The 68,689-nt window shown below is 33.4% G+C and overlaps 10 protein-coding genes across 12 annotated transcripts; 5 read left to right on the forward strand and 5 right to left on the reverse strand.

Moving 5' to 3' along the window:
• Positions 1–3,637: 3,637 nt before the first annotated feature.
• Positions 3,638–10,676, reverse strand: Dd (CTD nuclear envelope phosphatase 1-like protein dullard). Its single transcript, XM_080158551.1, has 6 exons — positions 10,547–10,676; positions 9,658–9,804; positions 8,554–8,811; positions 7,850–8,078; positions 7,006–7,147; positions 3,638–6,034 (listed from the first exon to the last, which is right to left on the reverse strand). Exons 2-6 carry the CDS (start codon positions 9,754–9,756, stop codon positions 6,019–6,021), a joined length of 744 nt encoding a protein of 247 aa, XP_080014677.1. The 5' UTR covers positions 9,757–9,804; positions 10,547–10,676; the 3' UTR covers positions 3,638–6,018.
• Positions 10,677–12,095: 1,419 nt separating this feature from the next.
• On the reverse strand, positions 12,096–15,989 carry LOC145317458 (40S small subunit processome assembly factor 1-like). Its single transcript, XM_080158552.1, has 5 exons — positions 15,861–15,989; positions 14,705–14,826; positions 13,755–13,892; positions 13,166–13,300; positions 12,096–12,407 (listed from the first exon to the last, which is right to left on the reverse strand). The coding sequence occupies exons 1-5, from the start codon at positions 15,898–15,900 to the stop codon at positions 12,159–12,161; spliced, it is 684 nt and encodes a 227-aa protein (XP_080014678.1). The 5' UTR covers positions 15,901–15,989; the 3' UTR covers positions 12,096–12,158.
• Positions 15,956–17,982, reverse strand: Fib (rRNA 2'-O-methyltransferase fibrillarin). The gene is made up of 4 exons (XM_080158549.1): positions 17,419–17,982; positions 16,849–17,050; positions 16,407–16,499; positions 15,956–16,132 (listed from the first exon to the last, which is right to left on the reverse strand). The coding sequence occupies exons 1-4, from the start codon at positions 17,976–17,978 to the stop codon at positions 16,055–16,057; spliced, it is 933 nt and encodes a 310-aa protein (XP_080014675.1). The 5' UTR covers positions 17,979–17,982; the 3' UTR covers positions 15,956–16,054.
• A 10-nt stretch (positions 17,983–17,992) lies between these two features.
• RpS16 (ribosomal protein S16) lies at positions 17,993–20,161 on the reverse strand. Its single transcript, XM_080158553.1, has 5 exons — positions 20,030–20,161; positions 19,541–19,660; positions 19,154–19,204; positions 18,518–18,624; positions 17,993–18,179 (listed from the first exon to the last, which is right to left on the reverse strand). Exons 1-5 carry the CDS (start codon positions 20,132–20,134, stop codon positions 18,116–18,118), a joined length of 447 nt encoding a protein of 148 aa, XP_080014679.1. The 5' UTR covers positions 20,135–20,161; the 3' UTR covers positions 17,993–18,115.
• LOC145317454 (uncharacterized) lies at positions 20,134–24,207 on the reverse strand. Its single transcript, XM_080158547.1, has 6 exons — positions 23,625–24,207; positions 21,737–22,477; positions 21,275–21,466; positions 20,786–20,879; positions 20,526–20,664; positions 20,134–20,276 (listed from the first exon to the last, which is right to left on the reverse strand). The coding sequence occupies exons 1-6, from the start codon at positions 23,745–23,747 to the stop codon at positions 20,273–20,275; spliced, it is 1,293 nt and encodes a 430-aa protein (XP_080014673.1). The 5' UTR covers positions 23,748–24,207; the 3' UTR covers positions 20,134–20,272.
• Positions 24,208–24,660: 453 nt separating this feature from the next.
• Positions 24,661–33,489, forward strand: LOC145317450 (uncharacterized). 3 transcript variants are annotated; one of them, XR_013879001.1, is made up of 8 exons: positions 24,661–24,969; positions 26,443–26,542; positions 26,943–27,083; positions 27,690–28,006; positions 28,328–28,649; positions 28,729–29,813; positions 32,482–32,826; positions 32,994–33,489. XR_013879001.1 is itself a non-coding variant. In XM_080158545.1 (7 exons), the coding sequence occupies exons 1-7, from the start codon at positions 24,908–24,910 to the stop codon at positions 32,756–32,758; spliced, it is 2,304 nt and encodes a 767-aa protein (XP_080014671.1). In that variant the 5' UTR covers positions 24,661–24,907; the 3' UTR covers positions 32,759–33,489. The 3 variants fall into 3 exon arrangements, 1 of the variants encoding a protein (XP_080014671.1); XR_013879002.1 differs by having other exon boundaries at positions 33,056–33,489; XM_080158545.1 differs by having other exon boundaries at positions 32,482–33,489.
• Positions 33,429–35,406, forward strand: hoip (NHP2-like protein 1 hoip). Its single transcript, XM_080158554.1, has 4 exons — positions 33,429–33,564; positions 33,785–33,869; positions 34,580–34,839; positions 35,227–35,406. Exons 2-4 carry the CDS (start codon positions 33,825–33,827, stop codon positions 35,303–35,305), a joined length of 384 nt encoding a protein of 127 aa, XP_080014680.1. The 5' UTR covers positions 33,429–33,564; positions 33,785–33,824; the 3' UTR covers positions 35,306–35,406.
• Positions 35,407–35,408: 2 nt separating this feature from the next.
• On the forward strand, positions 35,409–49,388 carry LOC145317451 (kelch-like protein 1). Its single transcript, XM_080158546.1, has 7 exons — positions 35,409–35,615; positions 36,608–36,703; positions 42,894–43,101; positions 44,960–45,168; positions 45,430–46,489; positions 46,733–46,820; positions 47,152–49,388. The coding sequence occupies exons 1-7, from the start codon at positions 35,520–35,522 to the stop codon at positions 47,303–47,305; spliced, it is 1,911 nt and encodes a 636-aa protein (XP_080014672.1). The 5' UTR covers positions 35,409–35,519; the 3' UTR covers positions 47,306–49,388.
• Positions 49,351–50,549, forward strand: LOC145317461 (huntingtin-interacting protein K). The gene is made up of 3 exons (XM_080158555.1): positions 49,351–49,495; positions 49,715–49,846; positions 50,156–50,549. Exons 1-3 carry the CDS (start codon positions 49,388–49,390, stop codon positions 50,285–50,287), a joined length of 372 nt encoding a protein of 123 aa, XP_080014681.1. The 5' UTR covers positions 49,351–49,387; the 3' UTR covers positions 50,288–50,549.
• A 258-nt stretch (positions 50,550–50,807) lies between these two features.
• O-fut1 (O-fucosyltransferase 1) lies at positions 50,808–56,654 on the forward strand. The gene is made up of 7 exons (XM_080158548.1): positions 50,808–51,009; positions 52,432–52,495; positions 52,764–52,872; positions 53,359–53,713; positions 54,596–54,700; positions 55,688–56,103; positions 56,371–56,654. Exons 1-6 carry the CDS (start codon positions 50,850–50,852, stop codon positions 56,074–56,076), a joined length of 1,182 nt encoding a protein of 393 aa, XP_080014674.1. The 5' UTR covers positions 50,808–50,849; the 3' UTR covers positions 56,077–56,103; positions 56,371–56,654.
• Positions 56,655–68,689: the final 12,035 nt, after the last annotated feature.

The following is a 68,689-nucleotide window of genomic DNA, read 5'->3' on the forward strand; positions in this document are numbered from 1 at the left end:
AAAAAAAGTTGGGGGGGGGGGGGGGTCCCACCATCACGCCTAGAACTATGTAATGTAATGAACTATTGTAAACTTCCATGAAAATTGTGTAGCGATCTGTCCAGCCGGTTACGAGATTATTTGGGACATACAAACATGCACACAACATACTACTTTATAAAAAAGGACTAGCGACTGCGCACCAAGCATTTAGAGGGCCCTGTTATCAAAGAGGTACAGAAAAATAGCCTATAAACATTCCAAGGATTAAATCAACAATTAATATAGCCTATAACCAAACAGTGACCTATGTGAAGCTTCCCTTTAAAGGAACACTTAATCAATTTTAGTAGTTTTTGAAATCTTGAGTTTCAGACAAAAAACCTTACTACTTTATATAAAAAGATAAGTCACACTGTTAAACAGCTTGCTTTCACAAACTAACACTTATTGTGTGTAAAATTGTCGATGGTTGTTTTCCCCCAGACACTAATTTTAAAACTACTACAAGTCATGCTTAACAACCAAACTATTGGAAAGGCAGTGTGTAAATGCCATTTCCCCAAGTGTGTGTGTGTGTGTGTGTCTTAATAAAAATTGTGTGTAATATAAATGTAAAAACAAGGATGACAACATCCATAAAAGCGAAGCTCTAAAACGAAGGACGTACATTAACACTTGTAGAGTATCAAAAATGACTAATAAGAATATAAATATATGATATTCTAAACAAAATTGTAAGTAAATTCGTTGAAAAACTGCTTAAATACAGGATAATGATTAAGGACATACTTACATTTTTGTCCTTGATTAATATTATAGAAATGATTCGCTTATAACATTGTATTTTGTTGTCCTAGAAATCAGTATGCAAAAAATTAGATCTATCGGATAATCATATATCATAAAAAATTGTTGTTAAAAATCGACATGTTTAAAATGAATGTACGGACATTCTGATAATGATTACAGAGTTGCTACGCTTTCTAAATTGTACTCAACTACTACAGGAATCACCATGCGAAGTTTGAAATCGATAGGACAAAACTTCGCCTTTGAAAGCATCAGAAAGTAAGACGTATGAATATACGAAGGATTAGAATCGGTTCTCAGCCATACTGAAAAACCATGTGTAGCATCGTATACAGAAAATTATCCACGAAAAATGACCATACTATTTTTAACTGCTATGTAAGTCGACCCTCTACTTACAATTTTAGTTTTGAAAATATGAAAAAAATTGGGGTGGGAAATTTTTTCAAGTTGCTATTCTCTAAGGGGTTGGTATACATATATACCCTTCAACAAAATAGTTTAAGACCTAAAAGAACCATGTAAGTCCAGCAGTAAGCGACATCTTAAGCTACAGACAGACTTACATCCTGTTTCTTATAAATATGGATTTTAAAAAGCAATTAAAATTATTGATTATTTCCCCTTCTCGAGTCATATTGATTAAACAAGATAATTTTTAGAAGAAAAAAAAACTTGGTTGGTTATTAAATTATGAACTCTCAAGTAAGTTTATCGTTAATTTTAAAGGCGAGCCTTTCCTATAATTAGGTTAGGACCGTCCGTCCGTAACAATTACCTCTTTCCATTAATTTAGACATGTTAGAATTGTCCTATCGATTTCAAACTTTGCATGGTGATTATTGTAACAGTTGGGTGTGATTTAGAAGGCGTAGCTTTTATGGGTCATCCTTGTTATTAGTAGCGAAGCTACTCTATAATTCACAATGTCCGTCCGTCTGTCCGTAATTGATAATTGGGGGAAACGTGATTTCCTCGGCTCCTATAAAAGGTAGAAGGCTGAAACATTTTGACATTATTTCCATCATTAAGGAGCACAATTAACTATAAAACATCAATAGTGGTCAGACTGCTTCTTAGCAGGTTTTAGGCTATTTTTATAATTTTCCAAATTTTCACCATATCTTTGGTGTTTATGGTCCGATTTGCGAAATTTTTTTTTAGTTAAAGATATCAAAATTAAATTTCCTGTCGTTTGCAGGTTTTTGGCTATTTTTATATGTTTGACATATTTTCCAAAACTTTGGTATTTTTGGTCCAATTTTTAAACTTTTTTGCATTAACAGTTTAAAAATATTTTTTCTCATTATTATGTGCATCTAGTATGTAATTACTTCAACCGTCTTTATCATACAAAATAAAACAGGGTTTCGTGTTTATTTTCTCCTATAAATCTATTCTTGATTTTAATGATTACACTTTAAATCTACTTGTACGTATTCCCACTCAATTTTTTGTGCTTCGCTACTCATGGATGTTGCCATCCTTGTTATATAAATAATTCCATTTTGAAAATTGTTACACGCCCATAGTTTTGCGTTATTGATTACTATGATTTATTATGCCTGTAATTTACGATTAATTTTCACGGAACATACTTAAAATCTCTTCTTCGACTGACTACCTAGATTTAAAACCTGACCAAATCCAAAACAAAGCTTCCCTGCGAAATAATTTTAAGCAATATAGTTTACACATATCAGCTTATACAACGAAATTAATTCGGGAAAAATTCACGAACCCTATATTTCAGCTGTCGTTGGGGGCAAACACATAGTAAAATTGATGAAATTTGCCCATTATTTATTTCGCTTGTTGGTTATACTTTATTCCTGTACAGACACACATCAAACTCCTTTCTAGGGTCAGACAAATAAATTCAAATATTAACTTTGCGACCAGGGATAAGGGATGGGAAACGTAGGAAAATATTATTTCAGGCCTATTTCTAGCCTAATAAACCAGTTTTGGGATGGCGCAGTGCTTCGTATAAAACGCTAATAAAAAAGCTGTGTGTGTAGATAAAGTATAGAATCAAATTCAGGTAGCTAGTTTAAAGTAAAAAACATAACTTTTTATAAACCTATATATTAATGGCTTTTGTTAAAATGAAGTTTTTTCTCTCCCAAAATTTTTTTATCTTTTACTTTGGTAATTTGAACTGTCAGAAAGCTATCGTTGGGTTTCCCTCAGACAGATTTTAATTTGTATTATTTGCATTTTTATTAATGAGTAAAAATTTTATTTGAAAATTTCATTGCTAATTAAAATTCAAAATAAATAAATTAATATGCACTTGGGTAACATTCTATCAAGTATTCTTTGGATACTATATGTAGTGATATATTTGTACTGTGTTGTATTGTGTATTGTACATATATTAGGGTTAAAGTGTTGTATCAATTCCGTATTAAATTTTTAAAATTCAAAATACAACATCTAATTTATAAACTACCAAATGAAAATTCGTAGCTACCTCCTTTCCAAAAAAATCCCGTTATTTTTGTTTTTTCTATATGGCCCTTTTTTAATGTTTAACTCTAAGCAGATTTAATAATTAAGCTAATGTGATCTAACACCATTTATATTTATTTTTTAGTAGCAGACGAAATCATTATTTTTTCTAGAATTGTCTGCTTCTAAAATTTTCGCCAATTGGTGATTGGTTGTTAAAAACAGGCCGATTCTTATTGGTTTAGAGCTATAGCTACTTGGGAGCGTCCGCCAGTTTGATAGTAATTTGTAATAGTTGCAATATCCCTTTAGAATCTAGGCCGGGACCTAATTAATGGCCAGGTTTCCTATCCCTTATCCCTGTTTGCGACATAAAAAAAGATCCTCTGTGTTAACAGAAAATATTTATTCCAGAACTCAAATACAGATTTACACAAGTAAAAATAATCATTTTAACTTACAACTTTAAATTATTGTATTATGTATATTTATTGACACTTTAAATCAGAAAATCTATATCTATTGCTAATTTTTAACTAGTGATAAAAATTAATTCGGAAAAAATTATATTAGGACTCTGTAGGTAGATATAAATCCACCAACTTCTCCTAAATTTACAGCATGACTTAACAATATGTAGAAATAAAGTTTGTCTGAATAATGATAAATGATCATTGTAATTTAATTAATAATTTTGACTGTCCATAGTTGAAGCTCTGAATATTTATTAACTTTTTGGCAATTTTAAATAAAAATGTGATGACATTGTAGCAAATAAAAATATAGAAAACTATTTTTTTATTTACTATTGCTTCATTAGAAAGCCATATTACAATAACTTATAATAAAGAAATTCTGATAAAAGTGAAATTATGATATTACGAATTAGGTACTAATAGCACAAAATAATAATGCACAAGATATATTTTTAAATAAAAAAATATTTAAAAACAAATTCTGTCTGAATTGAGAACTGGAACTAGAACTAAATTATTGAGAGCATATTTTTTCCACGCTTTTCTATAATGAAGTCAAGGCATTTTGACATCACAGTAATAAAAGACCAACTTGGCCTCCAAGGGATTTTAATTAATTAAAAGAATTTTACAGAGATTTTCTTTTAATAAATTAACTAAGTTACCTAACATAAACAATAAAAAAAAAATAAATATTGCCAAAATATTTCTTTTAATAATACTTTAAAGTCTAGTAAAATGACATGTTTGGCCTTTTTTGGTGTCATGACAAATCGCCTTGAATTCATTGAAGGAGAGCATGCATCAAATATTATTTGATAGCGACATTAAAATGAAACAAAAACAAATAATATACTTTATAGTCACCGAAATCACTTTGAACTTTAAAATAAGAGTTTAATGATTTTTTTTTATAAAAAAAAATTTATGATCACACAGTTTCTTTCTATAAATTATATTTCTTAAATACAACAACATAATTTTATTAATTTTAGTGTTTTTGATATATTTTTTAAAAATAAAACTAAAAACAACAAAACTTTAAATAAAATAATTACACAAATTTAATTTACAAAAGGTTTTTTCACAATGTTGGTATTCCGTATATTTTCATTGTTTAAGAATGAATTCTGTCTGTAAGGGGGGAGGGGATGAGCCTGTATGTAAGGGGGGAGGGGATGAGCCTGTATGTAATTGTACACAACCCCGTGCGCATTTTATGTGGCTTTAAAAACACTAAGCTAGACTAATTTTAGTGTTTAACCACAAAGCCGCGATAAAAATTGACAACGAGAAATCATACAAAACATACCCCATCCCCTAAATATGTATTATGCATGTTATTTTTATTATTATTCGCCTATTAGAACTTTTATAATGCCTATCAAAGATATTTATCAGCTAATAAAAAGTATTTTTAGCCTGACACTTTTAAAAGATTACCTTAAGTTAGGAAAAAGGTCCAAAATGACTGACTTTCCGCTACCAATGATCTTCAGTTTAAAGAGCTTTCTAAAAACCAAAATTTGCAATTATACTTTAAAAACAAAACTAAATGAAATAACTCCATGCCATTTATCTGTATGCGAAAACCAAATCTATTTCTCTCTTATAATAAAAGATCAGTGATTTTGCAAAGTTTTAAATTTGAACCGACCTAATAATTTTTACTTGATACCTAATTATATGAGTTGAATGTTAAAATTGTAATTTCTAATGACAATATGCCATCTATTACTTTGGAGAATAAAAAAAAGAATAACAATATCAAAGTAATAGAATCTATGTCAAAATTTTTTCATTTCTAATTTCTTCAGATGTAATTTGCTAAGGAAAGGCGTAGGATACAATATCATTTGATGGTCTCATAAATTATTTGGTAACTAAAACATGAAAATTAATTTGAATAAATAACAAAACGATGGCATCAAAACAAAACATAACACAGGGAGAAAATATAAATCAGTGTTGATAAAAATATTTATCCTAACACAATTTTTTTTTACTGAATTAATCACAAGTATGAAGAAAGGCCTGTTAGGTATAACAGTTCCTTGGGTACGTGCTCCAACCTCCAGAAATTAACAGGATCATTTTGGCAGAGCAGATTTGAAATTCAATTTTCACTTTAGATTTTGTTCATAATCCATAATAAGCAAAGATATTTTCACTGGACGAATTCGGAACCTTTATCTTTTTTTATGTTTTTAGGAGGAGGTACCATTTTATACACGTATTAATGAGATATTATATTGTTAAATAATATAATTTTCAATTTATTCTGTAGGAATTAGTTTCAGCGCTGAGCAAACCTAAAATAATAAACACATTCAAGCAATTTCTATATTGACTAAAACTATAAAAAAATCTAATTTTATCAATAAAACAGATTAACATTTAGTTATACTAGCAGCACCGCCTCTAGAGGCCTCTATGTGCACGTAAAATTTTAAGATCAGATGTTTACCAAAAATATCATAACTTTCTCTAGGCGGCGCTAGTTTTATTTTTTTGGGGAGATTTCTCTTGGAAGGATGGTGGTAACGTCCTTTAAAATAGCTATAAACCTTTCAAGGAATTATGAGAAAATACATTGGTTCAGCAGTTAGCGAGATCCTTCGGTACAGACAGACAGAGATACTGTTACTTTATTATAAGAGGATTTCTTAAAATTTTCTTTGTCATAGAATAAATATATAGGTATAATAGTACAGAAAGTGAAACCTTAGAACTTCAGTATTATTTAATAATATTATTTAAATGTATCATAATCCTATAAACACACAGGAAATTTTTTATAAAACTTGTAAAAAGTTTGTAAGAGTTTTTAGTATTGGCAAAAGTTTAAGAAAAAAAAGGCGAATTTAACCTTTTATAGTGTATTGTATATTATAAGGGCGCCTTCAAAATAAGCGCCCAGGTAAGAACTGATGAATAAGAAATTCGGAGAGAAATAGTTTATCATTTGTTTACTATTTTAGGTCAGTTTAGGTTAGATTACATTGGGTACTGGGTAGCCCCACAGGGGTAAGGCATATTAAAAAATTATCCACCCACCCCTTATATGTAATTTACTTTTAAAATTGTTAAAGGAGAGGGGGGAGGGGTTCTCTCTGCTAAAAAGTTAGAAAGGCCTATTTACAGTTAGGTACGATTTAGAAATATACATTATTATTCTGCTTATTCATTTCTGACATTTTACAAGTGTTAATGATCGTCTATTCTACAGTTTCAGATCTTAGCTTTTATGGATGTTGTCATCCTTGTTTTTATAGATAATTACCCAGGTCTGAGAGTCTCCCTGTTCCTGGAGAGAACACTACGCACGTCGGAGACAAACCTCAGGGCGTCCAACACAGGCAGAAGGTTCAACAATGCCGTATCACTTGGGTCATTAAACCAGGATTTTATTGGAATAGCATTATCTAAAAATAAATAAAAAATACTGTGTTTTTATCTTAATATAAAAATAAAATAAACTAACAAAGAAATGAACTTCAAATAAGCATTATAATTTAGCTTTTTTATGAAACGTAGATAACTAGGCCCAAACAAAAATATGTTTTTTTACAGAGTGTAAAAATTAAATGTTCGCTATGACAGGAGTTATGTAATAGAGAAAAGAAGGAAAACGTTAAGAGTAAAAAATTATAGAATACATTAAACTCAGTGGCGTGTGTTAGGCACAAACACTCGCCCTAAATTTGAAATCTAGAAGTCTTGCCTTTCCCCTTTTCATCCTCTATTAGATTTACACCCCCCTGGTAAAATGATGTGCACGCCACTGCTTTAACTCTAATATTAAGTCAGTAAAAAGCAAGGTAGCTTCAAAGGTTTTCAGATTTATACTGGTTTATCAAAAAAATAATTCTTTTGATGCTATCTAAAATTCTGAAGAGAATAAGTTTCCGGAATAATAAAAGTTGAAGATACAACCCGCACCTGTTTATTTTCATTCTTAATTGAAGTAATAACTTTTATTAATTGTCTTAGTTTTTTCGTTAGTTAGTATGTAAAACATACTTACAGATACTTAGTGCACTTTCAATTAAAAGCTTAACTTTTAGATATAAAGTGTTTGTGTAATTATGACGCAATGAAATACGACACAAGATAATTATTTTTACCTGGATAACCTCTGTAGGCACCAGGTGAGTTATCTAGAATAAATATCGAGGAGAGGTCTGGATTTATGGCGGACAGATCCTTGGTGTAGGAACCATAGTCGAGGGTACAGTGCTGGCGGTAGTACCGCCTTCGCAGCATCCCGCGGTTGCCGTCTAGCTTGTCAGCAACCGCAGTACCGTAAATTTCCATGCTTGCAGTGAAAACAACTAGTTCAAACCACTGAGATACCTGAAATAAATAACTTGTTTACTTTTGCACAAAAAAGGAAAAAATGTTAGTTGAAAACAATAAAATTTAAAATCCTTTAAGATCGCTTAAACACATAAAAATAATGTTGTGGACATATGTTAAACAAGTTTTTTTCGTGCTTTACATAAAATTAAAAGCAAATTGTTTTATCCAGCGTTGTGGAGCCGGGGCCGTTATTTTCTGTAAAAACGGCTACGGCTCCGGGTTAGCTAAAATAAGAGATTTTTATTAATTATAATTTTGTAACTCTGTTGCGTCGTGTGCAAATGCCCCTTTTAAGTTTATCGAGTCCATTTTTATCAAAAATTGAGCTTTTAAAACCTTCAAAAGTAAAAAATAGACTTGGCATAAAAAAATATGATGAGTTTTTCTTGATTTTAGGTCGGAGCCGGAGCCGCACCAAATCAGACGGCTCCGCAACGCTGGTTTTATCGATAAAACTTAGAATACTAACCACGGAAAGGAAGAAGTCAACATGAGGGCGCTTGTGAACAAAGAATCTGACAGGATGACGGTCAATTGTAACTTTCAGCACAAAATCTGGTGGAAGACCGGTCTTTATGGTGGGTCTGAGCACACCGTCATGGTTCGAGTGGATTAGGGTCTCGTCCAGGTCAAGGACGAGCACCTTCTTTGGTACCATGGTGAGCCTGTGCCTCGAGATCTGTGATAACGGACACACGTCATATTTGATTGCTCTGTGTTGCTGGACCTGAACAAAATATTTGTCAACATAATATAACGATAAACTATTTAAACGATTCTAAATTTTTAGAAATATAAACAGAAAAATTATTTAAAAAATGAAAATGATATTTCGGTACACCGACAAACCTCCTACTGCGACAAACGTCCTAACGCGACAAACCTTCTAAAGGGACAAACGTCCTAATGCGACATCTCTTTAGTAAACGTCCTAAATGTTTTCAAAACTTATAAAATAAAAAAGATCTTCCATTCTTAAGGACAGAATCCACTAATTGTAAAAATATTTAACAATAAAAAAATTCAAAATGGCGATAAAACACAGGGAAATATTTTTGAACTAAAATTTATTTTTTGAATAACTTTAACCATAGGCTAAATTTAAAAAATCTGTCCGACAGTTTTCCCACAGTCTGTGTTGGCTATCAAACGAAATGGTTTCGAACCCGATACAGCTGTTCATTACAAAAATAGACCTTACCTACATTTTTTTAGATTAAAAAAATTATATATTTCCTCTTATTTTAGAACATTTTTAAATCAAATTTGGAAGATTTAATTTTAGAAAAAAAATGAGTACGTTTTACTTAAGAGATGTCGCATTAGGACGTTTGTCGTTTAGGAGGTTTGTCGCATTAGGACGTTTGTCGCAGTAGGACGTTTGTCGGTGTACCAATATTTCTACGTCTTTTTGTTGGTTTAAATATCATAACGAGAAGTTATGATTTGTAAGTAAACTGTTTAATCTATCACCAAATAAAAAAAAATTATTTTTGTACTTTTACCTTTTCTGTTTCATGACAAACCAAAAATTTAAAAATGGCCAAATAATTATGTTGCTTATGCTTCTTACCTTTCTATAATTCTGTTTGAAGAGATAAACAATGATTTTCCAGACATGGGCCGCAAATACAAGACAGGCTTTAATACTCATTTGCACAGACTTCAACATTTGTTCAGGATTTTTAGTTTCAAAAGATGTCTGCTGGATAGCTTAAAACCTGTTTCAATAATGAATTTGATTACTTTTTAAAAAGATTGAAAAAAGTTTGTTATTATATCACTTTTTGTATAAAATACAAGCATGAAAAATCTAGAAAATTAAGAAATTTACACTAATTCTATGTAAATCTATCACAAAATCACAATAAAAATTAATGTACAAAAAAAGTATCTAATTTATTGTATAGAACTCTATTAAAACGTGCAAAATTGTATCTAATTTTCACGGCTTTATGGGTGGGGACAAATGGACCTATCCAAAATCTTAAAATTCAACAACTGTAGGTAATGGGTAACATTGGACCTTACGAGTACATCGTTATTAACAAATATTAGATATAAAACCCAAATTCATTATAATTCCCTAAAATAAACGTACTCTAATACCTAGCCAACTTAGAAAAAAAATAGCAGAATTCGAATCTTAAATAGAATTACTTCGGGAAATTTTTTTAGTTAATTTCATCTGTTTGTTTATTTAGGGTGTGGGAGGGGACATGTAAGGATAAATTGTCTATTTAGCATTGAGAACTTTATTTTCTAAAACCATTATTTTATTTTCGACTTACTTTTCTTGCTGGATGTATTTCTTCTATTAAAAATTAGTCGGGGTATATCTTGCAAGCATTCTAAAGCAATAAAAATATTATTTAGCTGTAAATAATATAACCTAATACTTGGTCTTTATAGTTAGAGCTTTAAATTCATGTAGTGAAAATATTAAGTTATCATTCATTATTCCTGAGTTTAAAATCAACAGCTTTCAGATCACACAAATCTCATTTCACCATACATTTTAAATTTTCATATTTTGGCCACTTTTCATAGGTATAATAGAATAACAATTTAGAATTTTAATGCTAAAATTTTATCCTTGTTTAAAAAATTCTTTACAAAGGCTGTCACTGAATAAATCTAAATTTTTTGCACAAGAAATTAAACAGCGGAATATTTTGTTTGTTGACAAAATATTTGAGCTAGTAGCAAGGGAAAGTGAGAGCAGCCATGATTGTTTCTGTGTGTGTGTGTGTGCGTGTGTGTCTCCAAAAACTTGCACCAATTCAACACGGTTGACAAATTACAATAGTTCAACAATTTCAAAAATCAATATCTGAAAAAAGTACAATTTATGATGTATAATCCATAATATAAAGTACCTATGTTTTATTGGTCTGAAGCCTAAGATTTCCAGAACTACTAATTGGATTTGTCTTTTATAGTGAAGCTTCTATAGGTCAACATAAAACCATCCCGGGATGGTTTCATGTTATTTTAGGTTCAATCCTTGTGATAGTTTTATGCTATTTTTATGTCCACTATCTACCCCTTTAAATATAGAGCCTTTAGATGCTAGGGGCGTAGCCGCTAGTTTAACAAAAGCTGATGGGAATTTTTAGTCAAATATGACCAAATGTCTTTAACCCTGCGGGACTAACTTCTCATATTATTTTTGTAAGTTGGCAACTTGATCTAAAATCTTGAGTGTACACAAGGATATTTCATAGATAAATTAACACTTAGTATATAAATAATATAAAAAAATAATTAACTGTTTCGTCGTATGGAAAAATTTATTGCTTTTTATAGAATAAAATTAATGTGATAAAAATAAAATTTTTTGTCTATGGCAAGCAAAGACGACATACGCACGGTATTCTAATTGTACTTTGGTATAAGGATTTAAAAGCTCGAAAATAGAGCTCCAATTGGTTGCGCAACCATATAATGGCTATGATATATTGGTCTGAGACATATACGCTTGCAGTAGCTGCACTTAAAATGAATAATTATACGGTGATTCGGTTAATAAAATTTTTAAATCGCAGATCTTAAAGTATTTTTTAAAGGGGGGAATTAGATAGACCAAGTGGACTTTTCGTATATACATTCAATTACTTCGGGAAATATATTTGCTAGTGGCTACACCCCCCACAACTTGAGGCTAGAAAATTACATATAACCATCCAGACTAAAATTTAAAATTAATTTAGCCTTTTACCATCACAGGACCTATGCTTGGCCTTAACTATTGTAGTCAGTTGTTATCAGACAAAAAAAAAAACCATAATATAAATATTTGGATACGGCAAAGCTACTCAAATGTGGAAACAGACCTTAAGTGAAAGAAGAAACATTTTTGACATCGAAATAAAATCTTAAGTGGACCGACGCCCTTATCTTTTAATTGCTCCTAGATACTTCAGACCCCATTAAAGAACCTCAAATCAGAGATAGGCAATGTAGCGATTCAATTGTCACACTCTAGCATCAAATCTAAAATCAACTCAATTAGAAAAAAATATATATTTTAAGAACAAATTTTATTTCATCAAATCAACAGGTACACAAATTTCACTTCTTTTTCCCTTTCGACCCTTTCAACTTCTTTAACTCATGTTTGGAAATTTTGAGAATTCCTCCATCAAATTTACCAATCTTAGTTCCAATATCCACAAGTTTAGGTCCATCCCCTCCTCGATTACCCTTATTTGGGTTGGCAAGACTTTTTAAATTCTTATTAATTTTTGGTTTTCTAATCCATTTATTTCTGTCTTCCTCCATTTTAAGGCGTTTCTCCTCCTTTTCCTTTTTTCTTTTTTCCTAAAAATATAAGAAATAGTAAATACTTATTTTTTTTTCTTTGTTTCTTTTCAGGGAAACTTCACTTGGTTAAGTTATAATCTATTTTTGGAGATAACAATTCAATATCATTTGATATGTAGCTTCCTGGAAAGAGGTATAACGATAAATTTCTTTAATTCTTTTCCGCCACGACGACATAAAGCATTGAAGTTATTACATGGAATATTAACAATCAATTTATGATGTGAAAGCCCGAAGAAAAAGGAAAATTAGGAATTCAAGAAACAATTTGGAGAAGAGAACTCCTACATGAACAGAGAAAATCTCATCTATCAGCGATGCCTCATAATCAGCGGAGCCGGAGCCAGAGCCGGGAGCCGCCATATTTTGCTGGAGCCGGAGCCGTAATTTTCGTTAAAAACGGCTCCGGACTAGATAAACAAAGACATGTTTTATAAATTATAATTTGGTAACTCTGTTTTGTCATGTGCAAATGCCACTTGTAAGTTTTTCAAGTCCATTTTATCAAAAATTGAACTTTTAAAACCTTCAAAAGTCAAAAATAGACGTGGGGGGAAAAAAATAGTCGAGCTTTTCTTGATTTTAGGACGGAGCCGGAGCCGCACCAAAATCAAACGGCTCCGCAACGCTGCGAGTCATAATGCGCCGCTTTAAAAGGCCATTGGAAAATAATTGTGTGTCGCCTAAGCTCTACTTATGAGATTAATGGCAATGATGTTGAAATAAAAAGATAATAAGCAGTAAAAATATCTTACATGTAATTCTTGAAGGGGTATACACTTGTTCTTTGGAGGCTGAGCACCCAGCTTAATTGCAAGGGCAACGTTAGCTGCTTCACGTTCAGCTGCTGACAGTCCACTCAACCCAAATTTGAACACTTGGTGCCGAATCTAAACATTAATGAAAATTAAAGCAAGATGCCAACACTTATCAAAGTATGGGGATTTTCCCTAAGCTTAAGTTCATATTTATAGATGACTAATTCAATTCGGGAAAAAAATTACGAAACCTTTACTTGATTTTTAAAAAATAAAATGTTGGCTGCAACGCTGAGAGGTATTGACGACCTTATTATATGCCCCCCAAATATTACTTTAGATTAATTTCGCCTGTTGGCTATACCTTATTTCTTATATATTTTTCAATCTAAATGTATGTGTCAATTTTTTGTCTTTACAAAGCATTTTATGTTAAAAATGGATAAAAATGATAAATAATATATTGAGATATTTTAATTCAGCTATAATTTTGCTTGTTATACCTTATTCCTGATTTAAAAAAAAAATAAGATTGTAATATATATTTTTACAAGATAAGAGGGTTTATAAGATATATACAACATACCTCATCAATCTCTAATTTTTCTGTATCCAAACTCAAAAATATTTGTTCAGATTTATCATCTTCCTCTTTCTCAGTTTCTACTGGTTGTTTCTTCTTGGACTTGTGAGAACTAAATTTTACCACTTCCGCCTGTAGTTCCTTAATTAGAAATGAATATTAAAAAATCATAGTTAGCCAGGAATCTAAATAGGACAATGGCCGATAAATTAATGTACTATCCTAAATGATAATACACAAAGTTAATACTTCTTGAGATTAGTGGTTGAAACGTTTGTACAATCAAATAAAGCCCCCAACGTTTTTGATCTAGCAAATAAGAAAACGGTATTAAAAAACTTTTGGGATTAAAATAGACAAACATTCCATGGACTTATGTCAATCTTTTCGAAAATGGAGAACTTAATCGGTTCAACAGTTAGAGAAATCTTAACGAAGCAACAAGTAAAAAACCTTAATAGGAAAAATTATTCGATTTTGAAAACTTTTAGGAAAATAAAACATCTTAATTCCAAACTTTTAGCTTTAGCCCTCGAACCGATAAGTGTACCACATAGCCCCCCTACATCTAAACCCTTCGGATAACTTTGACCCTCCAAACCTATACTTAACCTAACCTATATTAAGTAAATATTTGTAAAAATATTTTGGTTGAAACAAAAATTCATAAAGGAATATTGATTTGCCCCAGTTTTAGTTGATTTAAATGAAGTTTTTCGAACAAAATTAAATTACACCTTACAAAAAAGTGGATACAAACACAAATTATTGACAAAACTTTTATTAATATTATGATTTTTATTTGAAAATTCGTGGAAAAGTGTAAGTAATACGGTGCGTTACATGATTTTTCAGTATGGCTGAGAACTGGTTCTAATCCAGCGGATACCAATCTGTTTGGAGGCCATAAAGGAAATATTGTACTGGCTTAACATAATAATTATCATGCTAACCTGGTTCTGCTTGTGTTTGCTTGCTAAAGTTGTAACTAATTGAGCGGCGGCTTTTTTCTTCTCCTTTTTGTTGTTTCGCCTTCGGGCCTTGGCTGCTTTTTTCCTTTCAAACTCATTCAAGCCTAACAAAAGGTATTTGTTTTCAACATAAAATAAATTAAAATCATACGCGAAAAACAGCCTAAACACATGAAATTATTTTAGTCCTTTAATATTTACTTTTATTTCCTTGGATTCCTATTTATTTAGGAGTATTCTAATGGATTTGTCTTTAGGGGTTTCGCCACGAGAATGGATACGGGTAAATCCCCACACTAGAATGCATACTTGCAATGCCAAAATTGGAGAAAGAAATATCAGCATTGAAATAAAAGTTTCGCGAGGCAGGCAGCAATGGACTATTGGGCACTCAATTTGATTTTGACAAGACATATTTAAGAAATCATTTTTTACTTTAAAAACCGCTTTTAGGTCAGTTTATTAATGAATAACTATTTCTACCGTTATATGTATGAATCATTGTACCTGCAAAGGAAAGGAATGAAAGTAACATGAATTTTTTTTTGGAAAATCCCCACCCCCCCCCCCTTGCTCTAAAATCAATTCAAAATGAAAATTCCCAAAAAGGGTTCGATAAAAAGCGGCCGAAAACTAGTATTGGGCCGAACCATCCCTAGAGGCAAGGTTGTCTCCTGAACCTTCGTATGACCATTAGGGGTCTTAACTAACAAGCAACGCTTTATCAAAAACGACATCTTATTCTTACTCGAAACGGACAGACATCGTTTGAATATGTAAAATTAAGTATAAAAACTCGGTACTAGACCAATGCTATATACTCCAAACCATATCAAATCTTAAAGAAAAAAAGGTTAAAATTACATCCCCAAGGAGCTCAATCTTGTTCATGGTAAGAAAAACTGATGTTCTTATTTTTGAGTTTTAGCAATATTGCTTTTATACAGATATTTTTTTGTAAAACCACCCTATGATTTATTTAATGCTTAATATGCTCATTTATAAACAATCGTAATTAACTCCCTAAAATATAAATAATTTATGGCAGGAAAGAGAAGTTTGTTATAATAATTTGTTAAATTGTTTTTTTTTATATCCCTCCCCTTCTGAATAAATATAAAATTTTCTTGTTTTGTACCTAAGCAGTTTTTGAATTCTTCAACATGATCAATCTTCATTTTTAATGTATCAAAACATTTCTCTGAAAAAAAATAACAATAACTGCATTAAAGATTCTTTTTATGCAACTTTATTTCAAAAAAAAAATACAAAATGCTTTAAATACAGTATGATGTGGTATAATGAAGTTTTTGAGGACTTGGTAGGACAAGCTTACTCCTTCTTCTTGGGGGGAGGTCTGTAGATTCCAACGACAACAGCGTGGTCACGCTCGTATGGTTCCAGCGTTACCTAAAAAGATTTAGGATTTAGGGAGAGATGTAGTAATACAAATATTCAGATAGTTTCTGGGGTGTATATTTTGCAAATTTTAATTAAACCTCATATCATCTGTCACAGAAGTTCTTCCTTAATATTAAAACAATCTTTGTAAAATAAAAATGAATAGGCAGTTAACTATTTCATAGCATAAATATGAAAAATCGGTTACAAGGATAATATTTACACAAACTAATTTTGAGGCATTTCTTGAACCACTCAACTAAACGGCTTTTAAAATCCATACCTGCTCTTGTGGTTTCATCTTTTCTTGCTGCATTTTTTTCACTTCACCAGCAAATACAGCCTCGGGCTCAGCTGTAGAGTCGATACAGTTAGCCTAGAAAAATTAAATATAATTAGAAAATTTTAATTATAGTGGAAGAGTTGTCGAAGTTCAATCGTATTTGGCTTTCCCTCTCCAAAGGAAAAATATAGATCTGAAAGATTTTTCCTGCTATGTCGCTAAAGAGATTAATATGTGGAAGATGAATGCATACAAGCGGCACTCTTTGTATATTCCTCAAAAAAAAAAGCTTGGGCGTATTTTAGTGCATAAAAATTTTTAAAAGCTTAAATTGGGTTATATTAATCATAATGCAATATATGCTCAAGACCGACAAATGAATGAGGAGCGATGGACTAGCGTTATAGTTATTAATCGCATTAAAGTTTAAAAGTAGAATTACCTTAATAGAGATCACAAAATGGCCACCATTCTTGAGGAAGTATTGCGCGTTGAGAGCGACAATTCTGGCCTGATCAGGCTGGGCCACGTCGGCAAATATAGTGTCAACCATTGGCACCAGCATACGGTACTTGTGGGGATGACGGGCGTCTTCAATAATGGGGACAACATTTGTTCTCTTCTTTGCAACGTTCAATAAGTCTCTAAAATAGTAGAACATTTTTAAAATGATTTTTACCACTGCTGCAATTTTTTCCCCTCCTAGTTTTTTTTCCAGCAAGAAAGAGAAAAAAATAAAAATATTTTCAGAAGTCTTTTATTTTATTTGTATACCCACATAATCTTGTAGTTTCTTTTCACCAAGGGGGGAAACATAAACCTTGAAATCAAATCAAATTATTTTCTTTTGGTATATAACAAAACTCGTCTTTATAAATGTGCAACTCTAACATACCATGCCTAAAGTTTAATACTTAACTTGAATTTAATAACGAAATCTTGTATGTTCCAATAATGTTAATCTTAAAGAATAAGATTACATATAGAAATGATGTATAACAAATTTGCTTACCTTCCGGATCTGTGTGAGAACTCAACTGCATAAACCATACCCTCTGATCCAACAATATCAGCAACGTGTGAAACTGTTGTGCCGCTTGCAGCTCCAAGGTACAAAACCTTCGATCCAGGAGCAATGTGAATCTTGTCGACACCACCAAGGATGGCTGCGGCCAACTTGCTGCGGAAAGGATTCCAGACTCTGTATTCCAACTTTCCTGTCTCGTTCTCAGTAGCTATGCGCTTTTCTCCGTAGACGGCCTCCCCAAGCACCATGTTCTTGGTACATAATGCATCCTCCTTACCCTTTGAAATAAAAACACCTTCGTGACGATGTGGCTCAATGATTACCTTCTTACCTCCCCCCATGCCACCTCCTCTTCCGCCACGCCCACCACGGCCTCCTCCTCCACCGCGACCTCCACGGCCGCCTCCGAATCCACGGCCACCACCACGACCTCCACCGCCTCTAACTCCGCCTCCACGTGGAGAGAATCCTCCGCGTCCTCCGCCGCCGCCACGACCTCCACGTCCACCACGGTCACCGCGTGGCGAAAATCCTGGTCGACCCATTTTTTATTGTGTGATCTGAAATTGAATTCAAGTTAATGTCGGCAGAGACGTGATCTTAATAGTGTCCCATAAAGTAGGATACATGTAAATATAAATACAAATATATCCCAAAATAGATAGAAAGGAGGGGATGTAATTTAACGGTAGGATTTCTGGTATCTGGCTCTGGCACCGGGACCACCAAACTTCTTGGGCTCTTTCCTAAAATTTAAAAAATGATCAATAAATGAAAATAACACAGAATTCTTAAAACCGAACCGACTAATCAGAAAAAAAATCTAGTTTTTACTTAGATATCTGTTAACATTAACTTAACAGCGGACTTAAGAAAAGACAAAATAATATTTTAATGAGGCCTCGTCTGTATACTAAAAATATAATCTTAATTGAATTAATAACTCAACATTTAAAGTTAGCAAGGTTTCGAAAAAATCAATATCACGGCAATTAAGCATTTGATTCGCTATCGGCGGCCGAATAAGACTTCCTGATACTGAAAGAGAAGCGTCGCTCTTAATAATAAACTTGTATATTATTACCTACGGGGATCAGCGACCAACAAGGACCTGTCGAACTGGATCAGGGTATCCTTGATCTCCTGCTTGCTCTGTTCATCAACATATTTCTGGTAGAAAGCTACGAGGGCCTAAAAATAAACTTTCATTAAGTCGAAGAAATCAGTGTAAGCCACTTGAAAGGCCATAAAAACTTAAAACAGAAGATATTTACTCAGTTTTAAGGACCCACAGAAAAGTTTCTTATATTATTTTTTGGCGGCGCCGCTAGTATAAAATATAAAAATGACCAAGTCAGCATTGAAAACGTAATATGAATTTGTGGAAGTGAAAACTAAATGCCTTTTTATAAAAGAATGCAAAACCAAATTTAATACGTTCAAAAACTAAATACAACTTGCGTAAGAGATAAGACTAGCACAAAAGAATTCCCTGGAGGGGTTATTAAAACTCAGTTAAATTAAAAATTGTAAGTTATATCTTCCCCTTATATCTAAGTAGATTCGACCCCTCCGCCTCTATTAAAACCCTGTGCACGCCATTAATTTGACATGACAATAAGAAAACACTGTATACATTTGAGATTAAATAATTTCGGGAACATTTTATCCTTACAATGGCAACATAGAGTAGCTGAGCTGTAAAAATGGCAATAAATACCTTAGAAATAGCCTGTCTGATGGCATAAACCTGGCTGATACTTCCACCTCCCTAGACAAAAAGTAATTTAATTTCTATAAAATACTTCATTTATAATAAAATAAATCCTGAAATTAATAAAACTATGAATCGATGTAATCATGACTATTCCTTATGACTATAAAATTCAAATTAAAGTAATTTTATCTCGATAAAAATCTTATTTTTTTTAAAAGATATATTAAAATTAACCCCCCCCCCCGCTAAAAAAATGAGATATTGAAATTCGTATTTCGATGCGATCATGACTATTCAATTAAATTCAAAATTAAGTTTTTAACCGTATGTTATTCAAAATTTCTTATCTAGTCCATCAAAACAGAAGTCTTAAAATCTAAAATAAATTACCTTAACGCGGACTCTGAAATCCAGACCGGCGAATCTCTCCTTGCCGAGGAGAAGGATGGGCTCCTGGAGCTTGAACTGGAGAGGACGGGGCTCTATGTACTCGAGGGGACGGCCGTTAACCTAAATAAAACTATATATTAATAAAATCTTGAATTTATATTTGTTCCATTAAGCCCAGCTGTAACCATCAACTGAATAAGTTATTAATCGTAGCTTATTATAGATAGCTTTCCGTAGAAAGTATAGTGAAAACTTCAAAATTGAAACTGGTATCAATTCATGATTTTGCTTTATTATGCGTGGAAAATTGTCTTATCCGAAAATAGTTTCTAAACCAGCGGATGATAATCGGTTTAGAAGCAATACTGAATTTTTTTAAAATTCGGCTTATTTTGGTGAATTAAGAAATATTTATAAACTCTTGTTTACACCTTTACCTAAAATCGACCAACCGACATGTATAACTTTAATGAAAAGAGAAAATCTTACCCTAATCTGTCCATTTCCCTTCTTGACATAGGCCACCGCCATGGCCTCCTTCTTTCTGCCGAACACCTGAACGGACTGAAGCTCTTTCTTCTTGGTTTCAGTCATTTTCTTCTGAAACTTTTACAATTAATAACAACATGCACAATTTATATTATCAAATCACAGATAATTTAATTCAGCCACAAACATAATAAAATATTGAACATTTAATTTTCATCAATCTGAAGTTACTCAATTTACAAATTATCTGACAAGTTTTTGAGAAGACTTAGTTACATATCACAAACAGAAAGCTTTTTACTTACGGACCCTGAAATAGACCTAATCTTTGAGAACGATTACATTAACTGCTTTTGCTCCAACAACACTTTTCCTAAATTGCAGAACTTGAAACACAGCTCTTTTTCCTTCCCCTACACTATCCCTTCCCTCCTTGATATCTTTGCTGTGAAGAAATATTTTCCCAGAAATTTTATCACACTTAAGAAATCCAAACTTGTTATGCCAGCTTTGTATCACACCAATTAAAGGTTTATCAAGTAAATTTGGTTCATTGTCATCTTCAAAATACGGAGCTTCAATTTTAGCCTTAGGTTTATATCTCTTTGATGTTGATTTACTTCCTGAAATCGCATCTAATTAGGACTCGGGTCTTTGATAAGGATAGAAATGTTTGGATTGTAAAAATGTGAAGAAATAAAAATATTATTCAAAGGCATTTAAAGAAATCACAGCTTATCCATCAAAAGACCTTCCCTTCGAGACTTTCATCGCCAGACCTTTTAGGACTAGAGGTCATGCATGGGACCAGATGACGTTCTATAGTCTTCTTGCAAGACAATTCCTTCGACCTTCAAGATACATTACATACTTGTCAAATGAAGGTTATATGATTTCTCTTAGAAACAAAAGTAATGAAATGTACAAAACATTGACCCAAATAAACCCTGCAAAATACTTCATATTTTTTGTTTCTTAACAGTCATGAAATGTAATGTCTGTGGCGGAGGATCTCGCTATACGCTCAACATAAATGGGTCTCCTGTAGTATAGTAAAGCTACGTGTTGGTCCAGGGAAGGGTTTTAACTATTTTGATAGGGTACCTCCAAATAACAAATAAATATCACCCTCAGAAAAAAATGACCCATCCCCCCTTTAAAATTCCTTTTAAATTGAAAAATATGGGCGGGTGTCCACTAGACTCATCTAGGGGCGTAGCCGCTTGTTGGTTTATAAATAATGTTCCTATTATTAAAATTATTCTGAGTCCACGCACTAGAAGAACTAACAGCTGGAGGGGGAACAGACACGTCATGGTTTCTGAAGTTAGTAAACGCTGGATTCACGTAACTGAACGTTGGTTGCGCAGGTGGTAATGAAAGGCCGGGCATGATGTTAGTACCACCAGTGGTTGATGGAGCGCAAACCAACTGTACCTAAACAAAGCGTATTTTAATGTCAATATAAAAGATAATAGTTAGTCAGACTGTAATTTGTGTATAATCCTCTGAGGAATTACTTTTAATTTTGAAACAAATTCCCCCCTCTTACACTGAAAATAAATATTATACTAAAAAGTAATGATGTTCAATTTCAATTTGTAAAGAATTATTTTTTATTATCCCACCCCTATTTTTACTTTGCTTGTGGTAAAAAGGACGACATGATAAATAGATAGAAATAGAATGAAAACCAATTCTAAATACCTGAAAAGTTTCTCCATTAGCACCAGCGATTGGTATAGTAAATGGTTGACCAGGAACAACTTGTTGAGAATTAGAATTCGCGTTAATTTGACATGATGTCGATGGAATCTCTGAGCTAGTTTTCCTTGGCTTGTGACTAGTTTTCATTTTCTTGGTGGGATCATTTACAAGACAAGATCTGGGTAATGGAGAGGATTCACGTTTTTTAGAACGCCTGTAGCCACCAGAAGATGCTGAGGGAACACTCAGTTTATTGAAGGTAAACTTGTTGGACTTGTCTTTCTTGGCGTCTGGCAAGTTATGGACAGTGTGTGCCCACTCTTGCCAGTTCTTGTAATGGCCAATCAAATCTTTCAACTCCAGATCCCATTTTTCAACTCCACAAGTTTTGAAATGCTTCCAAAGGAGCCCCACAGACCAAAATATACTGGCATCAAATCCGTCCACCTCAGTGCTTGTGCTACTTGACCGAAACTGACAAAACTCCTTATCCTTGGGACCGTCGTTATATGTGGAATACTTTTGAATATCTTCAAACTCGAACAGCTTGATGTCCTGATCAATGGTGATATCACCAAACGGATTGGTCCAGATAACCACAAAATAGTCTAAGACTCCAGGAATATCTATAGGAGGGTTGCTGTAGCCTTCTCCTGGTGGCCGTTCTTTATCATATATCTTCAATACTTCCTCGCTTTTGCCATCTTTATCGGTATACTGTACAGGACCCAACAGTTTATTCTAAAATTAATTAACATAATTTCCAAGAGTACATTTGACAAGAAACCAGGGATGTAGGACACTGCGGCCCTGCAGCGTAGTGTATTGTATCTTTTGTAAACAACTTTAGTCAAATGCCCAAATCCCGACAAAATTTATCCTCTTAGTAGGTGTTAAAAACATCATATCTTTGGTCTTATTTAAGATAAATTAATAATTTTTTTTGCATAAATAATTTAATTATGGCCTTATTTATTGTTTTTTATAAAAAAAAATAATATTTAATTTTTTTTAGGGCTATTGGAAGTCCTTAAATATAAGGTATTTTTGAGCGGTTACTATTAGCCCAAAAATAGTGCTACCATTATACGCAGCAAAACGCGGCAACAAGACATGCTTAATAATGAGTGTGCAAAATCTCATTAGATTTTATCCGTGGGAAGTTCACCCCATCTCACCCCGTATGAGGCATACTTTTTCTTACCGTTTCGGTTTTTCCCCCCCTGGCGGCTTGGGGGTGGGCAATATTTTTAAAATTTAAACCAAATTTTTTAGACATTTTTGAGACCTTTCCAAAACATATTTTAGATTTCTTGTAACTCAAGTATTACTTGCACTTCAAATTTTCAAATTTTTGAGCAATGTGTCTGAATTTCCCCCTCCCTGCGTTGAGTAAAACAATACGATTTTTTCATCAAAAATTTGCATATCTTGGTTAACAACAGTAGAATTGATGAAATAAATTATATTTTTAAATTTTCCTATTAAAATACATGCAATCCTATTTCGAAAAAGGAAAAAAAGTCATAACTCCTAAAAATAAAAAAGTTATGACAGTTTCAACTGTTCAGGTCAAGATTTTTAAGCCAAAGATACGCTAGGGCCACTGTGAGGAATATCTATGATATAGAAGAAATGTATGTTCTTATTAAACAGCACAATAATTCAGCCAAATTAATGTAGTTAATAAAAAATTGTGCACTAAGGGTTCCTAAGACAATAATTTTTTTTAGACATTTAGCAAATAAAAATTCAAAGCAAGTTTATAAACTTAAATTTAACAACATTAATCAGTCACACGGACATTTGTTTAAATATGTCTTATAATTTAATTATAATTATCATTCTAATAACAATTAATATATGTCGAGAAAGTATTATAATTTACCTGAACAACAGCCAGATTAAACTTGTCCAAAGTCTCCAGCTCTTCTGCGTCAGATTGGTACAGAAACTTGAATTTTCCTAACACCAGGGCACGTTTCCTATCGTCCATGACATCCCGAACCATTTTGACAGTAACCGACCAAAAAACAAAATTTTCCGTAATTTTATTTTATCCCACTAGAGACTTTTAAAATTAAGGGTTCAACAGCGAACCAATGTGTGTATAAATCGTATCGAACGAAAATCACATACGCAGAAAGAATTAAACAAATACGTAGGTGAGCATTTCATAGTATTGAAGTAGATAAAGCTATATTCCATAATTTTATCACCTCTTTATGAACGGAGAAAGTAGAAATTACAATTCTTAGTTACATACGTTGTATATTAAACCAAAATATATGATTAACAGTATAATAAACTTATACTGTATTTGTTATATTATCATGAAAAATTAATAATAATTATAAAATATAACAAAAAATACATAATCCAATAAAATAAAACCTAAACCAATCTTAATTTTAATCAGAACACAACGCCGCATGAAAAATATGCTAAAATACAACAGGCAGACAGCACGTGTGGTTAGCCATCTAGTAACATGATAATACGCGGCATTCGGCATCACCACGAAAGCAAAGTTACCAAATTTTAAAATGTAATATGATTGAAAATCACACACCATGAAAACTTAACTTACTGACATATAAACAAAATGATAAACAAAAATCATTTTAAAAATCATAAGTAGAAATAATTAATTTTATAAATATATTCTTTTATTTATAATTTGGCAACTTTGTTTTATTTACACGCGGCATAAACATGCGCACAGATGTGCCATAACTTTTTAAAAATATTATTTTTAAATTAGGATATTTGTAAAAATGATAGAAATATATAACAAAAATAAGAAATTATTTTGAAAACTGTTACTTTTACAAACAGAAAAAATAAAAGACCTTGGATTTATAGAAACTAAAAATAGATAAATTAATAAATTTTAAAAATGTGGCACACCTGGCTTTCAGATTGTTTTCCGCCGCATGCCCGCCTCGTAGAGGTTGCTGCTTGCAAGCTCTGAGTTTCGTAACGTGGGGTAAACGATTGTATCTTAAAATTTTTAAGCTTAAAACAGATCATTTAAATAGTTGTGTTGATTTATTAAATTTTTATGTTTCTTGTATATTTTTTGATTTATGTAATCTTAAAAAAATTGTTTTGAATAACAATTTTTATTAATCTTATTTTTGTTCAGAGGATTAAGCTAGTTTAGCAAAGATGTACAATGGCATTGGTCTGACGACTGCCAGAGGATCAGGGACAAATGGCTATGTTCAAAGGTAAGGAAAAGTCATTAATTTAATTTCTGTCCTAAGGATTTATTATACTTATACCAAAGTTATTAGGTAAAAAGCTTAAGTAAAATAACCATAATTTATATGAAAATAACAAATTTGGATGAAAACATTTGAACATAAAATTAGTAACCATATCTGTTTTTACTGTTCAACGGTAGTAACTGCTAATGTTCTTACATATAAATACTATTTTTTTGTGATGCCCAAATGTGTCTTACATATTAAAATGATAATTTTAAACGCCTGTTCACAGTGGCCCTAGCGTATCTTTGGCTTAAAAATCTTTACCTTAACAGTTGAAACTGTCATATCTTTTTTATTTTTAGGAGTTATGACTCAATTTTTTCCTTTTTCAAAATGGGATTGCATGCATTTTAGTAGGAAAATTTAAAAATATAATTTATTTCATTAATTCTACTGTTGTTTTACCAAGATATGCAAATTTTTGATGAAAAAATCGTATTGTTTTACTCAACGCAGGGAGGGAGAAATTCAGACACATTGCTCAAAAATTTGAAAATTTGAAGTGCAAGTAATACTTGAGTTACAAGAAATCTAAAATATGTTTTGGAAAGGTCTTAAAAATGTCTAAAACATTTGGTTTAAATTTTAAAAATATTGCCCACCCCCAAGCCGCCAGGGGGGAAAAACCGAAACGGTAAGAAAAAGTATGCCTCATACGGGGTGAGATGGGGTGAACTTCCCACGGATAAAATCTAATGAAATTTTGCACACTCATTATTAAACATGTCTTGCTGCCGCGTTTTTCTGCGTATAATGGTAGCACTATTTTTGGGCTAATAGTAACCGCTCAAAAATACCTTATATTTAAGGACTCACAATTGCCCTAATAAAATTAAATATTAATTTTTTTATTATTAAAAACAATAAATGGGGCCATAATTAAATTATTTGTGCAACAAAAATTATTAATTTATCTTAAATAAGACCAAAGATATGATGTTTTTAACACCTACTAAAAGGATTAATTTTGTCGGGATTTGGGCAAAATATCGCATTGACTAAAGTTGTTTACAAAAGATACACTACACTACGCTGCAGGGCCGCAGTGTGTTAAAAGTTTCTCAATTCCCTTCATGGCTAACCTATTTTATTATATTATGCTAAAGCATTTCAAGGTTCACTAATCCAAGTACCCAAACTTATTACATGCACTTCGTGCAACTATACCCTTAGTTCTATTTGTAATGTTTTAAAAAATTTATGTACGAAGGCATTTATCCTATTTTATGCTGCCATGTGCTTGTAGTATGCCTACGTCCTACATGAGTTAAAATTACAATATTGCTGTTAGCTTAAAACATTTTTACTAATCTCTTTGTCTTCCTGTTGCTTAAAGCTTTTATATTTAACATGAATTCCCCCATGTAAGTTTACTAATGCAAAATTAAGGACCTAGCTTGTATAAGTTTTACTAACCAATTTTTTATTCAGGAATTGGGCATTTGTGCGCGAGGGTAAGAATGATATCAAATATAAAACAGAAGAAGATATTCAACGCCTTGAACGCTCAACAAACAGAGAACCAAATCAGGTGAACTTTAACATAAACTTACAAATAATACTTTCTATTTTAATATTTTATGAATCTGATGCAAGAAGATCATTTATGTGATTTAGTTTCAGATTTTTCAAAATTGGACCCCCCCCCCCCCCCTACCATTGTTTTTCCCCAATTAGCGGAAAAAATAAGACTTATAGTTATCAGTAGATACTCTTTATTTTCTTCAGTTTTTCCCTTTCCCATATATTTTTCTTGTTTTCCCCCCTTTTCACATTACATTTCATACCCCCCCCCCTTTAGCAGGGGATCCTATGCTGAATTTACACACCTGAATTTTCTCTAAACTAAGTTATTGAAGTACCGTTTTTTCATAGCCTGTCAATTCTAAATTCCACATGATAAATAAATAGTGTATTATTGTATCCTTCAGGGCATCCTTGATCACGAAAGAAAGCGCAAGCTTGAGGTGAAATGTATGGAATTATATGACCAACTCGAGGAGCAAGGTTATGATGAAGCAGTTATCACAGAAAAAGTTGCGGCTTATAGAAGTCAACTCTTATCTAAAGAGGTAAGGAACTACGCTAGGTACACTTTACAATCGGTGTAATTTGGAAGAAATATCGTAAACATCTGTTCAGGGGTGTATAGTATATTCTGCAAATTTGACCCTGCAACAAAAAATTTGGTTGGGGAGAAAAAATGTAAAAATTCATAGAACTCGAAACTTTATTTCCTTTTATCCCCTCCTTGGTGAAAAAAATAAATAAATATGTATAATGTGGGAGGGGGGATAATATGAAAAATAAAAGAGTCCTGAAAATATTTTTCCACCTTTTCCCCTTCCTTGCTGGAAAAAATCTAGGTGGGGGAAAAAAAAAATTTGCAGTAGGGGAAAACATTGAATCTTGTGCAGAAGTTACACCCCTGAATCTTTCTAAAGTAAAACTCTGATATCTAGCTCTCCGTGAATTTATAATTGTACTTATTTTTTTCAAAAGACCTAAGGCAAACTTTACTAATTTTTAACTAGTGACACAGGAGAAATTTGTTTGCTTCATTTTTTTTTGACAAAAAACATTAGAAAAAATACGTTAAGCTTAACTTGTCTATTTATCACTAATCCTTGTTTCTTAACTTTGTTCTTTTTAGTCTTTTATATATTTTTTTGCTCTAGGTTTCAAAAAAAGCTTTCACTGAGGTTGATGAATTTGGCCGTCCAGTTTTAAAAGAAACTCACCAAATTGCCGAAGCACAGCAAAAGAAAAACAAAATGTTAAAAGAGGCGTTTGGTATTTCAGAAACTTTTGTTGAGGGAAGCAGTTTCTATAAAGAGGCTGAAGACCCAAAAAAGTTTGCCTTGATACCAGACTCAGATGAAGACGGTGGGAAGAGAAAGAAGAAGAAAAAGAGGGCCAAATCATCGTCTTCCAGTTCTAGTAGCAGTAGTGAGGAGGAGGAGGATCAGCAGAATAAACAGTCCAAAAGATCTAGGTAACGTTTAATTATATAACTCTGAACAATATCTATATAATAATATTGGTAGTACGTATAGTCTATAACTAAGAGGTTTTGTATGACATTTCATTTCTCATTTAAACATATATACTTAGTTTATCATACAAGAAATCGTCATAGATTAAATGTCTAAGAACTAAGCAACCCCCTCATGGGCTCTCACACACATACTTTCGTTTATGCACCACCATTCAATAAAACAAAACAAGCTTGTAGCATGTATGCTGTGTATATATCATATAGTGTTATTTTAAACCTGAAAAATCCTGGACTTATTGAATATCATGTTTAATTTAGGTCTCGTTCACAAGAAATTATCAAACAAAAATCCAGAGAAAGATCAACAAGTTCCCGAAATAATATAAGGGGAACAGAAAGAAAAAATAAAAGATCATCATCCAGAGAAGATAGACAACATGACGGTAGAAGGGATGACAGAACGTCAATGAAAGATTCACATGAAAGAAGACGACAGGACAGTTCAAGAAGACGTGATCATTCAGAGGAATTATCAAGGCGGCGAGAACATAAGAAACCACCAGACAGGTCGCCGTCTATATCAAGAGAGAAGGATCGGAAAGAGGCAGAAAGGATGAGCACAGGATTTCCTAAAATGAAGGTATTGTTTTAGATTTTTAAAAACAAACATACTTTATTAATTTATATAATTCTTATAATCAATCATTCTAATTATATAGGATGAGCGCGACGATCCTCCAGGTTCCATAAGATGGCGGATGAATCCAGATTCTGGCGATACCAGGGAGAGAGTTACAAGATGCGTGTATGACCGTCCGGCTGAGGAGCGATCTCAAATTATTCGCGCTGAATATGACCGCGACGTTGCAAACGGTCACAGGTCTCCTTCTAAAGAGAAAAGAAATGGAGGACGTAACAGACAATCTAGTGAATCACCGTCACCAGTGAAAAGAAATAGACATCGCAGCAGAGAAAATGAGCGGCACATGGAAGAAGACACACAAAGACGGGCACGTAGACACGACAGCTCCGATGAAGATCGTGATAGACACACTAGACATCATTCAGAACAGATTAAACAAGAATATCCAGACGGTGAAAGAAGAAGTGAGCGTCATAACGATGAAGGTACTAAAGAAACACGCCGCAGGCGCCATGATAGTTCAAATTCAGAAGGTGAACCTGTCCCTAAACGCAAGCGACATGAAAATGGAGAAAGTTCACGAGGAAAAGAAAAAAACGACTCTGTTCAGGTCAAACGTGAACAAGATTCTGAAGACGAGAGACAAACACACAGGAGGACCAAAGAAAAGCGGCGGAAACAGACAACTGAATCCTCATCTTCAGACAGCTCAGATCAAGAACAACAGGTAGAGGTTAAAAAAGAAAAGGACTCGCCGCAGAAATCTCGTAAAGGTCACAGCCGTCGCAAGTCAGACTCCGAAGACGGGATGCAGGAGAAAATAGATGCTCTTAAAAAGGTAGAAAAGATGTTGCAGCTAGAACTTGAATCCAGACGGAAACGCAAACAAAAACAAGATTCTAGTTCAGACTCGAGTGAGGACGAGGAAAATGAGAAAGAAGCAACTACCAAGAAATCAAAGAAACAGCTTGAAGCAGAGAAAGAAATTAAGAAAGAAAAAGAGTCTTCTGATAGCAGTTCTGAAGATTCATCAGATGAAAGTGATTCATCTTCATCTGAGGATGAGGGTGGACAAAGTAAATCTATTAAGGAGGAAAAAGATAGTAAGGAAACTGAGTCGGTACAATCAAGAAGAAGAGCTTCTCCACCAGCGGCATTTAGGTAGGATTTAAAACTATTACAAGCACAACATTTGAAGTTGGAAATGGATAGTTCTCTTTAGAGTAGTTTTGTTACCTAAATAATTTCATATTCATTTCTTTCATTTAAAATATTACTAAACTATATAAGACTTTTGTATGAAAAGCTGTACTGAAGCACGTAATTAAAATAAAATTTTATAAATCTGTTAAAGGGGGGGGGGGGTAAAATGTGGTGACTCGTGCCACGAAATACCAGCAATTTTATTTTGGGTGCTACTCCCTTAGTTTTAGAGATAATTGGATGAAATCTTTTGGGATGGGTCACTAATTACCCCAACTATTGGTATCTTTTAAAAAAACGGCGGCGGGACCGCCGCTCCTGCCGCCCGCCGCCGTTTTCCACCGCCACCAAAAAAAAATTTTTTATTGCATTACTCGCCGAATTAGGCAATTTGGAATCATTTGAGACCATGTTATTTTTTTTCAAAAAATTTTCCCCTTACAAGCACCCCTGCGGGGGGACTTAGTCATTTTTTTCAAATTCTCGCTTATCAAGGCATATCTTAAATTCAGTGCTACTCCTGTGCTTTTAAAGATCAGTAAAAAAATATTTGAAAATATTTGAATAAAAAATGGCGGCGGGACCGCCGCTCCCGCCTTCCGCCGCCGTTTTCCGCCGCCACCAAAAAAAAAAATTTATTGCATTTCTCGCCGAATTAGGCCATTTGGAATCATTTGAGACCATGTTATTTTTTTCAAAAATGTTTCCCCCTACAAGCAACCCTTTTTTCAAATTCTCGTTTATGAAGGTATAACTTAAATACAGTATGCTACTCCCTTAGTTTTAGAGATAATTGGATGAAATCTTTTTGATTGTGTCACTAAGGGGGGGGGGGGGGAAGTTTGTACAGTTATAGGAAATGAAAATTCGGTACCAAATTTTGCCCTGGCCGTTTGGGCTTGTTTTTATAGTTATCAACCTAATTCTTTTTGTAAGCTCTCTTATATGATTGGATCTACCTGTAAAATTTTGTAAATTGAATTTTGGGACTTTCCCTCTAGGGGCTAGTGGGGCAAAAGACCCCCCGAAACACTAAAATTTTAAGTTATGAGCTTATTTTTAAAGATATCGAGCTGATTTTTAAAATGGAACCTTTTATTACATAGATGAGTTGATTAGCCACCCCATATTTCATTTTTGCACTTTACTTCTAGGGGTTTTTGGAGTAAAACAACCCCCCCAAATACAAAATTTATAAGTTTTGAGCTTACATGCCCCTAGAGGTAAGGTGCAAAAATAAAATATGGGATGGCTAATCAACTCATTTATGCAATAAAAGCTTCCATTTAAAAAATCAGCTCGATATCTTTAAAAATAAGCTCATAACTTAAAATTTTAGTGTTTGGGGGGGTCTTTTGCACCACTAGCCCCTAGAAGGAAAGTCCCAAAATTCAATTTTCAAAGTTTTACAGGTAGATCCAATCATATAAGAGAGTTTACAAAAAGAATTAGGTTGATAACTATAAAAACAAGCCCAAACGGCCAGGCCAAAATTTGATACTAAATTTTCATTTCCTATAACTGTACAAACTTCCCCCCCCCCTTACCCCAAGTTTTGGTATCTTTAAAAAAAAACCGGCAGCAGCACCGCCGTCCGCCGCCGTTTTCCGCCGCCACCTAAAAATTTTTTTTATTGCATTTCTCGCTGAATTAGGCAATTTTGAATCATATGAGACCATGTTATTTTTTCAAATTTTTTGGGGGGCGGTGGCGGAAAACGGCGGCGGCGGATGGCGGAAGCAAGGTTGCTTGTAAGGGGAAATTTTTGAAAAAATTAACTTCGTCTCATATTATTCCGAATTGCCTAATTCGGCGAGAAATGAAAAAAAAAAATTTTTGTGGCGGCAGAAAACAGCGGCGGACGGCGGAAGCGGCGGCACCGCCGCCGTTTTCTTAATTCAAATATTTTTTACTTACCAACCTAAAGAGATTTTGTTTGAATATCTTTAAAAGCACAGGAGTAGCTCAGAATATACATTGATAAACGAGAATTTGAAAAAAATTTCATCCCCCCGCAGGGGTGCTTGTAAGGGGAAAATTTTTGAAAAAAAATAACATGGTCTCAAATGATTCCAAATTGCCTAATTCGGCGAGAAATGCAATAAAATTTTTTTTTGTGGCAGTCCTGCCGCCTTTTTTTATTCAAATATTTTTTTGCTGACCTACCTAAAAAGATTTTGTTTCAATATCTTTAAAAGCACAGGAGTAGCACTGAATTTAAGATATGCCTTGATAAACGAGAATTTGAAAGAAATGACTAAGTCCCCCCGCAGGGGTGCTTATAAAGGGAAAAATTGTTGAAAAAAATAACATGGTCTCAAATGATTCCAAATTGCCTAATTCGGCGAGAAATGCAATAAAAAAAAATTTTTGGTGTCGGCGGAAAACGGCGGCGGGAGCGGCGGTCCCGCCGCCTTTTTTTAAAAAGATACTAATATTTGGGGTAATTAGTGACCCAGCCCAAAAGATTTCATCCAATTATCTCTAAAACTAAGGGAGTAGCACCCAAAATAAAATTGCTGGTATGTCGTGGCACGAGTCACCACATTTTACCCCCCCCCCCCCGCCCTTTTTAATTGCTTGACGCATTGATTTGAATGATATAACATATATTTAATTATTGTAGACAACGGGAAGATAGTGACGATGACAGACGTGATCGGCGACGACGCAGGTCAACTTCTTCCTCTCCAAGTCCTGCCAGAAAACAGGTTGACAGGTCTTCCAGGGACAGGTCAGACAGACATCACCGAGACAGAGATGAGAGACATTCAGCCAGACATTCCCACACCCGCAGGTCAAAATCAAGAGAAATTTCAAGACGATCAAGGTCAAGAGACCATAGAAGGACAAGTGATCATGGGAGGAGGAGAAGATCAGTTGATATTGACTCGGTTGATTAATTTTCATTGTTTTTATTGTACTTATGATATTTATCCTCATTCAATGAATTATTTTAACATAATACAATGTAACAGGAATTTTTAAAAATAGGTTTTTTTTCGCAATTTATATTATTTACACTAAAGCAAGGGGTAAAATCAATGCAAATTTATTTTTATATTAAAGACTAAAAAGTTTCCTTATTATGAATGCTTTGATCATGGTAAATGATTCTGTTTTTATTGTATATACTAGTGGTATAGGCTTTTAGAAAGTCCAGTTTTAAAAAAATTTATGAATAACATTTGTATTATCAGTTACCTAGTATTTTTATTTTGTCCTTGTCCAAATAATGAAATTGAAGAACTTCTTTTCACTGCTATTTAAATATTACATGAAATGGATATCTGCAGAATATTTCTGCTTTTTAAAATTTTCTCCATTATATTATAAAAGAATAGTTATGATTTTAATTACCTGAATTGAGACTTTAAAATTGAATTGTTATTATGATTACTCTAGTTTGTATGCACAATGGTTTATTGATTCTATTTAACCTGCGGATCACACAACCCTTTGCCTTTAATTTTAATACTTTAAATCGCGCCTGAGGGGTTACTTTTAAAAAAAATATTAAAGCAAGGATTGAGGGATTATTTGTGATCCCACTGGTTAAATTCGAAAGAAATTGCCAAAAGTTAATATATATAACCTAAACAGTCCTTCTAAACTATGTTGTGGTTTTTCAGAAGCTATTCCTCCGTGAGGCAGTGAAGCATTTGCAGAGCTGAGAGGCCAATACTCCTGCTAACAAAACTATAAATCAAGGAAAACTTTGGTCCATAATTTCATATATTCGGATTTTTTTGAGTCTTTGATTGTTTATTACTAGATATAATACTTGTTTATCTTCGCTAAAAATGAGACTAAACCAAAAATTACCCTTCATTATATAAACACCAATTGTATCTATCCTACTAGAAATTGCCAAAAATATTTCAGTTACCAATTTCTGATATTAAATTGTATTGACCAAAGTTTGTAATAGATCTATCTTACCAACAGCTTGAAACTAATCTGATCGAAATGGCTGAAGAAATTAACCCTAAGGCTTACCCCCTTGCTGAACAGGTAGCATTTTTTGTGCAATATTAGTTTATACATTTTTAAATAATTCCGGCTTTAGTGCTCTTGCGTTAACACAAGTATCACTAGAACTTCCTAAACATTGCTGTTTAAAATATTTTTATGTACGTACATCTTAATTTCTGAAATTTTGTGTCCGCTAAGTAAGGTAATACTCTGATTATTTTTGGCTAAGCGTATATTAGTTTGATGTTTATGTGTGTAAGTTGTAGTGTGTGCCCCGCCCCTAGAGACCACTGTATGACATTTCAACATTAATCTTTTTTTGTAAAACAGTTTTTATTAAAGGACGTGGATATTTTTGTATCTGCACTGTTGAAAGCAAGTATTTATTTCGTGTCAAAACTTTTATTTAGTGAATTTCCCCAATTTGATTGAAGGCCAGATAAGTCTATATTTAAAATTAAAGGTTTGTTGTCTACAACCTTGTTATGATATTTTTGTCTAGTAGTTAACAGACTTTCATCATAATACGTCAAACCTTTGTATAAATATTTTGTTTTAAATTAGCTTGAATGAAAATGTTTTAGTGTCTTTTTATTATGAAAAAAAAGTATTCTTAATACAACAATAGATGGAAGTTTTTTTTGGCCCTAAGATCGCACAAGTTGTTTAAGAAATTCCACTATAATGTAATAGAACACTTTTCTTCGTTGTCTTTGTTATTAGTAAAGTGAACATAAACATTTTTTTAGGCTTTGACCACCAAGATTCTGAACCTGGTTCAGCAGGCCTGCAACTACAAGCAGATCAGAAAGGGGGCCAACGAGGCCACCAAGACCCTGAACCGTGGACAGGCCGAGTTCATTGTGTTGGCCGCCGACAGCGAGCCCCTGGAGATTCTGTTGCACATCCCACTGCTGTGCGAGGACAAGAATGTTCCCTACGTGTTTGTCCGCTCCAAGCAGGCTCTGGGCCGTGCCTGTGGCGTCTCCAGGCCAGTCATTTGTGCCAGGTACTAAACTGTTATGTTGTAAACGTTGAAATTAATATCGGGGCCCGTTGTTGAGAAGCAAAGACTGAATGTTGAATACAAATACAGGGTAGCTGCGCTTGAAAAATGGTGGGTTTCGAATTTTGATGCAAGATCGCGTTATTTGTCAGACTTTGGCACTTAGCAGCTTAGCTGTGGTATCTAGCAGCTATTAAAAAAAACTCATTTTTAGCCTTCAGAGTAAATAGAATCACTACTGTAACCACATAGTACGCTTTAGTCAAAGATGTTAAAAGTGGTTTAAACTTCTACAATGTCATGTGCGCGTTATAAATAGTTAAAGTGCCTGGCGCAACAGGCCCAGTGAGGAATGTTTATTCAATTTATTAATAATTCCCTTTTTTTCAGCGTTACCCAGAACGAGGGATCTCAGATCAAGCCCCAGATCAACACCATCCAGCAGGAGATTGAGAAGCTGCTTCTGTAGACAGTGGATACTAACAATAGTACCTGTATAATATGTTACATGTAACCATCTAAAATGTAACCGCATTTTTTTTAAATACATTTTTTTCTAAATTCAATAAATGATTTTTTTCAATTTTTTCAGATAAAATGTAGTTTTAATTGTTATTGCTAATGGAAAATATTAGCGTATAAAACATAGCTTGTTCTTAATTAAATTATCAAGCGAACCAAAAATGGACGAATTAACAAGATCTTTTTCATCCGCCAGTAGTATCAGCAATCCATTGAACAGAAGTATTTCCAGCCCTAGACTTTTTACTAACGAACAGGTTAGTTCTGGAATCAATGCTACTCTGTAATTCGTAATGTTCGTCTTATCAGCCTCGTTCAGGGAGAAACCTTCGCTTTTCTACTTCTTTAAGATAAACTGCCGACAATTTAGTTTCCCCCTTAAAAATGTGTAAAATATTAATATGTCTATCAAAATAGGTAAAAGTTTACAAAAATAAATCATAAATACTGTCAGGGGTGTATATTCTACATTAATTAAGAAAACTGAAAACATTTTTTCCATTCCCCCCCCCCCCCCCCCCTCTCCTTGGTGAAAAAAAACTAAAAAAATGTGTTAGGAGGGATAATAAATAAGAAATAGAGTTCTTTAAATATTTTTCCATTTTCCCCCCTACTTGGTGAGAAAAAACTAGGGGGGGGGGGGGGGTAAAAAAAAAATTTGTAGCCGGGGAAAAAAATAAATCTTGTGCAGAATATATGTACACCCCTGAATACTGCTAAAAAGCTGGTTATGCTTAATAATTTCAAAAATATTTTGCATTCGGAATAATTCAATCTTGAGCAGAATATATTGGAAAATTTCGTATTTATCTGCTGTTATCAAATACAGACTGCACAAAATAGAAAAAAAATGTGCAATTCGTATGACCACTGCAATGAGCTTCTATTCTCTACAACTTATTGTATGACCACATCTGTTAAGATCAGTTGTTTCTTCTATTTTAATTTCGTTTTTTGACAATTAAGATGTGTAATTACTTAACATTGTTTTATCCCTTAAGTCTTCATACCACTTTTTTCCCGTTAAATCTTTTTCTTCGTCCTTGTTTCATAGCATGTAAACTCATGTAGATGTGTACAAAATTGTCGGGAATAAGGTATAGCCTACAAGCGAAATAAATCTTAAATAATATTTGGAGGGGCAGATAAAAAGGTCGTCAATTTTACTAAGGGTTGCCCTCCATCGACGCTGAAAATTACGTAAATGTTTCGTGATATTTTGTTGTTGGTATAAGCTGCCAATTTGTAGGGTGTGTGCAGTGGGTCCAGCGCATCTCCAAGTAGCGGTCAGGATGAAACATTTACAGACACCAAACATCCAAACACTGTGCTTCATAAAGTTCAGGTGGGTTCTTTATTTTCAGGAATAAGGTATAGCCAACAAGCGAGATAAATCTAAAATATTTGGGGGGCAATTTGACTGTTTTCAGCCCAACGGCAGCTGAAAATCACATAAGATATGTTCAGGGGTGTATATTCTGCACAAGATTTATTTTTTTTCCCCTGCTACAAATTTTTTTATTTTTCTTCCCCCCCTAGTTTTTTCTCACCAAGTAGGGGGAAAATGGAAAAATATTTAAAGAACTCTATATTTTCTTTATTTTATCCCTCCTACCACACATTTTTTAAAGTTTTTTCACCAAGGAGGGGGGGGAAATGGAAAAAACGTTTTCAGTTTTCTTAATTTTTACATTTTTTTTCCCTCCAACCACTTATTTTTTATTTTTTTCCCCCCTCCTGAGCAGGGGATCCCATGTAGAATATACACCCCTGGATATGTTTCGTTATTGATATAAGCTGGTTTATTTCTCATTTTATGTGCTAGTTTTTATGAAGCAATAATATATTTACAATATTCATCTTGTGTTAAACTTATAAAACAAAAAGATAAAAGCCGCTTAAAAGCAGTCTAAGAGTGGCTAGGAAGCTTTGATATATACAATAAAAAATAAAGGGTACCATGCACAAATTAGATGCATTGATTTTAAGCATTTTTAGGTTTATAAACTAAATTTCTAATCAGTGTTGCGGAACCGGGATCCGTAGAGCCGCTATATTTTGCCGAAGCTGGAGCCGCAATTTTCGTTAAAAAACGGCTCCGGCTCCGGACTAGATAAACAAAGAGATTTTTATAAATTATAATTTGATAACTCTGTTTTGTCATGCGCAAAAGTCAAAAATAGACGTGGGGGAAAAAATATGTCGAGTTTTTCTTAATTTTAGGTCGGAGCCGGAGCCGCCATCATCACAGACGGCTCAGCGGAGCCGCACCAAAATCAAACGGCTTCGCAACGCCGTATTCTAATAAACAGTTTAGTTAGATTAACAAAAAAATTAAGATCGACCACTTTTTTTGGAAATTTTTATGCTTAAAATGTTATGGATTTTTGTTGAAATAGTATGAAATATTTGGTTGGGTTTCATGTGTACGTATGAAAATAAATTACGGCAACAAAATAAGGGGGGGGGGGGAAGTTTGTACAGTTATAGGAAATGAAATTCAGTACCAAAGGGATAGTTCTATGAAGTGTATTTAAAGAGTTAAGGTACTTAGAGTAGTGAACTTTTATATGTCTTAGTAGAATAAATTAGGCATTGGATAGATATGATTATATGTTAAAGAATTTTTAACATTGACCAGACCTAACTTTTTTTATTTGACATTATCGAAAAAAGTTAAAGAGATTTGCCACATAAATTACATGAGAATGGTCTATTTTTTCCAAATATGTATAGCCAAAACACCAATTTTAGATAATCTTTTTCCACATATTTCACAAGAGTTATAAAAAATTGAGCAGGGGTTCCCCTTGGGACAAGTTACTTAAAAAACATAAAAAATAACGTCCGGTTCACTATAGGACAGGTTTTCTATAGATTCTTTTTAAAAAAATAAAGAAAACCGTCCGGTTTACTTACAATATACACATTATCTCACGCGGAAATACCAACTAACCATACAACATATATATATATATATATAAAGACCATTCTCATGTAATTTATGTTGCAAATCACTAACTCTTTTAGATATTATCAAATAAAAAAGTTTGGTCAGGTCAATGTTAAAATTCTTTATCACAATCATATCTATCAAATGCCTAATATATTCTACTAAGACATAAAAAAAAGAGCACTACTCTAAGTACCATACTGAATATTTTATTGGTCATTCTTTGTTGTTATGTGTATTTTGTTGTATAAAAAGTTTAAAGTTCTATTAACTAGTAAATGCTATCTAAAGTTGTATTTATGACAAAAAAGTTTTTGCCATATATAACACGCAACGAAGTTGAAAATAAAAATGAAAACTCATTTTTTAAGGAAAATCCCTGGTAAAATCTCTTAATTTTAATCAATAACTTTATATTATACACTACTACGTTATTTAAAATAGAAAAAACTTACAGTTCACTATTTTTTTTTAAATGCACTTCGTGAAACTATCCCTTTTGCCCTGGCCGTTTGGGCTTGTTTTTATAGTTATCAACCTAATTCTTTTTGTAAGCGCTCTTATATGATTGGATCTACCTGTAAAACTTTAAAAATTGAATTTTGGGACTTTCCCTTAAAGGGGCTAGTAGAGCAAAAGACCCCCAAACACTAAAATTTTAAGTTCTGAGTCTATTTTCTGAGATATTGAGACGATTTTTTTAATGAAAACACTTTTTAACAAAACCGAACTAAATAGCCAATACAAATTTCATTTTGGGACTTTCCTTCTAGGGGCTAGTGGAGCAAAAGGCCCCCCAAACACTAAAATTTTAAGTTCTGAGCCTATTTTCAGAGATATTGAGACGATTTTTTTAATGCAAACTTTTTTCACAAAAGCGAACTAAGTAGCCATTACAAATTTCATTTTGGGACTTTCCCTTAAAGAGGCTAGTGGAGCAAAAGACCCCCCAAACACTAAAATTTCAAGTTCTGAGCCTATTTTCAGAGATATTTAGATGATTTTTTTTTAACTTTTTTCACAAAACCGAACTAAGTAGCCATTACAAATTTCATTTTGGGACTTTCCCTTAAAGGGGCTAGTGGCGCAAAAGACCCCCGACACTAAAATTTTAAGTTCTGAGCCTATTTTCAGAGATATTGAGACGATTTTTTTAATGAAAACACTTTTTAACAAAACCGAACTAAGTAGCCAATACAAATTTCATTTTGGGACTTTCCTTCTAGGGGCTAGTGGAGCAAAAGGCCCCCCAAACACTAAAATTTTAAGTTCTGAGCCTATTTTTTAGAGATATTGAGATGATTTTTTAAAATGAAAATATTTTTAACAAAACCGAACTAAGTAGCCATTACAAATTTCATTTTGGGACTTTCCTTCTAGGGGCTAGTTGAGCAAAAGACCCCCAAACACTGTAATTTTAAGTTCTGAGCCTATTTTCAGAGATATTGAGATGATATTTTAATATGAAAATATTTTTAACCAAACCGAAATAAGTAGCCATTACAAATTTCATTTTGGGACTTTCCTTCTAGGGGCTAGTTGAGCAAAAGACCCCCAAACACTAAAATTTTAAGTTCTGAGCCTATTTTCAGAGATATTGAGACGATTTTTTTAATGCAAACTTTTTTCACAAAAGCGAACTAAGTAGCCATTACAAATTTCATTTGGGACTTTCCCTTAAAGAGGCTAGTGGAGCAAAAGACCCCCCAAACACTAAAATTTTAAGTTTTGAGCCTATTTTCAGAGATATTGAGATGATTTTTTTTTAAACTTTTTTCACAAAACCGAACTAAGTAGCCATTACAAATTTCATTTTGGGACTTTCCCTTAAAGGGGCTAGTGGCGCAAAAGACCCCCTGACACTAAAATTTTAAGTTCTGAGCCTATTTTCAGAGATATTGAGACGATTTTTTAATGAAAACACTTTTTAACAAAACCGAACTAAGTAGCCAATACAAATTTCATTTTGGGACTTTCCTTCTAGGGGCTAGTGGAGCAAAAGGCCCCCCAAACACTAAAATTTTAAGTTCTGAGCCTATTTTTAGAGATATTGAGATGATTTTTTAAAATGAAAATATTTTTAACAAAACCGAACTAAGTAGCCATTACAAATTTCATTTTGGGACTTTCCTTCTAGGGGCTAGTTGAGCAAAAGACCCCCAAACACTAAAATTATAAGTTCTGAGCCTATTTTCAGAGATATTGAGATGATATTTTGATATGAAAATATTTTTAACCAAACCGAAATAAGTAGCCATTACAAATTTCATTTTGGGACTTTCCTTCTAGGGGCTAGTTGAGCAAAAGACCCCCAAACACTAAAATTTTAAGTTCTGAGCCTATTTTCAGAGATATTGAGACGATTTTTTTAATGAAAACATTTTTAACAAAACCGAACTAAGTAGCCAATACAAATTTCATTTTGGGACTTTCCTTCTATGGGCTAGTGGAGCAAAAGGCCCCCCAAACACTGAAATTTTAAGTTCTGAGCCTATTTTTAAAGATATTGAGACGATTTTTTTTAATAAAAGCATTTTTAACAAAACCGAACTAAGTCGCCATTACAAATTTCATTTTGGGACTTTCCTTCTAGGGAATAGTGGAGCAAAAGACCCCAAAACACTAAAATTTTAAGTTCTGAGCCTACTTTCAGAGATATTGAGATGATTTTTTTTAATGAAAACATTTTTAACAAAACCGAACTAAGTAGCCAATACAAATTTCATTTTGGAACTTTCCTTCCAGGGGCTAGTGGAGCAAAAGACCCCCAAACACTAAAATTTTATCTTCTGATTATTTATTTCAGTTATTTGAAAAAAATTTTCATTAAAAAAATCAGCCATAATATCTTTAAAAATAAGCTTAGAACTTAAAATTTTAGTGTTTGGGGGTCTTTTGCTCCACTAGTCCCTAGAAGGAAAGTCCCAAAATAAAATTTGCAATGGCTACTTAGTTCGGTTTTGTTAAAAATATTTTCATTTAAAAAAATCATCTCAATATCTCTAAATATAGGCTCAGAACTTAAAATTTTAGTGTTTGGGGGCCTTTTGCTCTACTAGTCCCTAGAAGGAAAGTCCTAAAATGAAATTTGTAATGGCTACTTAGTTTGGTTTCTTTAAAAATATTTTTATTTAAAAAATCGTCTCAATATCTCTAAAAATAGGCTCAGAACTTAAAATTTCAGTGTTTGGGGGGCCTTTTGCTCCACTAGTCCCTAGAAGGAAAGTCCCAAAATAAAATCTGTAATGGTTCCTTAATTCGGTTTTGTTAAAAATGTTTTCATTAAAAAAATCATCTCATATCTCTAAAAATAGGCTCAGAACTTAAAATTTCAGTGTTTGGGGGGCCTTTTGCTCCACTAGTCCCTAGAAGGAAAGTCCCAAAATAAAATCTGTAATGGTTCCTTAATTCGGTTTTGTTAGAAATGTTTTCATTAAAAAAATCATCTCATATCTCTAAAAATTGGCTCAGAACTTTAAATTTCAGTGTTTGGGGGGCCTTTTGCTCCACTAGTCCCTAGAAGGAAAGTCCCAAAATAAAATCTGTAATGGTTCCTTAATTCGGTTTTGTTAAAAATGTTTTCATTAAAAAAATCATCTCATATCTCAAAAAATAGGCTCAGAACTTAAAATTTTAGTGTTTGGGGGTCTTTTGCTCCACTAGCCCCTAGAAGGAAACTCCCAAAATGAAATTTGAAATGGCTACTTAGTTCGGTTTTGTTAAAAATATTTTCATTTTAAAAAATCATTTCAATATCTCTAAAAATAGGCTCAGAACTTAAAATTTTAGTGTTTGGGGGGCCTTTTGCTCCACTAGCCCCTAGAAGGAAAGTCCCAAAATGAAATTTGTATTGGCTACTTAATTCGGTTTTGTTAAAAAGTGTTTTCATTAAAAAAATCGTCTCAATATCTCTGAAAATAGGCTCAGAATTTAAAATTTTAGTGTTTGGGGGGTCTTTTGCTCCACTAGCCCCTTTAAGGGAAAGTCCCAAAATGAAATTTGTAATGGCTACTTAGTTTGGTTTTGTGAAAAAAGTTTTCATAAAAAAATCATCTCAATATCTCTGAAAATAGGCTCAGAACTTAAAATTTTAGTGTTTGGGGGGCCTTTTGCTCCACTAGCCCTTAGAAGGAAAGTCCCAAAATGAAATTTGTATTGGCTACTTAGTTCGGTTTTGTTAAAAAGTGTTTTCATTAAAAAAATCGTCACAATATCTCTGAAAATAGGCTCAGAACTTAAAATTTTAGTGTTAGGGGGTCTTTTGCTCCACTAGCCCCTTTAAGGGTAAGTCCCAAAATTCAAGTTTTAAAGTTTTACAGGTAGATCCAATCATATAAGAGCGCTTACAAAAAGAATTAGGTTGATAACTATAAAAACAAGCCCAAACGGCCAGGGCAAAATTTGGTACTGAATTTCATTTCCTATAACTGTACAAACTTCCCCCCCCCCCCCCCCTTGATAGCCATTGAAGTCACTAGTTTATTTATCACAATGTTCAAATAACTACGAATTTCCAGTCCTCTAACTAAATATTTGACGTAAATTATGATATGTATGATTTTATGTTTTTTATTATATTTAGAAACACGCCAAGAATGGCCTGCTGACAGACGTGACCCTAGTGTGCGGGCTGGTCCAGATAGAGGCGCACAAGATCATCCTTGTCTCCGCCTCCGACTATTTCTCCGCCATGTTCACTGGAGGCATGGTGGAGGCGGCTAATTCTAGGGTGGAAATTCATGGTATTGATCCCATGGCTCTCCCGCCTCTGGTGGATTTTTGTTATACAGGTTTTTATTATTTTTGATTTGCTCAACTTTATCGCTATCTGTATCTTGTGTGAACTAAGAATTTACTACACTTTTATAAGCTTTTGGATACTGATACTAGAAAGACTAATAGAAATTCCTATGTTATTGATTTTGGCCGCTAAAATACCCTTATTTGTCGGAACTTTTATTATACAAGATCCAGTAATAAAATATAGCCAACAAGCGAAATAAATCTAAGATATTGGGGGGGGGGGGGGGGCACAGTGAGCCCAGTAATCCAACTTTGTGGAAAAAATTATTTATGCCCAAAATCGAACTTTAGAAAATCAATTATTTTAAAAGTCCATGTTAAAATTCATCATATTAGAGGAGGTTTGCCATTTTAAATTAATGAAAAAATTTAAAAAATTAAAGTTTTTATGGCCTTCTGAAGTTGTTACCCTGGAATTCACGAAATTTAGATACAAAAATCTCCCAAAAAAATATTTTTAAATTTTTTTTTGTTTTACTTGCCATTTAATCAAATATTAACTTAGGACGTAATGTAATAACATTTTAGAAAGGTTGTGCAATTATCTAACACTGGATAACAAGAAACTAAATAGTTTTGTATAAAAAAACCTCTAGAATCCATATTAAAAAAAGTTGATGAAAATGCAAAAAAAAGCACGTTGAATATTTTTTTAAGCTCTGATTCAAATACCTTGATCTTTTGAGCAACGAGGTGAAAATTTTTAGGATGAAGTTCTAGCATTAATTAGGCAATATATAAGAGGATCCCATTGGTCTTATCAACTTTCACTTAGTTGCTTAACCTCTATAGATATTTTTGTAAAGGTCGTTTTAAGCTATTTTTAGTGTATAATCCTTATATAATTTGTTGCCGGATTTCATTATAGAGAACAATCCTTTTACAGGGTAAAAATCTGGCAAAATGCCTTTCCGAAAAATCATGGCATAAAATTTTCCCACCAGTGGTGGAAAAGTTAGAGCACCTCAAAATAAAATTTTACTATGCCCTTGTGTATTGGACCCTGAGGGCCTCCTGGAGGGGCTACCAGAAATCTGAAGGTATCTTTAGAACCACAATAGCCGGCTCTAACTGCACTCAGAAGAAGTCAGAGATAATTGCCGGCCGCCTTCCGTCCTTTAATTGGCGGCAAAGTTAGCACACCAAAAAAATGACATTTTTTTTTGTGTTTTTTGCACACAGGGCGGCGTGTGTTTGTGGCGCAGCCACGTGTATTACCACTTTTTTGTAGATCATTCCAAGCCGGATTGGCGGGTGTGCGGCCAGAGGTGGTCTGACCGGCCGTTTGGCCGACAGCCACAGTTAAAGGTCACAAAAATTGTCAAAAATTGAAGTTTTTGAGGATTTTTGGCATGCCAGACTGCTTGGCTGACAGGCCTAGGACACATGTCACCTGACACACTGGGCCATTGCCCATCTTTGCTATTTTGCACAATTTTTTTCCCATCACTTCCCTGGCCGTGATGGCCATTCAAAGTGGCGTGGGTCAAAATCGACCAAAAACCAATTTTTGGGGGTGATATTTTGACCCCCCAATCATCTAGAGAGGGAGGAAGGGATAATCTTGTTAATTCTGTAAAAGGTACTATAAAAACCTTTTAATTAAAAAAAAATTGTTTGATTTGGTTGAAAAATAAGGAAGTTATTAATTTTTTCCACAAAATTGGATTCCTGGGCTCACTGTGGGGGGGCAGATTAAAAGGTCGTCAATTTTACTATGGGATGCCCTCATAACGACAGCTAGGTGATTTTTTTCCAAATTAATTTCATTGTTGGCAGATGCTGTAAAAGATCGATCTTTTCTGAGAAAGAAAGTTAAAATTAGTTTTAAAAATATTTATTTAGGTAAGATTGATTTACACGAGGACAATGTAGAAGGCATAATGACTGCTGCTTGTCTTCTCCAGCTGCCAACAGTCAGAGATGCGTGCTCTGCATTCTTTAGAAAGCTGCTGCATCCCTCCAACTGCGTGGGGATCCGGCTGTTTGCTGACGCACAGTGCTGCCTTGGCCTCAGAGATGCTGCCAAAGTTTATATGGAGGATAATTTCCAGGTATAATTTCTGCTCAATCCTTAGAGGTAATAGGATGTCTGTAGCGTAGGACTGATGTGGCTCTACTTTACAGTGAAGCTTCGTGTAGGCCCAGGGACGGTTTAGAACTATTTTTGGATAGGGTGCCTCCAAAATCTCAAAAGAAATCGCTAATGAAAAAAAATCTTACCATTTTTTACCTCATCTTTTTCAAAACCAAAATTGAAAAGTATTCTATAGATTTGTTTAAATTATATTTTCTTGACAAAACCATTTTCTTAGGATGTGATAAAAAACCAAGAATTTCTGTTGCTTCCAGTCTCCGAGGTTGTGAATATTCTCTCTTCTGATGATCTGAATGTGCCAAGCGAGGAGATCATCTTCCAAGCATTCATGGATTGGATCAACTTTGATTTTACCAACCGCAAGGGTGACGCGGCCCGTCTACTGGCATGCGTCCGTCTGCCTTTGTTGTCGCCGCAGTTTATCGCGGATAACATTGAGAATCAGCCGGTGCTGAAGTTTGATTCAGCGTGCCATCATCTTATTCTTGAGGCCATGAAATATCATTTGCTGCCAGAACGACGGTCTCAGCTCCAGTCCAGCAGGACGTGTCCCAGGAAAGCGACGGTGGGATACTTGTACGCGGTCGGTGGAATGGATACGAACAAGGGCGCCACCAGTATTGAACGATATGATATGAGAACAAATTCTTGGAGTCAATTTGCTTCCATGAGTGGCAGGCGGCTGCAATTTGGGGTTGCTGTGCTTAACGGAAAACTATTTGTTGTCGGCGGACGCGATGGGTTGAAAACTTTAAACACTGTGGAATGTTATGATCCAGTCACTAGAATGTGGATATCTCTGCCATCGATGATAACCCATCGTCATGGATTGGGCGTGTCCGTATTGGGCGGTCCACTTTATGCCGTTGGTGGACACGATGGGTGGAGCTTCCTTAACACTGTAGAGCGGTTTGATCCTGCGACCAAGCAATGGAGCCATGTTGCCCCCATGTGCACGCAACGTAGCACGGCGGGAGTGGTTGTCCTGAATGATAAATTGTACGCCGTTGGCGGGCGAGATGGATCGTCGTGTCTGCGCAGTGTGGAAGCCTATAGTCCACACACTAACAAATGGAATTTTGTTGCTAACATGTGTCGGCGGCGGGGTGGAGTTGGTGTCGGCGTTTTGAACGGTATGCTGTACGCGGTCGGCGGACATGACTCGCCGGCGGTATCCAACCCAAATCAATCAAGGATGACTTGTGTGGAACGGTATAATCCGTCGACCGATGAATGGACGTTGGTAGCAAATCTTTCAACTGGTAGAGATGCAATAGGTACAGTTATATTATTGATGAAAAACTTATGGGAATTTCATGTTTTTTGGGATCTATACTAAAAGATTTTTAATGCGTTTATTGCAAAAAATCTTTTTTTGTGAACTATGGGAAAACTAGTGCACTTTTTTCTGCACGTTCCAAATCCCCCTTTCTATTAATCAGTAGAGATACGCATATTTCAAACTAATCTTGGGTTTGATTTTGATTAGATATTCAATATAGAATTTTCTTGTAATTTAGGTGTTTGTATTCTTGGTGAGAAGTTATTTGCTGTTGGTGGATATGATGGTTCTTGTTATCTGTCTATAGTGGAAAGTTATGATCCTAGGTAAACTATTTTTGCCTCTTTTTTTGCAAAGGAGTAGTGCTTAAAAATCAAATGAGTTTACCCCCCCTTGATATATTAAATGGGGCGTCTGTTTGCCCTTCTTGTTACTACCTTAAAGAACATATTCTCATGCAAAAATCCTGAGCACGCCACTCAATTAGGCCAGTTTGCCAGATAATTTTTCTGTCCTGAAATGAAATACTGCTTCAAGTCCAATATCATTTTCATGTTAAATAAGCGTCTAATAAATCATATACAGTTATTTAAATACTTGTTTGTCATGTTTCATTTGTTCATTTTTACATATATGCTAAAAATAATTTATTTTCAGTGAGAACACGTGGAAGCAGATGGGTTCCCTTAATACAGGGCGTGGCGGTGCTTGTGTTGTCGTCGTACAAAAGGAGGAGCTTGACCCGCCCAACACGACCAGTCCCCCAAGCTCCGCCTCCTCTGACCGTAGCTCCAATCTTGTCGCCTTCTAGTTGGCAATAATGGCGCGAACGCGTGCATACTCCTTTTTATAAAAATACCAAAGATTATTAGGAATAGTTGAAGAATAATTCAAAGAATTTCAAAAAGAAATTTCGCGGTCCAGAAACTAGGATCAAACTTGTTTCTAACCGCGATGGAAAACCATGTCTTGAATTGTTTTTTCAATTATTGCAAAACTAATATTATTAGTTAGGAAAAATATTAGAAAATTGTAGAAACTATCCTATTTTAGATGTTGCACAAAGATTAACACAATGCTTTACAAAATCCTCTATTTTAGAAAGAGTACACGCCTCTTCTAAACTTACACACATACATCCTTGTAATTAATGCTAAAAATTAAGATGCACAAAATTTTAATTTTCAACTTGGAGAGGTGGGATTTGTGTGCTTTTAAAATTGGGATTTTGTCTTAAATATAGTTTTTAGAATAATCAACTTGTAACAAGCTGAAACTTACTTCTTGCCTATGGACAAGTCTTGCATTACATTATAAGTAGCGCAGCTAAGGTCTGCCTATACATCCGCCGTCTTTATTACAGCTTGTAATTTGATCATATGTAGGTCTATATATACTGACGGAGTGACAAAGAATAAACATTATCTAAATTGTTCCTTCATTAAAGCTAACTGCTCTTTTTTTAAAATAAAATATTGTCAGATTTTAATGTTGCGCTACTTATAGACATAATTGTCCTTGTTAGTTATTTATGAATTGTGATTTATAGTGATTTACATACATCACTTAAAAAACAAGGTTGCATTCCAGTTTTAATACTTGAATTATTTGTCAAAATTAACTAATTTAAAAAAAACTCAATGTACTTTAAAATTATGCTTTTAAATGTTAAATTTGCACTTATAACAGTTCAACAATGCACTAACTTTAGTCAAAATTAAACAATTAGTGATTTTTTTAAACAATATTATGTAACGCATTTACAAAATAATTTGTGTTGTCCAGTAAACCCCTGAAGTCTGATACAATGGTTGTAAGATTTTAATATGATCACCATTTTCATTTGTAAAATGATAAATAACTTTTTTGACTCATTTTTATAGCTGAATGTTTTTACCTTTTCGAACTTTATGACACTGTAAAAAAAATATTGTAACCCACTGTTAATCCCTAACCCGTATTGTACTGAAATAGAAATCTGGTTGTTTCCGAAATATGGAGATTTTATAATAGTTAAATTCCATGCACAATTTATATCACAAATAAAAATATTAGCAAACGTGGAGGTGGATGTGCTCATTAAAAAATCACAAAAAAAACTCAACCTGAAATGAAGACCACTTTTTCATTGCCAATTGCTTCAAAAAGGCGGCGGCGGATAACAATTAACGCCAGAAAACTTGTGTTGCTTTTCTCTTTTGGATTCCTTTGTGATTGTTTAATAATAAAAATGGTACATACCTACTCCTCTTTCTTTTTATGCACAATTGTAACTTTGTTAAAAAATTTTAAAGATGTTCCTCTAGCAAATCGATCTCAGAAACTTTATTGAGCAAAATTTAGATAAAAATTTAAACGCTGCCTGTGATTTTAGTTGAAAATTATTTAGTTTTTATTATGTGATGTTATTTTTCAAAATTTGAAACTTCCTGTGAATAAATGGTATTTTCTACCTATAACAAAAGTTTTTATTTTCTATTTTATAACTTGTAGGAAGGAGACTTATCATGAACATTTATTTAAGAGTTTAGCAAAAGGGTAATTTTCTCAAAATGTTTAAACATAGAAGATACTGGATATAATGATTGTGAAAAGTTACTTTTCGTTGTGTTGCTTGTTTTTTTTATAGTAAGAGACATGTTTTAAATTGAATTTTTAAGTGTAGTTCTTTCCAATATAAATTGCTTATTTTCATTATTGGGTTATAAGGAGAAATGTTGCTAAACTCAACTCGTACATAGGTGGGTAACCATCATTAGAAATTCCATTGGTGTTAATTGTAATTGAAGAAAACAAAAATTTGAATGAAAATATCAGTTATCTCTTATTTTCTTTCCGTGTTTCCTTACTAAATTAGCATAGAATTATAAAAGTGAACCATATTGCAGATAAAATGCCTAAAAAGGACGCTAGTGTAGACGAGACCGTTGAGGACAATGCTTACAGCAGCGCCAACAACCAGGATAGGAAACATGACAGCGGCGCAGCTGATCTGGAAAAGGTTTGTTGAATTATAAATCCGAAGTACTTTAAATCTTTGAATGTTTTAGCGTGTTGATGTTCGTCAAAATTATTATCTCTCGTCCTTTCTGACGTATTGCTTGATCAGATCTTACACCTTACAAACCTTACAAAACAGGAATGCACGAGAAAAAAAATTAACCCCTATAACTTGAAATTAAACAAATACGCGCACCAAAATAATACAAACAAAAATTAGGTGACAGATTATGCCGAGGAACAGGAGATACTCTCAACTGGCAGCGGACTCGAGGAGGCACTCATTGCCATCAGAAATAAACAAGCAATGAAAACAGCAGAGAAAATTGCCAGGGACAAACAATTATCAAAGGTAACTTGACTTTATTATCTTTAGTAAATAGGACATAAACAAAAACCGCGGCATTTGCGTAAATGTTTGCGCGCCTGCTTGCGGTCGGTTTCAAGTCTGGACCACTTCGCGTTATACTTGAGACGTTAAAAATGGTCTCTACTGCACCGCGTCATACTAGAGACGTTAAAACTAGTTCCTATTGTAAATATGTCTGGCATGTACTCTGAAACTTGCTACAATATGTGTTAAGACCAGATTTTTTTATGGAAAAAATATCAAAGCTGAAAGTTTTGTTTTTTTATGTACTAAATTCTACTAAAATTTCAGGTTCAAATAAATAAAGAAGACGTTGAATTAATAATGAACGAGATGGAGATGGCCCGCGACAAGGCTGACCGCTGCCTGCGAGAGCATGACGGGGATGTCGTTGCAGCCCTTACAACTCTAGTCAGCTCCTAGTCCTATATCTTGTAAATTTTTTTTCAAAGGAATAGTGTGTACGAAGAATGATACCTAATGAAGTTCCTCTTTTTCTTTCTTGTGAATCAGAAGAGAATTGGCTGTCAATGTGTTATTAAAAGTAAAGCTAAAATATCAAAATATAATTAACTAAATGCAATATTTATTTTTTACTTCTTTCCTAATTCACATACCTTTTCATTGTTTTATAACTAAACATACATTGCTTATTATTTCAAAATAAATAAACTATTACCATCTACTTTTGTAGTTAAATTCTTTCAGTTTTATATAAAATGTACAATTTAAGATATTTGTTTGAATACAGGGATTAATTTTGGCTTAAACTATGAAGTTTTATAGCACAATGTGTCTTAAATGATACAAGTTTAGAAACTTTAAAACTTATGTCTTGACTTGCATATACATAATTTGCGATCAAAATAGTTTTCTTCTGGTGTCGTTTCCCATTCCTTGAATTTCACCTCCAATTGTAATTTTTTTATTAATTTTTCAGAATAAAACGTATTTAGAGAAATGAAATGAATGAGTTTACTACAAAATGTGTGGTCGAATGTTAATATTGTATGTTGTGTTGAGTTGTATAACTGGATTGGTGACTACGGCAGATGAGACAGGCTTGGATCCTAATGGATATATGCTGTATTGTCCGTGTATGGGGAGGTTTGGAAACCAGGCCGACCATTTTCTTGGAGCTTTAGGTATGAGAAGTTGCTACTCTAGTGGCATTTAAAGAAAGGGGGGGGGGGTGTAAGTCGCACCTCAACTTTAATTTAATTTAAATAAAGAAGAGCCTGGTCAGTTTAACGGTTAGCGAGATCTTAAGCTACAGACAGACACCATACCCTGTTACTTTTATACAAGGATTCCCTTGTTAGATTGTCCTTTTGATTAACATGGATGGGTAACATTGAACCTGACGCAGCGGAAAAAAAACTTAAATGGGCTTTATTTGGATTTTTTGTGGAGTTAGACCCACACGATCGTACTTATGCCCTTGTATGGGTCTAAAATATCCACCATAGCCTTTTCTATTAATGGCGATTTTGTACATTGATTGAAACCCGATATTGGCTCAATTCACGTTCACTATTAAAAAATCTGGAATGACATGAATGTCTTGTTAAGAATACTCGTTTTAATTTTTCTTGTGGAGAAATACTACCAAATATTAAAGAGGGGTAAAAGTTTTGACACATTTGCGTAAACAGTGAGTATAGGCTTTATCTTTGGACTGAAGGGATAGGTTATTAGGGATAAAATCATTCTTATATGATAAATTTTCCAAGTTTTAAGACTTTTTGGTTAGGCTTCCAGGTTAAGAAGCTGCAGGCTTTCAGGTTCAGGAGCTGCTGGCCTCCAGTGGCTCTGGACAGGTAAAAATCAAAACCAAAATTTTTTAAAAATTTAGTTTGAAGAGTTTGAAGACATTTTATATAGCAAAATATTCATATTTTTAATGTTATTTACATATTTGAAGATAAAATGTGTATATTTTGTTTAATATGTTGACTTCTATCTCTTCAAAAAATTATTTTATTTTTACCTGTCCAGAGACCAGCTGGAGGCCTGCAGCTCCTAAACCTGGAGGCCTATCCCAAAAATCTTAAAACTTAGGAAAAGAAACGGCGTTAAAACCTCCGCTCCCGCCGAAAACCGCAGTTTCCCGCCGAATTTTGTTTGCATTTTCTCGCTAAATTCAAATATAAGGAACGACAGGATAGTGGAAGGCTGCTAATGCAGGAGAAGAGAAGTGTAGATTTAGTAGAAGTATGATGCCGTTGAATTTATTAGCACTTGACACTTGCGATTTTTTTTATATTGACATATCTGAAATATTAGAAGTGTCAAGTGTTAATATAAGGGAAATTTGTATAAAAAAAAGTTTTACTCAGATGATTGAAAATTGACTAATTTGGCGAGAAACTGCGGTTTTCGGAGGGAGCGGCGGTTCCACCGCCGTTTCTTCACAATTCCATATTGTACCTCTTTAATGCAACTGCCAGGTCAAATCTAAGAGCTGTAACTCTTTATTTTGTTGAGTTCCTTTGACTTTTAGTTTTGGTTAAAAAAGTGTCACTTCCGCCCCCTCCCCTTCATCTGATTTTGATTTATTATTTTAGCGTTTGTCAAGGCAATTGATAGAACTTTGGTTTTACCACCATGGATTGAATATCATCATGACAGGTTAGCAAGGATACAGGGGTGTATATTCTGCATGGTGTTCCTGCTAAAGAGGGGAGGGGATGAAAAAATTTAGTGTACTGAAAACATCAGCTGAGCCATATGTATAAAGTTCAAATATAGGAAAGGTCTTATTTGTCTGTATTTCGAAACGATAATTGTTTTTTCAGCTCAGCTCCGGTTCTAATCTAACGAATATTAATAGGTTTTGAATCATTACTAGAAAAAATTATTATAGAAATATAAATCGCAAATTTTTATATATTTTTAGGCGAGGTTCTACAATGATACCATATGATACCTATTTCAATGTAACCACCGTGAACCTGTATCACAGAGCTATTACTATGGAAACTTTCTTTACCACAATTGTTAATCAGGTATAGTACATATACATAGCAGGGCTTGGCAGCCGCACATCAGTCGCCGGTAAGCCTCAGGGAAATCAACATTTTGCAAATTTAAAAATCAGCTGGAAGTTTAAACCTGACAAAAAATGAGAATTCCTTAAAAAAATATTTGAAAGCATCCAAACAGGTTTCAATTTGAGGCTTAGTCGCGCCTACCTAGCCCTGGAACATAGTGAATCTATTCTAGTATCATGACATATCTGTCCATTACTACGTCCAAAAAATTAACCTATCTCAACTTAACTGTCATGTTAAATGAATCAATTTTCTCTGTATGTACATATTTGTTGAAATCCTAATTCCGCTATACTTGGACAGAACTCGGCTTTGCATTTTTTATTTGAAAAAATTCTTATGTTTACTGTTTTTGATTCATAAAAGTAGTTTTGCTACATATTGGCATAATTCATCTGGTCTTATTTGTCTTAAAACAAGGTATTTTGTATTTTATTTAAGGTCTGGCCTGAAGGAAATAGAGCAGCATTCTGCTACACAGCTAGGAGAGGACCTAAAGAGGATTCCTGTAATGCAAAGGATGGAAACCCATTCGGTCCATTCTGGGACAACTTCGATGTTACCTTTGACCACAGTGAAATGTACGGACCATTATCGTTTGACACCCACTACCAGAAAGCTCACCTGGCCTGGCAGGACAAGTATCCGCCCTCCAGGTTTCCTGCCCTGGCCTTTACAGGGGCTCCAGCCTCGTTTCCAGTTCAGAAAGAGAATGTTGAGCTCCAAAAGTATTTTCAGTACAATGATGCTTGGACAGGAAAAGCTACACAGTGGGTAAAACAAAATTTACCAAAAGGTATGTTTAATTTTTTAATTTGCTTCTTTTAAACTAAAAATAAACTTTTCTTTGATATTTTATTATAGAAATGATTATTAGTTAAATTACTTTTTATTCTCTACATTTTTATTGTTACTAAAAAAATGCAAAGAAAAAAACCAGCAACTTTGACAGTAAAATTTCCCATGTGAATAGTTATTTTCCAACTATAGGAATCATTTTTCTTGCAACATGTTTCACAAGAGAATAAAAAGTACATTTGATAATCAATATTTTTTTTTATATTTTAACCTTAACCTAGTTTAAATATGGCAGGTATTCCTCTTAAATCTACTCTATGGAAATGAGTTTAAAAAGTACCATTGAGGCAATGTCTTTTTGGTGCCTGTCGTGCACTGAACTTTCCCCACCCCTATTTTTAAAATGGATTTAAAAGAGTGGGGTAGCTTTTTTTATTCTGCTTAGCCCAAATCAGCAGGGCTAAACAAAACAATACCTACCATATTTAACCTAACCTAAAGTAAAAAAAACAAAGTACCCGCTTTGTCTCAATTTAGTTTTAAAATAATAAAGGGGTTTTGGGGGGTCTGCAGGGTTGGCAGGAAAAGTCCAGAGCAGATAAATCCACATGTTTATTTTCTGGTTTTAACCACCAACAAAAATCCATAGCAAAAGTCCGACTTGAAAAAAATGCTGTTTTCGCCTTTAAAAAGGTCCTAAATTACTTTTTTCTTAAGAAACTTCTTATTTTTTTTCATAAAATGCCCGATTTTTGCCAACCCTGGGGGTCTGTTCTCAACAATGCACTTTAGGGAAAACTTTATTTATACTATGGTCCTCCTCCCGCTACTTTAGGCAAGTACCCTAACAATTCAGCCACTCAACACCCCCTTTGTTTAGGTCCCTATGTTGGGGTTCACCTGAGAAACGGTGAGGACTGGGAGAGAGCTTGCCAGCATGTTAATTCTGCCAACCATCTGTTCTCCTCTCCGCAGTGTCTGGGATACAGGAAAATAATGCAAATACTTGTATTTGTTTGATTTTGTGTATTTAAAAGCGAAGCTTTTCTATAATTAGGGTAGGTCCGTACGTCCGTCCGTCCGTACGTCCGTCCGTCCGTCCGAGATAGTTAGCTTTTATTCGTTAATTTAGGCATGTTAAAATTGTCCTATCGATTTCAAACTTTGCATGGTGATTCCTGTAGTAGTTAGGTACGACTTAGAAAGCGTAGCAACTCTATAATCGTTACCAGAATGTCCGTACGTCCATTTTAAACATGTTGATTTTTGTACTTTTTTAATAACAATTTTTTATGTGATAAAATCATCCGATCGATCTGATTTTTTATTACTGATTCCTATTACAATAAGGTACAATATTATGATCGAAGCATCTCTATAATCAAGTATTAAAAATGTCAGTATGTCCTTAAACAGAATTTTGTATTTAAGAAGTTTTGCAACAAATTAACGTACAATTTTGTCAAACCTTTTATTTTCATATTTTGTATATTCAGTTCTGACACTCAACAAAAGTTAATGTTCGTCTGTCATATCGTTTCAGAGCTTCGCTTTTATGGATGTTGTCATCCTTGTTTAAAGTTATGTATTGAGCACCTGAAGAATAAGAAACAAATACTGAATAATTTTTAAAGCAAAGCTCGTTGTTTTTTAGTGTAGATCTCTACTCCTTATATGATAGCTCGGATAATTAATATAGACATGTTAGAATCGTCGTATACAGTTCAAACCTTGCAGTTTGTACTATTAAATAAGCATACCTATCAACTTTACATTACATTTTACTGGGAATTTCTTGCGTCCATTTTAAACATTTAAAAATGCAACAATTTTATATGCGATATAATTGTCCGAATAACATGAAATCGGAATAGTTATTTTTTAAAAAGGTTGTTATGTGCTATATGAGTTTATGCTTCAATTTATTTATTAACCTTTCCAAAACTTGTTGTGTTATGCATTGTTTTACTGAACAGAAATGAAAATGGATTTCTCTCTGCAGAGCTGTGCCTACCATCTGAACCAACCATAATCAAACACATCAAGAAGGCTGTGAAAAAAGTATCCGCGGTCGCGGTTTTTGTGGCCAGTGATAGCGATTTTATGCTGGCAACCCTTCGGTCCAAACTAGCCAACATGGGCGTCAGGGTGGCCATGGTTGGCGATATTGGGGACAGCATGTCACCACACCCGCATCTAGATCTGGCCATCCTGAGCCGGAGTAATTTTTTCATCGGGAATTGTGTGTCCTCGTTCACGGCGTTTGTGAAGCGACTGCGCGATGTTGACGGCCTGCCATCAGGTTTCTGGGCATTTCCGGCGGCTGTCAAGAAAGAAAAATATAAACATGACGAATTTTAAATCTTTATAAGAAATTAGGCTTTTTATGTAAACTTCAAAATGCCATTGGTTCATAAAAGTAACGGGATATCGGTTTGTCTGTACTGAAGGATCTCGCTATCCGCTGAATCGATGTGGTTCTCCTTTACAACGAAACTTCTCATAGGTCCTTGAAAGGTTTATAACTATATTGGGGGAGGGTACCTACACCCTCCCAAGAGAAATCACCCCTGGAAAATAACTCGACCCCTCCCCCCCCCCTCTTTAGGTGCCCCAAGAGGCCGCGAGTATTAAATATGAAAAGCGGTAAAACAGACTTATTATATAACATTTGTGATATTTTTATTTTAAAACTATGGAATCAAACAAAAAAGTACAATTATATTTTTTAATTGCTGAAGGTTTTTCTTTCCTTTAGACTTTAAAATAATGTTTTAAAAATCAATATTAATATTAATTTCTACACTTTGTGATATTTTTATTGGAATTCTTTTTATATTTTTATACCAAAATTACCTAACTATTTTTACCGTATAGTTAAAAAGTATTAATAATGTATTTATTTTGGCAACTCATAAAATAAAATTATTTAAATGTTTTCAATTTTTTCATAAGTGTAAGTAGCTACTTTAAAATTAGGGCCTGTAATTTCGTCAGTCCAAAAGATAATTATATTTCGATTTTTTTATCTCACAGTTTGATAGCGTACCGTTACTGAGTGAAATAGTGGCTTCGCTCCTAGAATAATACGTACGTGTTAATAAATCAATTCACAGGCCTACAGCGTACTCATAAAAACTTTTGAAATGATAAAATGACTCGCTTATTATTGGTATGGGCCAAGACTAACACCCCCTCTCAAGAATCTTGCACAAAAAATTGCCGAGTCCCCATTACAACAATGGGGTATAAAAACACTTCCATACGGACATAAACCAATGTGGCTATATTAAAGCTGCTCATTTTAAACCGACAAACAAAAAATCGAAATGTTATCCTTTTATAATAGGAACAGGCTTTTGTTTGTGTGTATGGGTCTGTCTGTATATGACGATCTCGCTAACTGCTTAACCGATATGTTTATCTTTTACCATGGAGCTCTTCATAGGTAAAGGAGAGGTTCAGATCTATTTTAGTGGAGGGTACCGGTCCACAACCCTCCAAAAATTTGCCACCCCCTCCCCTTAACTTTTTCTTTTCAAAACTTAATTGAAAATGGGCAGGGGACGACTTCTTATCTCGAGTGCCCCTAGAGGCCTCTAGGGATGTTGAGTAGACGCTCAAGAATTATAATAAAGTTACAAATCTTGAGTGACATAACTAACATGTGCACTTACATTATTGTCATAGCCTCTTTCAATTTCTTGAAAAGCTCGGATTAAAATAATGTTGCCTCCTTGAAATTATTACTTGTGTCTAAATAACTTATTTAACTCTTTAACATTTAAAACTAAGATGAAAATTTTTATATTTTTTGTGCTTCTTTGTCTTAGGAATCGGAGTAATTTTCAATATAACCCACTTGCACTGTTAAACTAAAAAATATGGAAGGATTTAAATAAAAAAATTCTTGTTTTTGTCGGGGTTTAAAAATTCCAAACTTTAAATCATAAAATTTAAGGAACTAAGTCAAACTTATTAACTTAAAAATTTTCATTGATTCATTTATAATGCATGCAAAATTTAAATTTTTCTTTAAACTATCAAAATTACAAATATTAAAACATTTCTTGTTTTATTGCACAACTATAATTCATTGTCCATTTTTATCTAAAAAAAACATCGTTTTGCTTTTAATTGGTTGTTTTTATGGACATGATTGTCCTTGTTGTTTTTTTTAAATTCTTTTCAATGATTAAGTACATTCTTGTTTTTACTTGGGCTTTTTTTATCTACCATTGCAAGTTGAAGGGTTGCTTTTATTAAACCAAACAAAAAGGAATATGTTAAAGAATATTGCTTATCTATATTTATCTATTATCCTTATACTAAAGTAACAGGATGTTTGTCTGTGTGTCTGTACCGAAGGATCTTGCTAACCGCTGAACCGATCGGGTTCTCCTTAACAGGGTAGATTGTCATATGTCCCGGGAAGGTTTATAACTATTTTGGGGGAGGGTACCACCACCCTCCCAAGAGAAATCACAATAAAATCAAAAATATTAAATATTTCCGCCGCATAGTGTCGCTAGCATAGTCGCGCTGCGTAGACGCATGAATTTAACAATTGATAACATAGACAAGTTATTTCTCAAATTATATAATTAAAATAAAAAAAAACATTTAAAGGCCTCTAGGGGCGTAGCCGCTAGTATTTTATAAAGTAGTAAGGTTTTATACCTGTCCGTTATGTTTCAGTTCTTGCAAATCGCTGAACCGATTAGAGTCTCCTTTACAGTGAAGCGTTTCATAGTTCCAGAACTCTAGTCGCTCTGGTTAATGAAAGCCATTTTTAAGTGTAAAGCTGTCGTACCCAAACTCTTATCTTGGGATGTTTTCCTTAAAAAATGAAATGAGCTAATGTTATTTTTTCGGTAATATTATGTCGACACCGCTAGAAGAAAAGTGTGAACAAAAAGGTGGCATAATCAGTAATCACAACCAACATGTGTACAAATGTATGTATGTGCGTGCGCGCGAAAATGCGCTCACAATAGATCTATTATTAATGGATATTACACCAGATTATTATGCACTTTAATAATGTCAAACTTGAGCTGGTTAAAATAACGCCCCTTCCCTTATGCTGGATGAACGAACTGACCAATAAGAGATGTATTATTAGTAACCTAAATTGGCTCCAATTTTCCGCCTGTCATAATATCCATGTATATTTTATATCCATTGCATTCGCCCAAGACAGACCAAGGGGGTCGGGATGTGCAGCGCGAGGTGATAAGGAGATTTATAGAGGGGGGGGGGGAGGGTGAGCCAGAAGTTAAGAATAATGTTCGCAAAAACTTGGGTATACAAGGTCCATTATTTTTATTACGTATTCAGGTGAAACTCGGTTCCCCCACTTGTAAAATAAATGTTTTTATATTTTTGCTGCTGCGACTGAAATATTGGCGACTTGAGAACTCAGTGTCCGCGGCTGTTGCTTGTAAATAATCTATTGGCTGAAAATTGAAAATTAAATGTCGCAACAGCTTCTGCCGAGCCCTGCGTAAAACTAATTTTTTTAAATGTAATAATCTTTTTTAAATTTTAATGTTAAAAATGAAGAAACTTGAAGTTCATTTTTTGAGGTGGGGGGGGGGGGCGTTAGAAGATAAACTTCAGGCCAGAATAAAAGAACTAGAATATTTAAAAATCTGAGTAAATTGCTGTCATTATTTCCTTCGTTTACGATATATGCGATGCGTTCTTGTTTTAAATACGAGAGTAAAAAAATCAACGGGTTATGAAACGAAGGGGGGAACTCTTGGGGTTTAAAATACCTTTAGGGGGGGGGGGGGGTATGGTGGGGTTTGTAATGAGGAATGAAAATAAGTTATCTTTTTGTTACCATGATAACAAATGATTTGAAAAAGACCCCGAGACTGTTTTGCTTCCTAATACACTTTAAAACAGGGATCTAAAGAAATAAGACATTTGCCGATAAATCTATGTACATGGTACATCCCAAACGATGATACAAAAAAAATTCTCTTTAGAAACGATTGAACATCCAACTTAATAAATTAACCAATCAAAATTCACAGAAGCCCCTAAAGTAGTTAAGCCTACGAAAAAGAAAACGTTATTATAAAACATTGGGGACTTGTGTAAAAAAAGCCTATTGTCCCCTCTCTGTCTGACTTTAGAGCTACATGAATAAAATGAAAGAGTCATTATTTCTTTTAGTTATATTTTTCAATTGTTTTCTTTAGTTATTTTGATTACAGAGGTGGATTCTTAAAAAAAATTTGCCCCACTAATCGCTTAGTGGAGCAAAATTGTTTTCGTGAAAAATCCACCAAAATCACATGAAAAATATACAAAAATTAAACAAAATCATAGAAGGGTTATGAACATAAGATTTTATTTAATTTTTGTAGATTTTTTATGTGATTTTGGAGGATTTTTCTCGAAAACAATTTGCAAATTTTTGTTAAGAATCCACCTCAGGTGTAGATATAAGAGTTATCCCAATATTAAAGGGGTAATATCATATGTCTTTCAATCTTTCCTTTTATTAAGATCTCACTAATAACTTAAAATTCTCAATTTAAATAGCCCACGGTTGGTTTTTTATTAAATGAATAAGTTAGGGTACAGTGTTTGGCACTTTCGATATAAGTAAATGATAATAAAAAACCCATAGAATGCGATAATAACTTCAGAAAAATCGAAGAAAATTGTTTTCATACTTAATTAACGTTTTTAAGTTTTTCTTCAAAAAGTTTAGATAAGATGCCTTTGAAAGTCGTCTATGATTTTGTCAGGGATAAAAATGTAACTTTAAAATAAGAATTACAACATATTTTTTCAATTAGTACAAAGTAAAATTTTGAACATTTTATTGATCAGTATATTTTTTAAAATGTGAAGTAGAAACCTGAATATTTTATCATGAAAATTGTGTTATGATTTGATTGTCTGCTAGATTACAAGAAGAAAGATACTGACAGTACTTGTTGGTTCTTTAAAAAAAATTATGTAGATTACTTTCAGAACTCCTCTTTTTGCAACGTTATTTCAATAGAACAGAGCCGTAGTCTTAGTGTACTCAATATCTAGACAGCCAACCATTGTTTTAGAATTGTTTAATTTTTTTAACTTCTGATAAAAACAGAATTAATGGTATTTTTGTAAATATTATACCTCCAAGAAATGGCTATACTTCCCAATCATATGTTGTGTGATATTTAAGAGGAATTATTCTGATATAATGTCATTAAAATATTCGTTGAAAAAAGTGCTATTCTAGCTTATACTTTACATTTTAATGTGTATGATAATTCAAATAAAAGATAATGAAGATTTATATTATATTTAATTGTTATAATTATAAAGAAAAACCTAGAAACAGTAAAGAACTGACTTTATTTTATTGACGTAGGGAAAATTTTGTCAAATATTTGAATAAAAAAACAATATGAAACAAAATAAATTATTTTTAATATAGTCACAAAAAGGCTTAATGAGTTTAGGAAATATTTCATTCACTAATCATGTCATTTAAACTCTATTAAACAGAATACAGTGTAAAAAGATGTTCTCGTTTTAATTTTAAGTAATTTCAAATGCATTTTAATACCTTTTAATGATTTATTTTTTGAAACATCTTTTTATAAAATGTTATTTATTTTTGAAGTTATATGTTAAAATGTTTTTAAATTTTGTTAACATTTTGTTTTAAATATAGAAAATTGGTAATTCTAAACATTCAAAAAATGATTTTATTAAATTTTCATCACTTAAATTGCATGTTTGATGAAATTTTCAACTGATAATTCAAGAAAAATCGTTTAAGTTTTATTATATTTTACTTTGAAATGTTAAAAAAATATAATTATTGTCAAAAATGTGGAAGTTATACTTTCCTCAAAAAAAGACCTATAACATGCAAATTAACACGTGTAATGAGATTTTTTTTCTTTCAGGTTTAATTTTAAGTAATTATTGATATTTTTTGTAAAAAGGATTTTATATAAAAAGTTTTAAAACTCGAGTTATGTAGTGGTTCTAAAAAAGGTTGCGAATTTATGCAATTTTCTTGCAAAAAAAATTTTCTAGGATTTTAAAAATAGCAAAGGGTGTTATTAGACGTACTTACAGATACAATTGCTAAGTCATTTTGGCTAAACACTAAAATAAAGTTTTGACATCTGAGGGTCCAACCGTGAGCCATAAACCTGCCCTTAACCAATACTAAAATTAAAGAATATTTTAAAATAATCAAGTAAGTCGTTTGCGAGATCATACTGACCAAACATGGACATCCTATACATGTAGAATTAGGTAGTAATGTATAACAAGGATGACAACATCCGTAGGTATAGAATCAGTTAAATATAAAGGTAAGAACAGCCAAGCAGTTGGAAGGAAATACTATTTCCGAATTAGTGAAAATAAATTAGTGAGTCATTGAGTAGATGAAGCTTATTGGTTAGGAGAATCTTTCCCAAAAAAATCAGTCGTCTATCTGTCAAACTAGCCAAGTAATCAAATTTTTCCTACCGAAATCTGAGATACAGACGGATGGACACTTGGAATTATAGAATATATTTGATGCAAAAATTTTAAACATTTGATCGCCCTTTAAAATATGAAAAAGGATCATTTTAGCGAAATTAAAAATAGAATTATTGCAACTCTGTTATGGGAATCGATATTTGACTACTTGGATATTGCACCAGATTTTCACCTACTCTAATGAAATATTCCAGTTGGATTACTTAATAATACCCCCCTCTGCCCTTTACCCCATCCCATCTCTTACTGGAGGAACGAACTGACCAATATAAAAGAGGACCATTACAGCAACCTAAATTGACAATAATATTTCGCTTGTCATAATATCCAGGGAGGAGGGTACACTGGACTGTTTATTACTCTAGTCCCCAAAGGTTTTTAATATCGGTTTCTTATTCGTTCGCTTAACAACTTAGGGAACTTTTTATGAATTTTGATTGGTTGGTTCATTCATTATAGGGTCCTAACGTTCCAACTACTAATTGTAATTTACAGAAAGGGTTGTATAATGAAGATACTCTATTATTTTGTAGTTTTCTCAGCTGCTATTAAAGATAGACAGCTGAAATTTTCAGTGAATATTCCTATGCGCATTTATTCTATAAATTGTTTTGTCCGTGTGTCATGCTTAAAAAAAATACTTCATGTTTATTGTTACAGGTTTCGTGTTTTCCTTTGAGTTTTCGCATATTCTCTCTCTTTCTTATCTTTGTTATGACAACTAAACACCTGCTCTTTAACTCATTTTGTCCATTTATCCACTCTTATATTTTTTTAGTGCTTCGCTACTTAATATCTTATGGATGTATAATTCTCCCCTTTACGCCACATTACTGCATAATGACCGCATCAAGACTTAGGGCCCCCGATTCTTTAGAATCAAGTTTTCTTTTTGTTAAACTAATGAAATGATATAGATTTTTTCATAATTATTTTCCAAAGTAAAGCCGTGTTTTTGTATCCTTTTTAAATTTTTAAAAAGTCTGCTATTAATCTGCTATGCTTATGGTTATTGCTAAATTAGGGTTAAAGCAATAGGATTCTCATAAAACAAAATTAAAATACCCATTATTACTTAACTTACATAAATGAACTAGGTAATATTCTTCATTATACCCTCGTTACAACTATCTTAATAAATTTTCAGAACCGTATTGTAATTTTAACAGGCGGATAAACCAAGTCAAAAAAAAGCTTTGCTCTTATTAAGTACTTACAATCTATATACGTATTGTATGTATTTAAATATAATATATATCATATTGGTGTGCAATTACTGTCGCTTATGTATTAAATTGCCTGAATCGCGTATTATTACACAGCGGGGGAGTTTTTTACACTAGTCCCCAAAGTTTTGAAATAACGTATTCTTATAAGTTGGCTTAACAACATTGGGGACTTTTAATGATTTTTTTATAGTTGGTTCATTAAGTTGAGTGTCCAAACGTTTCAGCTACATTTTGTAATCTATGTGATATAGGAGTAATTTTGTCTTATCCCTTTAAGTCCCTGATTATTTCAACAGAACAAATAGACCCTTACCTCATTAATAAACACACCCTCTTACTATTGTGTATTAATTGCGAATATGAAAGTGCATGTGCGATACTATACGGCATGGAAGGCACACCAGTGTCTAATATATTTGGCCTAGATCCTGCCCAGTTTTTTGCCCCTCTCCGCGGGCTCGAGACACCGCAAGCAAAAACACAACAGCGTCAAAACAATATCCAGCGTTTAGCATTACTAGTAGACCCCCCCCCCCCCTTCATTTTCAATTTTATAAAAAAAAAATTAGAACCGGTTCTGAGCCATACTGAAAAATCACATATTTTATCGTATTATAAACAATAAAATAAAAAATCTTGGCACCAACTAAACTGGAATTAATCTTATAATTTTGTATTTTATTATCCGTGGAAAGCTGTCTCTAATTAATACTGATAAGGCATGTCGACGAACAAATCGTGACGCGTAAAATTTAACCTAATAAGATATACAAAACTATGTCTATTGTAGATTGAAAATAGTCTATACTTTAACGCTATTTCCATAATTGAACAGTAAATAAAAGGGGCCTTAAGAGCCAAAATGATTTATGTCAAAAATTGAAATAAAAAGAAGGACAAAACCTAGCCCAATCAAATCATTCTATGTATACATATATACACATAGAGGTAGGGGACATTGGGCTGTTTTATTACACAAGTCCCAAAAGTTTTTATAGAACGTTTTCTTATTCGTTGGTTCAACAACTTTGGGGACAGTTACTGAATTTTGATTGGTTGGTTTATTAACTTGGGTGTTCAAACGTTTCAACCACTAATTGTGATCTACAAAGGGGTAATTTTGTGTATCATTATTGGGAATATATGGGCCATTGTCTTATCCCTTTAGGTCCCTGATATATATAAGCAATACAAATACATCAACTAAATAATATAAATAGGCCAACCTACTAAGACTGCTTTTTGTGCTTGACAACTTCACCCACTTTCATTATCATTTTGAATAATGTTGCTTGTCTTAGATATTCAGTTGAAATTAGACTCAATTCTAAGCCAACAAGGATGTGATATCCTTGAATGCAAAGGTAAACTAATCAGACAGTGGGACAAACGAACAGATCAACAATTTTAAAGCTACGGCACTTTTTACATGTAAAAATATTTTTTTGATGCAAATCTTTACTTATATTTTAAAATATAAAAAGAAGCTTTGCCAATAACATTGGGCCAAATCCTATAGAGTTTACTGATTTTTTGTGCTTCGCTTTAAGAGGGTTTTCATCCTTGTTAATGTACATACATGTGATAAGTGAGAAATATATTTTTTTTGTATTTTCATTATATTTTTTGCCATAAAATTGACACCCATTTAATTTCCTTTAAAGTTAATATAATGAATTTAGGACAAATATACCTTTTATCTATTACAAAATTAATGCTTCTAAAAAAGTTAACATACCTTCCTGGCACGAGATAAATAAGCACTTTCCCATCCAGTCAATAGGGCCAAATTAAGCAACGAGGGAGAGCACATTTGGCTGTTTATTAGACTAGTTTTATAATAACGTTTTCTTATTCGTTGACTTACCACTTTAGAGACTATAAGTAAATTTTGATTGGTTGGTTCATTAAGTCAAACATTTCAACCACTAATTTTAATCTACAGAAAGGGTAATTTTGTGTATCATCGATGGGCATATTCATTAATTTATCAGCCATTGTCTTATCATTCTAGATCCCTGCAATTAACCCATTGCATTGGTAAGATAATAACCTCCTGTCCAAAAACGTAAACTGGCAGCACAAAATTTATTCTACAACCTCCTTGGATAGCTTGCCCAAATCTGGAACTAGAGGTTGGAACTCTACAGATCATAAGGAAAACACGGATATTAATATTTTGAAAAAATAGTATTGAAAACCTTATCATAGCTTAAGAAGCTTTTCATAGTTACTGTAAAAAATGACGCCATACTGGACTACCGTTGGCCAATTAAAATGTATTTTGGCCTGCCATTGGTAACTTAGTCTGTGTATTGGCCAATCATTGGTCATTTGTACTATATGACGCCATTTTCTCATAAACACTAAACACAGCTTTCACAAAGGAAAATCAGTATTTTGAAAATATAGTTTTAAAAACCTTATAATTGAAGTATGATCATATGTGGTCAAAATACCATGTGGTAGGAAGGGGGGATGGTTGCTTTTCTTATTGTTAAGGGAGGGGGGGGGGGGCTCCACTCCTTTACTGGAAAACTTTCATGAGCATACCTTGCTGGCACTCTGCAATGACAGATCTGCAACATTTCTTATCACTTTGCACCCCAAGTGGAAAATGCAAATTTCATATCTTAAGAGGTTTGACAAATGGCGGCCTTTTTTGCCGCGTTCATCTTCGCGCCCTTTTGTTGCATGCACGGAATATTACATACACAGCATATGTGAACAAGAAATGGTGTTCAAAAGGAGGAAAACATACTAAAAATTTTTAACAAGAAAAATGAGAAGTAATTTAAAGTGCAATTTAAAATGATGATACACTATACTGTGCCGAAAATAGTTTATTCGGGTATAGTCCCTTTCGTAGCAACGCACCTTAAGGGGCAATTCTTATTTTTCACAGTAGCTTTTCTCCTATATCTAGCCACTGCGGGGGGGCTCTAACCCTGCGGGGCCAATTGCCTAATCCTGTGGGGCAATCACCTAACCCAATATAACCTAAAATAACCTATTAAAAGCTATTTTAAAAATACGACGAATCGTCCCTTAAGGGGCGTTGCCACGAAAGGGACTATTTCCGTTTATTCAAAAACTCAGTCTATTTTATTTGGACTAAAACAATCCTGAAACCAAAGAGAAGCTTTAAAAAAAGTAGAACTTTCAATGCTAACTTCTGCAATTCTAGTATATGGGTGTTGTAGTAAAAAGAGTAAGAAAGGGACAACGATATACCTGGTAAAGAAACAAAAAATATGGATCTGTAAGAAAAAGGCTTATACAATGAACTTAAATCTAAAAATAAAATAGCCTAAAACCATCCCATGAACTATGTAAAGCTTTCCTGAAATGAAAAGGCCATTAGATTCAATATTTATATTATCTTAAGCTGCAGAAAAAAGCTTACTAATTTATATAAAAGTATTAAAGGAAAAAACTTTCACAAATTGTGGATCCCTTCTCGAGTTCCCTAAAGCAACGGCCGATCTTCATGTATGTAATAATAGTTATTTCTCGCATCGTATTATAAACAGCTTTTTGCGGATATAGAATGTATGTACAATTATAAGATTAAAACCAGTTTTTTAGCCTCGAGGTGCCGAAGGCACGGGCTAAAAAATGGTTTTAATCTTATGATGGTACATTTTTATATTCGTAAAAAGCTAGATATAATACGATGCTAGACATAGTTTTTTCGTATTTATGACAATCTTTTTCCTTGCAAGATGTTAAGCACTTCAACACAAATCATCGAGCATGGTCATTATACACCTTTTTGAAAAAGCGAAGATGCCGAACTATGCACTTTACTTTTCCTAGGTGCGTGCACAGTTAATTATCCGAGATATGTGCATTATTTTGTACTTTGAGATTTCAACTAGGACGACTATGTACATTAAATAGTTTGAAAGATATTTCGGGGTCGGTAGCCTTGCATTCAGCAGCGCGTCTGGGGCTCAATTCGAATTTGGCGGCTGCCTATTTGTTAAAAACTTTACAAGATGATTCCTCAAGCAGTTAGATACAATTTAGAAAGCGTAGCAACTTTATAATCATTACCGGAAAGTTTGTAATTGGGCTTCATAGAATGAGCAGAGTATCTCTAAAAATCATGTTTAAATACGATATTATTGCCCTACCAAATATACATTCGCTTGATTCATAAAATGTTAATCATTAGGACGATGAGGCTTAATGTTATAAGCAAATTATCTCTATCATCAAGTCTTAGTATGTAAGTGTATCCATATTAAATCTTTTTTGAAGAAGTTTTGCTACATACATAAACATTAGTTTTGATCAGACTTCTAAATCCTTTATATAAAGTAATAAAGATTTTTTTGTCTGAAGCTTAAGATTTCAATAACTTCTGAACCAATTGACTTTTGAATGAAGCTTTACTTTGGTCCTTGGATGATTTTAAGCTATAAAACTTTATTTATTTAAGTCTTGGTATGGTTTTAGGCTATATTTTAGTATCTTTCTAAAACAAAGCCTCTAGATGCTAGGGGCGTTTCCGCTAGTAATGTTTAATTCAATAGAGGTAACACTCTTTTTTTGTTGATAATAGTTTGCTTTTCTGTCCAAAAATGTTGAGCTTCGCTTTTAATGATGTTGTCACACTCGTTGCAATAAAAGAAAACTGCAACAGACAGAAGCAGCTAACTTTCAAGGACATAAAAAAAACTTTATAAAAAAAACTTTATCCTGTAAAAAAATACTTTGTATTTTAGCTGGATCTTTACGTAAATTCTATTTAATCAAATACGACAAGGACATAAATCAGTAGGTAGTGCCAAAAATAACAGTATAAAAAAGAAGCATAAAGCAGTTAAACAAGGATGACAACATCAATAAAAGCGAAGTTTATGGATGTACTTACATTTTTAGGACTTGCTTATAGAGATGGCTTGCTTACAATATTGTACCTTGTTGTAATAGGATTTAGTATTAAAAAATTTATGTATAGGAAAATTCTATATCATAAAAAAGCTGCACTGAATAACGCCCTCGTAAAAGCTCCTTCTTTGTAATGTAATATATAACAAGGATGACAACATCCATAGAAGTGTAGCTCAATAAATCAGACAAAATTAACAATGATTGACGAACTAACCTTTTTTAAGTACAAAGATGCTTCGCTTATTATATGGTACCTAATCGCTATATGAATCAATAGTTCAAAACTACATAGAGTATAAGAATTATGTCAAACTATGTAAAAA

Source organism: Acartia tonsa, chromosome 4, assembly GCF_053477335.1.
Source record: "Acartia tonsa isolate MP-2025a chromosome 4, ASM5347733v1, whole genome shotgun sequence".
Taxonomy (NCBI): domain Eukaryota; kingdom Metazoa; phylum Arthropoda; class Copepoda; order Calanoida; family Acartiidae; genus Acartia; species Acartia tonsa.

Bases quoted from the DNA above. Each gene is read 5' to 3' on its own strand.
- Dd (XM_080158551.1), bottom strand. From the start codon at position 9,756: ATGTTGAAGTCTGTGCAAATGAGTATTAAAGCCTGTCTTGTATTTGCG. The intron at 8,812-9,657 runs GTAAGAAGCATA...TATTTTGTTCAG, and splicing joins TCAAACAGAATTATAGAAAG to GTCCAGCAACACAGAGCAAT. The intron at 8,079-8,553 runs GTTAGTATTCTA...TATTTATTTCAG, and splicing joins TTGACTTCTTCCTTTCCGTG to GTATCTCAGTGGTTTGAACT.
- LOC145317458 (XM_080158552.1), bottom strand. From the start codon at position 15,900: ATGAAGATTGATCATGTTGAAGAATTCAAAAACTGCTTAG. The intron at 13,893-14,704 runs GTTAGCATGATA...TTTCTAATTAAG, and splicing joins GCAAACACAAGCAGAACCAG to GAACTACAGGCGGAAGTGGT. The intron at 13,301-13,754 runs GTATGTTGTATA...ATTAATGTTTAG, and splicing joins AAAAATTAGAGATTGATGAG to ATTCGGCACCAAGTGTTCAA.
- Fib (XM_080158549.1), bottom strand. From the start codon at position 17,978: ATGGGTCGACCAGGATTTTCGCCACGCGGTGACCGTGGTGGACGTGGA. The intron at 16,500-16,848 runs GTAATTCTACTT...TAATTTTTCTAG, and splicing joins ATTTTGTGATCTCTATTAAG to GCTAACTGTATCGACTCTAC. The intron at 16,133-16,406 runs GTATGGATTTTA...AAATCTTTTTAG, and splicing joins AGATGAAACCACAAGAGCAG to GTAACGCTGGAACCATACGA.
- RpS16 (XM_080158553.1), bottom strand. From the start codon at position 20,134: ATGACTGAAACCAAGAAGAAAGAGCTTCAGTCCGTTCAGGTGTTCGGC. The intron at 19,205-19,540 runs GTAATTTATTTT...CTTTTTGTCTAG, and splicing joins ATTTCAGAGTCCGCGTTAAG to GGAGGTGGAAGTATCAGCCA. The intron at 18,180-18,517 runs GTAATAATATAC...TTTAAATTTTAG, and splicing joins TTGGTCGCTGATCCCCGTAG to GAAAGAGCCCAAGAAGTTTG.
- LOC145317454 (XM_080158547.1), bottom strand. From the start codon at position 23,747: ATGGTTCGGGATGTCATGGACGATAGGAAACGTGCCCTGGTGTTAGGA. The intron at 22,478-23,624 runs GTAAATTATAAT...AATTAATTTTAG, and splicing joins TTAATCTGGCTGTTGTTCAG to AATAAACTGTTGGGTCCTGT. The intron at 20,665-20,785 runs GGAAGGTCTTTT...AGTCCTAATTAG, and splicing joins TGGCGATGAAAGTCTCGAAG to ATGCGATTTCAGGAAGTAAA.
- LOC145317450 (XM_080158545.1), top strand. From the start codon at position 24,908: ATGTACAATGGCATTGGTCTGACGACTGCCAGAGGATCAGGGACAAAT. The intron at 24,970-26,442 runs GTAAGGAAAAGT...TTTTTTATTCAG, and splicing joins ACAAATGGCTATGTTCAAAG to GAATTGGGCATTTGTGCGCG. The intron at 28,007-28,327 runs GTAACGTTTAAT...TGTTTAATTTAG, and splicing joins AAACAGTCCAAAAGATCTAG to GTCTCGTTCACAAGAAATTA.
- hoip (XM_080158554.1), top strand. From the start codon at position 33,825: ATGGCTGAAGAAATTAACCCTAAGGCTTACCCCCTTGCTGAACAG. The intron at 33,870-34,579 runs GTAGCATTTTTT...ACATTTTTTTAG, and splicing joins CTTACCCCCTTGCTGAACAG to GCTTTGACCACCAAGATTCT. The intron at 34,840-35,226 runs GTACTAAACTGT...CCTTTTTTTCAG, and splicing joins AGGCCAGTCATTTGTGCCAG to CGTTACCCAGAACGAGGGAT.
- LOC145317451 (XM_080158546.1), top strand. From the start codon at position 35,520: ATGGACGAATTAACAAGATCTTTTTCATCCGCCAGTAGTATCAGCAAT. The intron at 36,704-42,893 runs GTGGGTTCTTTA...TATTATATTTAG, and splicing joins CTGTGCTTCATAAAGTTCAG to AAACACGCCAAGAATGGCCT. The intron at 45,169-45,429 runs GTATAATTTCTG...CCATTTTCTTAG, and splicing joins ATATGGAGGATAATTTCCAG to GATGTGATAAAAAACCAAGA.
- LOC145317461 (XM_080158555.1), top strand. From the start codon at position 49,388: ATGCCTAAAAAGGACGCTAGTGTAGACGAGACCGTTGAGGACAATGCT. The intron at 49,496-49,714 runs GTTTGTTGAATT...AACAAAAATTAG, and splicing joins GCGCAGCTGATCTGGAAAAG to GTGACAGATTATGCCGAGGA. The intron at 49,847-50,155 runs GTAACTTGACTT...CTAAAATTTCAG, and splicing joins GGGACAAACAATTATCAAAG to GTTCAAATAAATAAAGAAGA.
- O-fut1 (XM_080158548.1), top strand. From the start codon at position 50,850: ATGTGTGGTCGAATGTTAATATTGTATGTTGTGTTGAGTTGTATAACT. The intron at 52,496-52,763 runs GTTAGCAAGGAT...ATATATTTTTAG, and splicing joins ATTGAATATCATCATGACAG to GCGAGGTTCTACAATGATAC. The intron at 53,714-54,595 runs GTATGTTTAATT...CCCTTTGTTTAG, and splicing joins AAAACAAAATTTACCAAAAG to GTCCCTATGTTGGGGTTCAC.